This window comes from Primulina huaijiensis, chromosome 1, assembly GCF_012295235.1.
Source record: "Primulina huaijiensis isolate GDHJ02 chromosome 1, ASM1229523v2, whole genome shotgun sequence".
Classification (NCBI taxonomy): domain Eukaryota; kingdom Viridiplantae; phylum Streptophyta; class Magnoliopsida; order Lamiales; family Gesneriaceae; genus Primulina; species Primulina huaijiensis.
The window spans coordinates 7,589,387-7,661,475 of NC_133306.1; the positions used below are offsets into that span (position 1 = coordinate 7,589,387).

At 34.2% G+C, this 72,089-nt stretch overlaps 2 protein-coding genes, 1 long non-coding RNA gene and 1 other non-coding gene across 6 annotated transcripts; 2 read left to right on the forward strand and 2 right to left on the reverse strand.

Annotated features, from left to right (window-relative positions):
* Positions 1-10,983: 10,983 nt before the first annotated feature.
* Positions 10,984-27,325, reverse strand: LOC140980937 (ATP-dependent zinc metalloprotease FTSH 12, chloroplastic). Its single transcript, XM_073447065.1, has 19 exons — positions 26,801-27,325; positions 26,505-26,689; positions 25,444-25,670; positions 19,362-19,639; positions 18,923-19,000; positions 18,606-18,848; positions 18,389-18,529; positions 18,095-18,262; positions 16,874-16,986; positions 15,630-15,846; positions 15,346-15,417; positions 14,099-14,218; positions 13,896-14,012; positions 13,641-13,817; positions 13,397-13,516; positions 13,214-13,288; positions 12,440-12,547; positions 12,116-12,196; positions 10,984-11,388 (listed from the first exon to the last, which is right to left on the reverse strand). Exons 1-19 carry the CDS (start codon positions 27,212-27,214, stop codon positions 11,311-11,313), a joined length of 3,012 nt encoding a protein of 1,003 aa, XP_073303166.1. The 5' UTR covers positions 27,215-27,325; the 3' UTR covers positions 10,984-11,310.
* LOC140980944 (uncharacterized) lies at positions 22,534-25,349 on the reverse strand. Its single transcript, XM_073447078.1, has 2 exons — positions 24,073-25,349; positions 22,534-23,752 (listed from the first exon to the last, which is right to left on the reverse strand). The coding sequence occupies exon 1, from the start codon at positions 25,146-25,148 to the stop codon at positions 24,087-24,089; it is 1,062 nt and encodes a 353-aa protein (XP_073303179.1). The 5' UTR covers positions 25,149-25,349; the 3' UTR covers positions 22,534-23,752; positions 24,073-24,086.
* A 17,068-nt stretch (positions 27,326-44,393) lies between the features above and the next one.
* TRNAT-AGU (transfer RNA threonine (anticodon AGU)) lies at positions 44,394-44,467 on the forward strand. The gene has a single exon. It is a non-coding gene; the product is annotated as a tRNA-Thr (tRNA).
* A 15,627-nt stretch (positions 44,468-60,094) lies between these two features.
* On the forward strand, positions 60,095-62,580 carry LOC140980949 (uncharacterized). 3 transcript variants are annotated; one of them, XR_012176012.1, is made up of 3 exons: positions 60,109-60,647; positions 61,087-62,262; positions 62,359-62,580. It is a non-coding gene; the product is annotated as an uncharacterized lncRNA (long non-coding RNA). The 3 variants fall into 3 exon arrangements; XR_012176011.1 differs by having other exon boundaries at positions 60,110-62,262; positions 62,359-62,418; positions 62,514-62,580; XR_012176010.1 differs by having other exon boundaries at positions 60,095-62,262.
* The last annotated feature ends 9,509 nt before the right edge of the window (positions 62,581-72,089 follow it).

Sequence of the window (72,089 nt, forward strand, 5' to 3'; positions counted from 1 at the left end):
CGATGATACGTAAGGCCAAGGCTCAGTTGACGGGTGAGAGTGTCGCTGATATTTCCGCCGCCTGGTACCGTGGTAATACATAGATGGATCCATCGACCTACAACTAATACGAAAGTCACAATTAAAGATCTGAATTCAATAAAAAGATAAACGTATATGTATATGATGAAAGGAAATATGAATGATATGTTTAAAGGAAAACGTTAAAGTTTATGTTCATGAAAAGCTATTTTATTAAAAGTTTTTTCACTATTACTTGTGAATGTATATGTATTACTTGCTATCATGGTTAATGTTTGATGAGTCAATAGACTAACTAGGTGTGATCGATGCAAGTGAGCATGAGCTTGATATTGATAGAGGTCTTGATGGTTGAACTAGCTGGACTGAAAGTGCATACAACTCGAGGATTGTCACTAGTTTTCCGCAAATAAAATTACGTTTATGATTTATGATTACTTAAAATTTTTTATGACTTATGATACTTTTGAGAGGTTTTTGAGATGATGTTAGAGTTAAGTTTATTTTTGAAATAATGTTAGTTTAGGTTGGTTGACGTTTACGATTTTATGCTTTGAATTACGTTCTTTTGGATTTTTAAATATTAGGTTGATTTGTTTATTTTTAAATGGTAAAAAATATTTATATTTTAAAAGTTTAATGTTTCGGCCGAATGAATTAGAAAAAAAATATTTCTATTACTTTTTAAGAAAATCAAGTAGTGGACGTTTCATATCTAGTGTTCCATTGTAGATGTCACGCCTTGGGGACGGGGTTGGTCGACATCGGCGTTGCTCTCAAATTTAAATTTTAAAACAACAAGCCTCAGAAGTACAAAATTCAGAAACCAGTCTTTTATTCATAATACTGAATATTGATTGTCTGATACAAATTCAAATGACTAATGTTGTACAGCGGAAATGTAAAACCAGACATAACATTGTCTTAATAGATACAGCGGAATATAAAAACATAAATCAGAACTGAGAAATAACGGTCTTCTTTACCAGCCCCAGAATTGATTTTGCTCTTCTTCTTCTAAATTTTCTTCCTCATTCTTATCTGAGATTGGTTTGGTGGGTGAGTGATATGATCGTCACTCAGTAAGCGGGGACGGGAATAACTCCCAGTTTTCAAAACCATTTTCAACAGAAACAGTAATACAAATAATATACAGAAACTCTTGTTTTCAAAACAGGAATCAGTATTCAGAACAGAAATCAGAAATTTAGCAAGTAAGCACTGAGCACGTTTGTGAATTTCATGGCTAAACTGAAATCAGTCCCCTATATGTTCTTTCCTCTAAGAGGTGAGGCCAGTAATCAGAATTCAGTAATGTTCAAAATATATATTTCTACCATTAGTTCACTAGGTTTCAGTGCTTCAAAAATCAGAAATCAAGAATACATATACTTTTCTTCAAAACAGAGATTATCAAACTGATTTCAAGATATATATACATAAGCCCACTTACCGTAATTTGCTAGAAGTTTCGGTTGAAGTCTGAAAGTTGCTTGCTCTCGCTACTGGATTTTTTTCTGCTTGAACAAAGGTGCTCTCTTAACTCGAATTTCAAGTGATAACTCAAGATTTGGGTAACACCAATTCAGAGATTTGAGGGTGTTATTAATAGGCAAAATTCTGACTGTTAGCCTTCCAATTAATGGCCATAATCTGACATTATGTACCATTACAACCTTTATTCCATAATAAATGCTTCAGTTACAAGTCATAAGCAGAATCAGTAGCTGTCTGCTGGAATCTCGCGCTATTGAACTCTTCTGCTGCTGGATTCTATCTGCTGGAAAATACCAGCTTCTGAAATATCAGTTGCTACTGGAATTTTTAGCTTCTGCTAAATGCTATCTGTTAGCTACTGCTGGAAATGCGGGTTCTCATAGTAGAGCTAATGCTAAGGAAGTAACAGAGCCACTGACGAGGATAAAACCGAGGAAGGAAAGTGGACCATATAAGATACCAATTGAGGTATAGAAGTTTCTAGGTGAAGTTGGGATCAAATGGCTGACTATACTCTTTAATAAGATTCTAGATACTAGGAAAATGTCAGAATCTTAGATATATCGTATTATAATACCAATTTATAAGAATAAATGAAATATACAGGACTGCTCAAACTATGGAGTGACTAAGCTTATGAGTCATATGATGAAGCTATGGGAGCAAATCACAAAATTAATCAACGAGACAGTTTCATGAATTTTTTTGTGTCATATCTAAGTTAGAAGAATATATCGAGAAAATCAAATAAAATCAGCTACACGGGCGGAAAAAATTTATTTTCAAAATCAAATCTATATAGTTTTAAATACTGCTCTACAAGGTTCAAATTAAAATACAAAATTATCAAATATAATATATGTAACAAGAATACAATTAATTAAAAATGAATAGAGAGAGAGAGAGAGAAAGTAGCGATTAATGGAGAAATTCTGTCACATATACTATATGAAATTTGTAGAAATTTTAAACATGTTCAAAATTGTTCGTAGATGACCCCGTGGTTGAAAAATGCCTCGATCACGACCGAAACTTGTCTACGATCTGAAAATTTCAAGCTCTACCCGAGAAGCCTAGCCGCAGCCCCTCTCTTTTTTCTGCTTCTGATTAACGTGAGTGTGGGATGAGGGTTTTGGATTCTTCTTTTATTTATTTTTTATTTTTGTTTCAGGTTTTAAGTTGCTAATTAATCTATACATATTATAAAAGTGTGAACCAAGGTCAAAGTTTTTCTATTGTGTATTATCAACTTTGTCCTTAGTTTGTACATACCGGAGAAATTTAGTGAGGATATTTTTGTAAAATCAGTTATTATGATCATGACAAAATTGTCAAACTACATTTATGCTAGATAATGATCAAGTTGCCAAGAAAGCTGAAACTCTAAAATTATTTGATTTTTATTTTCTTGTAGATGAATTGAACAAACTTTTTTCACAAAAAATATTAATTTGAAAAGATTGAAATACAAAAATATATTGGTTTTATTTCCTTATAGGTGAAGTGAAAAGAATTTTTTCACAAAAAATTTAGCTTTTTTCACAAAAAATTTAATTTGTAGAAGATTAAAATACTTAAATTCTTTGGTTTTATTTGCTTGTAAATAAAGTGAAAATATTTTTTTCACAAAAAATTAATTTGTATAAGGATATGATGTTAAATATATTTTATTTTACGTTAATTAAGATTAACTATTTTAAAACGAATAATTAAACTAATGAATCCAAATAATTAAACTAATTTTCTTTTTATTTTACCAAGATTGGTGTCATGAAGAAAGTTCGACATTTAATTACATTTACAAAGTGATACAAGGCAAACGATTTGACGGATCCTGCTCCTGCTACGACATTTGCACATTTTGATGCTACTACCGTACTCTTTTCGATTCTTGCTCTCCCACTCCAGTCGTTGCTTTTCTTTCTGTTACTTCGAAAGTAGCTGCTTCAGCTTCAGCAACTCGAATTTTCGATATTATCAAATATAAATATAGATAATCATAATAAATATTTCGTGTGTATTTATTCTATCTATATTTATTCATCAAAAAAAAGTCGACTAATATTTTTCAAAGCCTTAGTTTATTACTAAAATTTAACGATATAAGATTGAATAAATATATTTGTATTAATTTTATCTATTTTTTACTCTTTCAAAGGCTATAAACTATAACAATTACTTTATGAGATATTCTTGCAATTAACGAAGAAGTATTTTTATAAAAGATATATATTGACAAAACATTTACAGCTTTTTGTGAACTTAAAAGATATATCTTTGAATGTTAAATTTTAAAATTATGATAAACTAATTTTTATAAAAATCATTCATTAGCATTACTCACTACTTCTCCATAGACAATGTCAAAATTATTTGGTTTTTATTTACTTGTAGATGAAGTGAACATATGTTTTTCACAAAAATATTTGTTTGAATGTGATTTATTTTATTTTGTAGATTTATAATTTTTTGAATGATTTTATATATGCAAGAAGTTTATCTTTAATTTGGTTAGGATGTTTTTGTAAAATCAATTATTATGATGATGTCAAAATTGTCAATCTACATATGTTAGGTGAGGATCAAGTTGCCAAGAAAACTAAAACTTCAAAATTCTTTGATTTTTATTTTCTTGTAGATGAATTGAACATATTTTTTCCCACAAAATATTAATTTGAGAATATTGAAAACAAAAATTCATTGGTTTTATTTGTTTATAGATGAAGTGAAATAATTTTTTTCCCAAAACAATTCGTTTGTACAATATTGAAATACCAAATTCTTTTGTTTTATTTGGTTGTAAATATATTGAATTTTTTCCAAAAAAAAACATAATTTGAGTAAGGACATGATGTTAAATATCCTTTATTTTACATTAATTGAGATTATTTAATTTAAAACGACGAATTAAAATAATGATGCCAAATAATTAAATCATGTGGGTCGGTGTTATGAAGAAGGTTCGACAGTTAATTACATTTCACAAAAATGATACGAAGTATTATCGGATATAGAAGAAAGATGATCTTATAAATATTTCATGAGTATTTATTCTATCTATATTTCTTTATTAAAAAAAACCAAACTAATATTTTTCAAAGCCTTAATTTATTTTTAAAATTTAACAATATATGATTGAATACATATACTTTTACTAATTTTAACTATTTTTCGTCTTTGTAAAGATCAGAAACTATAACAATTACTTATTTGATGATCTTACAATTGACGAAAAAGTATTTTTGTAAAAGATATATATAAGCAAATCAATTATAGCTTTATGTAATCTGAAATGACATATCTTTGAAGGTAAATTTTTTAAATTATTATGAATAAATCTTTACAAAAATTATTCATTAGCATTACTCAATATTTCTCCTTATGATTGATAATAAGAAAGGTCAAAATTATTTAGTTTTTATTTGCTTTATAGATGAAGTGAACATATATTTTTCACAAAATATTAAATTGAATATGATTTGTTTTATTTTGTAAATCTATAATCTTTTGAATGAGTTTATATATTCAAGAAGTTTCTCAAGAAAAAAATTAATATATAAAAATTTAATATTTCCAATAATATAGTATGAAATATAAAAAAAATATTTTGATCGTAATTTTGAATTTTTGTATTTAAATAATATATTGCATAAATAAGTTATATCACTAAGAGTTGAACAATTTTTGATAAATTAATATCATATTAATTAAATCATATTTTTCAGTTGTCTAGATGATGAAATAACCAAAATTCATTGGTTTTATTTGCTTGTAGATTAAGTTAAAAAAAATTTACAAGAAAAAATATAATTTGTAGAAGACTGAAATAACAAAATTCTTTGGTTTTATTTGCTTGTAGATTAAACGAAAAAAAAAATTTTAAAAAAAAACTTAATTTGTATGGAGACCTGTAGAGGCGTCAAATAGAGAAGAATATACATTTCTTCTCGAAATGGACAAAGCGATTCAAATAATTTATAATGGAACACATTCAAAATATAAGAAAAAATTTCAACAACGAAATATTGAATGCAAAAAGATATCAGTAGATTCCGAACAACAAGAAATTAAAAAGAAAAAAGATTATCATCAATTGTCTCAATGGTAAAAATATTGAAATAAAAGTAATAGAAGACTATAACAACATAATAATGAATATTGAGGATAATTAAATTATTGCACAGAAAGATTTTCAGCATCAAAATTATTATAAAAAAAAAGTTTTCCAACAAAAGAATCAAAAAATACAGATATGAAAATGCAAATGATTGATGTCGACAGCACCATAAGATTTGCTAATGAATTAGTAGCACGTGGTAAAATAAGTGGTCAACACTAGGTATTATAATTTTTTCTTCTCTCAAATTTAATTTTAATTATTATTATGATATCAATTCTATATTATATTTTCTCCAATGTCTAATTTATATAAAATTATAAGATTTATTACTAATATGTTTTTCAACAATTATTAATTTATTTAGATTGCGCTTGATTAAATTGATTTCAAATTCAATGGATTAGAATTATAATTTTATTGTTAAAAATGAAATAATAGATCAAATATTGAATCTACACATGACTTATTTACATATTATTATTTATATAAAGTAGAATGAATTTTAAATTACATCATTATTGGGTGAACTTGAAATATATCATAATTAACATGAAATACTACTATATACACATGAAATGAGTGGATTTGAGGTTTACGATGTCACTTCACTAAATAACAAAAATACATTTGAATGTATTGAAATCCTTCCATTCAAAAATAACCTTAGATTTATAACACAAAATTTTTAAACAAATATCTTTTGCACTCATTTTATAATACTTGTTGTATAAATTATATTACATTGAATTTCATACGGATAATGTTAAAAGAACAACCAATATATCCTATTGCGATATTNAGAGCTAATTTACTTCAAGAATTTCCTTGTAAATTTATGAAAATTAAATTTCTTCCGTGTCCGTGCATATCCCTCCATAAATCATCTCAAAGCCATCACGTCTGAAAAATCATTGTTAAATGAAAAATATCTTTAAACTATTAATTTGACATTCAATTAATTCACTATTTAAATCTAGCCTCCAAATCATTTTCATGTTGTCTATGTGCATTTTTCTTAAATTTCTCTGACGTTACAACATGTGAGATTGAAATGAAAATTTTATAAGACTATTGTTTGATCAGCTATGCTTTATGGCTCGGAGTTTTGAGTCACTACATGACTACATATGCATAAGATGGCGGTAGCAGAGATGCGTATGTTAAGATGGATGTGTTGCAAACCGCACAAGGATTGAATTAGGAATGAAAGGATTATGAGCCATTTAGGTGTAGTCCTCATAGAGGATAAGATGAAGGAGAGGCGTTTAACATGATTTGGTAACGTGAAGAGGAGACCAAATACTGCTCCAATCAGACATATCTTATATTGGCAGGTTAATGGAAGGAGTAAAATGATGGGTATGTCATTGAAAATTTGGATAAAGGTGATAAAAATGATATCTTAGATCTTGATTTAAGAAATGATACGTGGAAAAATCGCTCATTTTGGAGAACTAACATCTATTTAGCAAACCCCGCAGCTAGTGAGAATGTATTATGATGATGATTATGATGATTCTTTGAATTGTTATGATGTGGTTGGTTGTCGTTGACAGAGACGGTTGGTTTTGCTTATAATATTCTTGCATTTTGTGTCTTACTTTAGTATCATGTCTTATTTCGTTCAATGTGTTTGGTTAAAATAATAATAATAATAATATTTTTTTAATTTTCTAGTTGTGTCAAAGTTGTGAGAGAATTAATTGTTTGGCCGTTAATAAAAATAGAAATTGTCGTGAGAAAATCGTTTAAACCTAGTACTTGAGTCTATGCTTGTTTACAAAAGTTTTTGAGGTTACACCAACTTCACACACTATTTCCATGGTCATTGATACTCCTTATACTGAGAGAACATTTACGTAAACTTTGTGATATGGAATAGATGATTGAATTCTAAAACTCTTGTAATTTTAACTTGACACTGAGATAGATGTTTGCAAGTACAAAAATAATTTAGGCGATTATTGAAATTGTTTAGGCCTATTTTATTGCTTTTATTACATCTTTTGCAGCCCTCATTAACTTAAATGGAAAAAAGAATGGGATGCGTTTAAATTATTGATATATTGTTTCTAGAAAATCATTCACTTGTTGAGATACCCTTGATAAGTCTATATGAGTTGATTTGTGAATTGATAGTGGTCTAACACTTGCTTTATCATAGGCAAAATACGAATAATATGTGACTTAAGAATGATTTATGCAAAAAAATTTAATCCTTTGAGCCTTTGAAGTCACCAAATAACTTCAGTTCACCCCTAGTCACCTCATTTGAGTTCATGGAAAACGAATTGCACGTGCACAAACTAGTGGTTGACCCCATTTGAAATCATTTCAAAATCTCACATCAACTATCAAATGAATAGCTTATATATTATTAATTCATACCCTCAAGGGAAGAAGCAGTTATGTACGAAAAATTGGAGAATCTTCAAGGAGTTTGAAAAAAAGGTTGATAAAGTACAAATTCAAAGGGAAGTAGAAATCTGAAAAAGGAGTGTGAAAAAAGACCTACTGACCAATTCACATTTATCCATTATACTAATGGATAAGGGTTGCAAGAGTTAAGCCTATTGACACTCGAGAGGCACTGTCAATAAGTATGGATGTTAATCATTTACACACACATTTCATGAATTTGAATTGCACTTTGAGACACTTTTCTTGAATATCTATTGAATCAAATGTTCACTAGGAAAATACTTTTATCTGTGTGAGTAGATATTTATTTTGGAAGATTATGGTTTGAAATTTGAGTTGAGAGATTCATGAATCTATGAAGTGAGCAAGTTGTGTGAAACCATCTTAGTATTGGGTCGGTTAGATGGAAAATCACACACATGAGCTTTTGAGTTTGTTGTGGCATACACTTGATTTGAGAAAATTGGATATTTTATCTTCGAAATCAGTAATGATTAAACTATTCCACGATTTAAGTTTGTTTAGTCAATTTTCTCAAATCAAGTGTTTGGATATTTTATTTTCAAAACCAGTAATGACTAAACTATTCCACGATTTAAGTTTGTTTAGTCAATATTTTTCTTCCTTGTTTCTATATTATTCTTTGTTTTTAATTTTTTTTTTTTTTGCTCGAGATTATCAAAAGTTTAAGTTTTGAAGATTTGATAATTGTAATTTTACATTTAGATTTTTTTATACTTTTAATTATATTTACGCTAGTTTTTTTAGCAGAATTATGTGTTTCATATTTGTTATTGTAATGTACAAGAATCTAGGTGACATGAAATTTTTAGGTATAAAAAGAGGTGGAATTGAACAAGAACAGAATGAAGAGCCATCAGAGAGGGAATAAAAATTAGAGAGTTAGAAGATGAAAATGTGAGAGACAGGCACCTCAGCGCCTTAGCGCTCGTGCTTCAAGAGACGAGGCACCTCAGCGCCTAAGCCTCGCATAAATTATTCCCGGAAAGTTTAATTAGGCGCCTAAGCACCTGGTAGCGGCGTCACAGCACATAAAGACGTATATGACTAGGACTAGGAAAAAAATACCGAAATTTCGGTATACCATACAAATCATATCGAAATATATCGCATATACCGATATTAACGGTATATCGAAAATTTCGGTATGATATTATAATGCAGTACCGAAATTTTCGGTATCAATATCGGTATATGTTTTTGAAATGTTCGGTAATTCGGTATACACCGAAATACCGAAAAATTATTATAATAAAATATTTTTGTTGTCATTGTGATGAGATTAACAATTTTTTTAAAAAAAATTTCGGTATAGACGGCATTATACCGATGCCGTATCGAAATTGCGGTATACCGAATTTTTTTGGTAAGAAGGATATGTAATTTATGTCATACCGAAATTTCGGTATACCAACATGAAGGTATACCGAAATTTCGGTACGGTATCGGTATTCATTTTTCGGTATCAAAAAATTTCGATACGATATACGGTATTATTTAAAAAAATCGGTATACCGTACCGATCCAAGCCTAAATATGACAAGGAGACTTCAAATTTTAAAAGTTTAAAAGACCAAACCTAACGATTTTTGGAGGACTTTTGGCAGATTTTGGAGAGCAACATAGAGAGGACAGCTGAGAGACATGAGACAGAGATTGAAGATCTAGCAACTTGGTTCGAAGACAGACGAAGAGATATCTGTGGACGGAGAAGAATCATCTACCTTCGTTTTTATTTCTCTCTTTCTCTTGAACATCATTCTGATCTTTGAATGATGTTCAAGAACATGATTTTTTTTCTTTTTTCTGTTATGAACTAAATTCGTTGTCAAGAGAAACGACATAGATTTACTTGAAACTATGTTTATGGATATTTTATTAAGATTTTTGGGTTTTTTGTTCAGTTTATTTGTGTTATTCTGAAATGATTGCATTCAATTAACTTATCACAAATTGAATTGTTATATTTGTTTAAAATATGACATTCGAGATGTCCTATAAGAAATACATTATTGGTATTTATAGAGTTCAGAAAGTATAAAACTTCATTGAAGTCATTATAAGAATTATTGTGTTGTTTATTTTGTCTGATATTTGATTTTCAATAAGAATATTGGAATCTATATTAAATAATAAGTTTCTACTTGTTACTTGGAAAATTAAGTAGGAAATACTGAAAATTCTTGGCCAATAAGCTGAGAAAATTCGGGATATAGACTTTGACAGAAATCAAACGTAATGGATTATTCAAATAAAATCGAACCTGTGAAATTTGTCCATAAATGATTTCCCCCATTATTAATCATGTATTCAATTGTTGCAATTTTTACTTTATATTATAAATCTCATCTTTTAATTTCTAGATAAAATTAAGGTTATTTTAATTACATTACTTTTATATTTTTAAATATTTAACTTCTCGTTAGAACGATACTTTACGCGTCAAACATCAAACTTGATATTGTGCACTTGCTAAGATCACACACCAATATATTTATTTATCTACTGACTTTTTAACAAATGCACACGCAAGTACTTCAATGGAACGACGGTGCCCGTTGATGGAGGACTGAGGTTGAGCAAACCACACCATCTCTCAAAAGATGCTGTTAAACAGCTTTATCGAGCTGTGAAGAAAAGAAGTCGTGCTACCCCACCGGGCTTCCTACTAGCAAACTTTAGACTAGCTAATCAATAAACTCCATAAATTATTGTCTCATAAGTCCCATCTGTATTCAATGAAATCAGCATCACACACAGAACTTCCCCAATAAGCAAATGTGTCACAATACTCATCTTGTCATCAAGAAAATTGATCTTGTTTGACATGCTTTCAGATGCATGTAACTATGTATTTATGCCATTACAAATGTTTAGTAGCTCCATTTTGTTGTAAACATATGGATCTCAATGAAATTTTATTGAAATAATGAAGAAATAATTTTACTGAGACTTGGATTATTCACCCATGGTCATACGGCAAGATCCAAATAAAATAATGAATTAGTTCACAAGAAAATGTCAAACTGCTGTTAAATTCTGTGATCCGTCTACCAGGTAACCTTAAGTCTCCGCCATGCCGCGCAGCCCGTGCCATTGTCAGTTTCTTGCAGCTACGGGGACTAATTGGTCCTTGATTAGCTTTTCACCAAAACGCAGATCTGGGGTTCAAAAAAAAAAAAAGCAGATCTGACTCCACCCAAAAATTGTTTTCCTTTCCCCCACAAAGTTCAACATCTGTGCATTGGCGCAGGATAGATATCAAGAGGTTGATAACGGAGGCGATCATTGTGAGAAATTGGCCCATCCTGTTGAGTAAAGGATAACGATTTCTGAAATAAGGAATATAATTTATCACAAGAAACCATATGCAAGAGAAAAATGCATTTGACGAAACTGGCAAAAAAACCTAGTTGAGGCTTTTGTGTTTTATGTGTCCTGTGAAAACCAGAGATTTTGTTAAGATAAAATATTTGTTTCTATACCAAAAGTTTTTAAATATTGGTGACAGTAGCTATCCATATTTTAAATTGCAGAATAGCTTGAATGATTCGTTTAATCGTTGTCACATATACAAGATAGCGGTGACGATTCTTACCTCAGCAATCACCCTCTAAACTAACTTGCAATTAATGAAAATCGAATATAGGACACTTTGAAACAGATTGTAGGGGACTAAAAGGTCATATGTATAGGTTATAGTAATTGTCCAACTCCGATCACTCAAACAATAAGCAGCCCACAGGCAATATGTCATATAGATAGCCATACAAAACAACAAAAACCCGTGTTGCTCCCAGCAAACTAACATCACTAACAGATTACTCACTTCCCAACAGAAACAGACTAATTATTAGATAATTTCATAAGCCACACCTCATCAAGTGAAGAACAAGATCTTGAAGCTAGAAAGAAATTCAAGGAAACATGTTTTCTCCATACATGCAAAGCAATGTTTGTATTGAAGACCATCTATAGAAGTATTAACGTTTTAGAACCCTACAATATCAAGAAATAATAACAGAACCACAATACCTCTCCCAAGTCAATCTGGTAAGGTTTAACAAAATCTTCAAACATAATTGGCGACAAACCTCTCATTAGTTCTTCTATTTCCTGGAAAGCAATTTCCCATTAAAAAATTACCAGATGACAGTTAACTCAACAACATAGGGGAAGAATATTTACAGTTTAAGCAATGGTATATGTTTGAATTTTGAGTAAATATTTTTGCCCATTTGTCAGAAATGTTTACAATTTATAATTTTGTTAGGTAACAGCCTAGATGGAACTGATTTTGTTTGATTGTTTATTTTTTTGAGTATCGTGCACAATGAGAATATGAAAAATGTACAGTACCAATCCAGTTATCCTTGAATGTTCTAATAGTTCCTCTGCAATCACGTCTAAAATGTGCTTGTTGTCTCTCAGTCCCTTCATAGCAAGTTCTTCAGTCTCGTCAATGTACTATTTTCAGTAATGAAATTCATAACGTCAATAAAGCTACATAAGGAAAAAAATCAACAAGAAGAAACAAGAGAACTACAAAAAAAAAGCCTTTAATCTCATTCTGTTTGGTTTATGTTTAACATTGGATCATATAATAATTCAATCTTTCAATTTTACCATTAGTATGGTATCAGTCTTAATTACTGATTCTAGGTAATTCACATAATTTTTTCATACTAAATCATCTTTTAAATTCATTAGCATATTGTTCTTTTCATATCACTAGCTTATGGTTGGTGTTAAATATTGATTTTTTTGGGATAAAAGTGAAATTCAATACAAAAATCAAACTTTTATCCCACTAGATAGGGTCAGATATACTGATCCTCCTACACCATTGTGCTATCTCCTACTTTATCATCATTTATATGTAAATGAATTTTATCGTTGTTAACCAAATCCTCTTTGGTCTCCCTCTTCCTCGGTGAATTTCATATTTGCCACAGTCTCCCATCGCCTAACTGGCATTTAGTAGTGGCCTGACTTCATGCCCATGCTTATTTGAATCATTTTGTGATTAACTTGGAAAGCATGGCTTCAAAAGGAAATTAGTATGACATACATGCCAAGCAACAAGACTATACATTTAGCAGAAAAGGCAATAGCATGGTAAATTAAAATTACCCTAGCCAACTCCCGTGTAAAAAGTTCAGAAACTTCAAGAGTCATATTTGCAGGAATAACATGAGGATCATCCCACTGACATCGAAAGCAAACAAAAGAGAGATTATTTGTTTGAGTGCAGAAGTTGAAACAAAACAGTTACAAACCATATCTTATGTCTAAACTATAATCATGTAAAGTTACCTTGTATCTTATTATCTCACCATCTGGGTTATCTGGTAGATCAACCATCCCAATTCTTTTCGTCAAAGCAGTGAGCCCCAACCTAGGATTTCTGGGGCTTATTACCATTTCTCTAGCAATCTGCCACAGAATTAAGTCAGAAGAATTCTCAACAATTGTACACTTGGTCAGAATTACTCTCAGGGAGCCGGCATCCATGTCCAAATTAAATGTGAGACTACATGTGTTTATGTCTTTATGTTACCTTCGTAATTTTCTCCAGATCATCCCTTCCTCCATCAGTAATGTCATCACCAAATGCAATGCGCTCGGCACAACGCCCTCCATGAGCAACCACCATTTGCATTTGCAAGTAACCAAAGGTTGTATAACCTTGATCTACCACGTCTTCTCGAGGATAAAAAACAGACACAGCAGTTTCCTGCTCAATTAGACAACAGATGAAGGCCATTCAGGATTCATTCCACGGAACAAAATCTTTATTGTCACTATGCTATACCTTGCCACCAGGCAAAAGCTGAGAAAATGCGTGCCAATCAAATCGTGGGAACAAGTGTGCTAAGACTATGTGACCAGCTTCATGTACCGCCAAAAGCCTTTTCTTCTCTAAAGAAACCTATAAAAATGTTGAGAAAAACATCACGAGTATGATAACTTACATGCTATCCACAACCTTAGTAAGTGCCACAAAAGAAACCATACACTTTGTTCACATTTCTGCTGCTCTTCCTCAGTGAGAAGCACACCCATCCCCTCGAGAAGTTGCTTGTCCAACACATCTATAATATCTTGCTGGTAGATTTTAGAATGCCCTTTTCTGACCTGTTCAGCCACCATTTATTATCAAAGAGTAGACCGGCAAGAAGGACGAAGAGCATACCAGGTGTGGAAGTCCAAAACAGAAGCTTCCAACAAGGGTCAAAAGTAATGACATCCTTGTGAAATTATAAAACTATTGATGTGCCACTTACCACAAGCTCAAGTTTTTGTCATAAATTGGATTCAACATGGTACCAAAGTCAAAAGTATATGTTCAAAATCGCAAATGCACTAAACCCCATATATTTCATTAAGTTTGTTCAAGAGTCAGTTAAGGTCTTTGTTGCTTAATGCCTGATAAAATTGCACGTATACATCTTGTCCATTAATTCCTCACATATTCTTTGATACCCAGCTTACATGTGAGGGGTGTTGGGCCGACCCCCACAAGCACAAGATTTTGGGATCAAGCGTTTTCAACAAACCTTTCGTTAAACAGTATGGCATATCAAAGTCCACTTCCTTCTAACATTGAAGATTTGAGAATGAGATGAAATTTTTACTAAAGAGGGAATCTAGGATTGCAAATTTTAACAAGTTCACCAAAATAGAAGTCGATAGGCAGTAAAAAGTCACTATGCGCACCATCTATCGGCTGGAAGGAATAGAAAGAAAATTATCAAAAAGAAAGAGGGGAGCTACTATATAATTAAAACAGGAGAAATTCCAACATGAAGGAGAGACCTGAACAAAGCTGAGATGAACAAACAGAAACACAAAGTGCATCGAAGCAAAAACTTGGATACGGGGAAGGTCGAACAAAAACTTTATGGACTAAAGATGGTTAACATTTTCGACGGGATAAGGATTAGAACAGGAGCTGTAAGTTGGTTTTAGGGGTGATTCTTGGGAAAATTTCTTCCAATAAAATAATAGGTGTGTCACTTTCTAAAATTTGGGATACCATGGCCAACTACAACGCAAAGGCAGGGACTCCATGATGCTTTTTTATCAGATGGATGATGTTCTCCCAAGAGACAAAATAATAATAATAAAGTGCAGCAGTTCATTACTGGAATTTCCTTCTACAAGCTCCTATGCCTCAGGAAATCAGAAAAAACCAGACAAACATGCTGTGAGCCAGTGGATATTGTCATAAAAAAGTTATATATTAAGTGCATAGAACTTACAGACATTATTCCTGCTTCATTGACAAGATTTCTAATATCTGCACCAGAATATCCAACAGTACGGAAGACTACCTATAGGGGTGGGGGAAAGAACAACAAAAGCCAAGTGTTAAGTTATAGCATCACCAGAAGGGCTTCTCCAACTTACCAGAGAGAAGTAGGCCTAGTAAGAATCCTTCCAAGAAACCAGTAATTCGGTAAAAGTTTTCACTCACAATCCAAAACTTAAACTCACCAACATATTTAAAATGTGAAAAATAGAAGACTGTGTGAAACCAATGAACCTTTTCAAAGTCAACATCCTCAGCAAGTTCCTTCCCAGTACTATGAACACCAAAGATTTGTACTCTTTGCTTTGCATCAGGTAATCCTATATATACACGTCTGTCAATGCGTCCAGGGCGAACAAATTCTAGGTCTAGTTCATCAGGTCTATTAGTAGCACATATGAATATGACAGCTTGCCTAAGCGAGTATCTATCAACACCAGTTTTTTCTCTCCTGCAAACAGTAATTTATCTGTGAGTTACAAAAAGCAAAAGTAAATGAGTACTCACTACTGACATAAATCAAGAAAATGTAAGTGACACAATGAGAAAATGCTGGAAATGAGTACAGTGCTTCTGTTCTAGATTTAGAACAAGTTGATGAATGCTCCGTAGATCACAAAATAGTTGATGCAAGCCATTCAACCAACTAAATGTTGGTCCTCTAAATTAGTCACCATTTGCAAGTGTGTAAAACGGAACAAAATCTTGTATGAGGAGAAGACACCATTTCAAAATTCAAGTACCTCATTTTAATATCAATAATAACTATTCATACACAATTGATTAAACAAAGGCTGGTTCCGGGACAAGATTCTTTCTCCTCGAAGAAAATTTCACCAAGGAGAATAAGAAAGGCGAAAAACAAAGAAACAAACAAACTTGACGCCTTGATTACGATGGAAAACAATTTTATTACATCATAACTTCAAGCAGTTGATTCTCTCAGTGGTCAGGAAATGTTGAAGCAAGTGAAAAAAGTGGTGAGGTTGATCTTACTGAATGATGTTAAGATGGTGATGAAATTGAAATAACAGGATTATTATCCAGTAGTTAGGGCATGTTAGAGAATCTACGAAGCAGAACAAGATAAATCAGAGTACAATGAATGGCCATATAAGACAGAAAACGAACTATGTGTTTTACTATCTTCTTTCTGAGAAAATATGGCAAATAATTTTTGCTACGGGCTTTGAGGAAAACCAGGCAGCAAAGTAACATTTGGCCTACCATATTTGTCAGAAGCACAGATCTGGAGTATATCCAACAACGTAATTTAGAATCGGACTTCCCAATTCTTTTATCATGTCTGCCTCATCGACCAAAATCGAACCCACCAGCATAGTCATTTTCGGTAATCAAAAAATGGCATGGGAATTAATTACCAATCCCAAGCCAAATAAAGGCATTTAACAATGCAATGAAACTCATATCCTCAGCACTACCATGAACAATATTAGATTTTTTAAAAAAATTCTTACTCTCCATCCAGCTGTGCAATCAATGCTTCGAATGTTGCTCTCCTACGTGGATCCTTTCTGGCATGCCTTCCAGCAATAGCATCTATCTCGTCCACAAATACAAAAGCAGGAGCCTGGAAAAAGACACCATGGATATATTTCTTCAAAAGCTAACAAGATCCATAAATGTTTGGATGCAAACATAACTACATAAGTATAATACACTTGTATATAGGCATGCAAGCACACATTCTTACAATTCACCCCCACAGACTAAGAGTTTCATCTGTTGCTCCTGTTTGAGACACAATGGAGAGAGATTGGTTGGAAAATTTTAAAAGGAAACAAATTCCTTGAACTTGAGGAACTGTATGCAGATTTCACTAACTATTTCAGCGTTGGTTTACCAAGTTTCATTGATTCCCTACTTACGCTCTTCGATGTCTCGAAGACAGATATAATCCAAGCATATTTCAAGACATTTATGAGCCACTGATGCATTGGCTAACCTAAAATAAGTTGTTAGTGCTGCATATAAAAAACCAGTAAAAAAGTTTCATGTCAATCCCTTTGTGATTTCTCAATAACTAATACACAATGTATTTGCTCTTTTAAACCAATTTTTTTTAGAAGGAACGCCTATTTGTTTACGAAAAGCATAGGATTTCTTCAGTTTTATTCTTCTGGAAATATTTTCCATCTCCAAAAATAAAACCAAATAGAAACATCTTTCCATCCGAAAAACATATTTTTATGCATTTCGCATCTCCGACTGTAATAATTATTTTTAACTCAACTTTCGTCATTCTCCATAAATACTCTACTATTATATTATGTTGTAATCCAAATACATTGTTTTATTATCTTTTTTACAAAGCATACTAATAAAAAATTAGATAAATCATTACATTTTTACATGACATGTTTACCGTTCAAAAATATCTTCAGAAGTAAAATCAAGACATGTATCATATTCTTCAAAAAAAAACATAGATCATATTTTCCAAAGCAATATCCAAAAACACAGTTCCAAAAAATATATTCCGAAAAAACCGAAAATAAAACCTAACACCACCCGCACCTTCCTAATATTAATCCATCTGGATATCCAAACCATGACCTCAAATACTCCCAAAAAAAATTTTAACATCCATTAATAATTTCGTAAGTTTCCAGCACCTTTAAATAGTTATCCTCAACTAAGAAGAATCGGCATGCATAGCTAAAAGGGAGTACTCTTACATTTCTCCTCGCGATTGAGAACAATTCATTAATTCTTGCAGCACCACTTTTCTCACTATCTGTGAATTCTGCACCAGAAGCAAAAACAAAAGGCAACCCGCTCTCTTTTGCTAGTGTCCTAGCAAAGAGGGTTTTGCCTGTCCCTGGGGGTCCCGACAGAAGGACACCCTGAAATGTGCATAATAAGATGGAGAAGAAAACATTCTTTTATGACCGTTTCACGTAAAAAAAACATTCTTTTAAAGAAAATTTAGGATAGGTTATTTCTTTAATGTTTATAATAATCTAGCGTACCCGTACAAACTTCACATTCTTTTCATAATACTGCATGGGGTTTCCCATATAGATCATCAACTCATCAAGAAGATCCCAGACATCTCCTCCTAGTACTACATCCTTATACATTGATTTTGCTTCACCAACTTCACCAACTGGCTGAGTGGGAAATCAAAATAATTCAAGAGAAAAAAAATCTAGAGCGACACAAGCTCGAAGAAACTACAGAACTTACCAGAATGAAGTTATCAGCATATGCCATATCAAAAAGCTGGTTATATTTCTTATAAAGAAAACGGTTTGTAGTAATATGAAGCAGCATTAAAGCTTCCTTTATGAACCATAAGATCAGTATTCCCGGCAAGAGGGCAAATACAACTTTCAAAAAATAATGTATTTGCTTCTTCTGAAGAAGATCTGCTTCAACTCCAGAACCTAATATTGCCTCAAAAAGGAATGGATCGAGTGGAATATCAACCTAGGCAGGTAACAGCAGATGTAAGCCCGTGAAGAAAAACAACTGTTAGCACACAGCCAGATTATTGGACTCACAATATATTCCAGAGGGAATCCTTCTTTCATGGTCACATAAAGTCTCTTAAGATCCTCAGTAAAGACAACTGCAGCAACCTGACAAAAACACTTTAGTTACACAGGCAACATGCTATTTGAGAGTCTTGCACAAACCAAGATTATCAATTGAATATAGTTTTAGAAAATTTATATTTCCTCTACTATTGGTTTTAGAAATAGTGCTCCATAAGGTCCATAACAAATGTTGAAAAACCCATTTACTGTAGTTATACAGAATACAATAAGTATCTTGGCAACGGAGATTTCAATTTGAACTTTTGCAGTAAATATTGGCACAAAATGGATTAGAAAACTATAAAAGGGACAAATCCAAGATCAAATTAGACCTACACAAATTAGGAGTAGCGATAGTTAAATATTCAGACTAAGCAGGCGTGAATATTAACACATTTTTTACCTCGGAAGAATCAAGTTTTTGAAGGAAATAGATGTAAGGAAGTTTTGGACGATAGCGCCACCATCTTTTGGAGATCCACAATGCCCTTGCTCCATTTGCATTGCTGGCCTTCTCAACGACATCCTTGCGGAGGCTATTCTCAACCTCTTTCATGTCAAATTCCACAACATACTTGGAATTCAATGAATCGAGTTGTTCTGCTAGCTTCTCCTTCTGAAGAATTTCTTTCCATGCTGTAAGTCTATCACGCCATGTTCCTCCTGAATCCTGTTTCACAACTGTCGAAGAAATCTGTTAAAGGCGCCTGATTAGATAAATAAATGTACATAAACTTTTTTCTTGTTATGAAGCATTCAGAATCCCAATAGCACATCGTATAGTTTGCAATTAAAGCTAATAATTCAATAAGAACACAAATTACGGACACATTCAAAAAAATATGCATGAAAAATAAAACAAAACAGAAGTAAATTGTCTATATTCAAGGGATTGTTAACGATTTTCTGTCAATTGATTTGAATCAATTAGGATATTACCATAATCAGGGAAGTTAGAGAAACTCTGATTGACTCTGGTCTTACTGCGAAACTCGACCAGCAGGAGGAATTCTGATTTATTCAGATACCTTCTGGCTTCTGGTCATTCGATTTGAATGAATCAGAAAATTACCATAAATTTGGAAAGTAATGGAAATTCTGATATATTTAGATTTATGGTTCTAATATTAGCCCTAGATTTGGTCTCTAGTTTTCCTATTCATTTATTGTACGCACTATTATGCTTGAACCAATAAGAAAATATTTAATTTCTTGTCTTTCTACTTTCCTCTCTCACTACATAAATCAGTAATGGATAGCCAAATTTTCTTTTACGTAAACAAATAGCATGTTAGTGCTTTGCACAGGTGAAATAGTTTTTAGAGAAAAACTTCCTCATAACATTTGTGGCAACAAATTACACCGGACAACTGTTCGAGTGGCTCAGTTGTTTTCCAATTGAACAAACAGGACTTTGCGTTACACAGAGTATAAATAAGTATCAACTTTTTCAGATCGTTTCCTTCTAAAGAAAGTGAAATTACCAAGCAACTCCAATCAATCCAATTACATCGAAGTTATTTTCTCCTCAGATAAAATAAGTGGGAAACTTGGTGTCAATTCTATCGTCAAATCTTCCATGCAAAGAATCTATTTGTGTTGATAGTGCCCTGCAGATAAAAAGCCTGCTTTCCTCTCCTCAATAAGATATATAAATGGATGGCTAACTTTGTGAAAAGCACTTCAAACAGAGAGGGAGGACAAACGCAAGGATAACTGTGAGATTTAATAAGAGAGTTTTGAGGGTGAGAATCCCTTATTCCACTTCATTAATAAAACTGAATACAACGCTGAACTTATAGAATGCAAAAAACCCTAAGGCTAACAACCTAATCTATCCAAATATTTAAAATACAAAGATAGGATAAAAGATTTAATCAAAAACAACTCAACCGATCTGATCTTATAGAATCCTAATCTAATCTGATCCTAATCTTCAACACTAGGGACGTAACAGATTTTCAATGTCCCTTTCTCGAGCTTTTCACTTATGAAATGACGATCGACTTCAACATGCTTAGTTCGATCATGATGAACTGGATTCTTGGCAATACTTATCGCTGCTTGATTGTCACACTTCAGTTCTACCACTTGATGTCCTCCTACTTTCAGTTCTGCCAATAACCTTTGTAACCATATCCCTTCGCACGTACCATTGGCCAAGGACCGAAATTCGGCTTCTGCACTGCTTCTTGCTACCACAGTTTGTTTCTTGCTTCGCCATGTTACAAGGTTGCCCCATACGAATGAGCAATACCCAGATGTGGATCGTCTGTCAGTGGATGATCCTGCCCAATCAGCGTCACTGTATATCTGTATATTTCTTAGAGCTGTCTTCTGGAAGCATAGTCCCTTTCCAAGGGATCCTTTGAGGTACTTTAATATGCGAAAAACAGCACCCATATGTTCTTCAGTTGGATTGTTCATGAATTGGCTAACAACACTTACAGCGAATCCAATGTCAGGTCTTGTGTGAGATAGGTATATCAGTTTACCTACTAATCTTTGGTATCGTCCTTTGTCGATCATTGGACTTTCCTCATTCTTTCCAAGTTTTATGTTTGGATCCATAGGAGTATCAACAGGCTTGCATCCCAACATTCCAGTTTCTTTCAACAGATCAAGGACATATTTTCTCTGAGAAATAAAGATCCCATGTTTTGATCTGGCCACTTCCATTCCCAAAAAATATTTCAACTGCCCTAGATCCTTCATCTCGAATTCTTTTGAGAGTAGTAGCTTGACTTGAGTGATGTCTTCTTTATGATTCCCAGTAATTATAATATCGTCAACATATACGATGATAACAGAGATCCTGTCTGAGTTGGAATGCTTGACAAACATAGTGTGGTCTGATTGGCACTGTATGTATCCACTTTCTTTCAATACTTTCGTGAACTTGTGGAACCAGGTTCTGGGAGATTGCTTTAAACCATAAAGAGATTTCTTTAACCGATAGACTTTATTAGCCGTTGTCTTGGATTCGAATCCAGGTGGAATACACATGTAGATCTCCTCTTCCAAATCCCCATTTAAGAAGGCATTTTTGACATCAAGTTGATATAGGGGCCAGTCTAGATTTGCAGCAATAGATAGGAGTACACGTACCGTATTTAGCATGGCAACAGGTGCAAATGTCTCTTGATAATCAATTCCATATGTCTGAGTGAACCCTTTTGCTACTAATCTTGCCTTGTATCGTTCAATGCTCCCATCAGCCTTATGTTTAATTGTGAAAATCCACTTACAGCCAACAGTTCGTTTTTCAGTAGGGAGTTCAGTAATCTCCCAAGTGTTATTCTTCTCTAGGGCATGTATTTCGTCAAAGACTGCTGCCCTCCATTGTGGGTGTTCCAGGGCTTCAGTGATGTTTGATGGGACCTGTACTTGGTCTAGATTCACAACAAAAGCTCGATATGCAGGAGACAATAGATCAAAAGAGACAAAATTACTTATAGGATATTGTGTGCACGATCTGATTCCTTTTTTTAACACAATTGGTCTATCATCAATATCATGTGAGGTGGAGATTGGTGTACCTTGATTGCTTTCCAGAGGATCTGGGATCGAAGGAGTGCTCTTGGTTTGCTGATTGTGTGTTTGGTCTTGAGGAGAATTCCTACGTGAATACACATGATCAAAGGGGAGGATTTGGGAATGATTTGGTGGGATAGTGTCTAAATCATCAATATGTATAGGATCCAGATTCTGAAGGTCATTACCCTGAAGATGGCCATGAATTACCTGCTCCCCCTGAGCTGAGGAAGATGGAAAAAACGGTTCAGACTCATTGAATGTGACATCCATGGTATTGTAGAATTTTCTTGTGGTCGAGGAATAACATTTGTACCCCTTTTGATTGGAGGAATACCCTAGGAAGATGCATTTTATTGAACGGGGGTCAAGTTTGCTTCTATGCTGGGAATGGATGTGCACAAACGAGACACACCCAAAGATGCGTAATGGGAGATTGTGAAGTAGGTGTGAGTTAGGATAAATGCTGAGGAGAGATTGAATAGGTGTTTGGAACTTAAGGACTCTAGAAGGCATGCGATTTATGAGGTATGTGGCTGTGAGGACAGCCTCACCCCAGAAATGATTAGGAACATTATGTGTGAACAATAAAGAACGAGCCACCTCAAGGAGATGGCGATTTTTCCTTTCTGCGACACCATTTTGTTGAGGTGTATCAACGCAGAAGCTTTGATGAATAATTCCCCGAGTGGTTAGGTAATCTCCAAGAACAGTGTTAAAGAAGTCCCGAGCTCGATCAGTTCGTAAAATTTGGATATCAGTTGAGAATTGTGTGTGTATCATGGCGGAGAATGATTTGAAAATTGTAGACGTCTCATTTTTGTCTTTCATGAGAAAAACCCAAGACAGACGAGTATGGTCGTCAACAAATAATAGGAACCACCGGGTACCCGTAATGTTTTTGACACGAGAAGGACCCCAAATATCGCTATGTATGAGAGAAAATGGTTTTGATGGTGTATATGTTTGTGGTTTGAACGATGTGCGAGTGTGTTTTGAAAATTGACAAACATCACAAAGAGGTAAACGAGAAGTGCTGTTATTTACTAATGATGGAAATAGTTTCTTGAGATACAAAAAATTTGGATGACCTAGGCGATAGTGCCATAACAAAAATTCATTATCTCTGATGGATTGGACTGCGGAAGCATGATGGCCAGAGGCATTTGAAGATAGGGACTCTAAGGGTGACTTCATCTTTAATAGGTAGAGACCTGCACAACACTTAGCACTGCCAATCGTCCTCCCTGATTCCAGGTCCTGAAAAACACATGAGTCAGTCGAAAAAATTGTAGAGCAATGTAAGTTCTTGTTGAATGCACTGACGGACAATAAATTGCACTGAAGTGCAGGAACGAATAAGACGTTATGTAAGCATAATTCTGGGGATAACCAAATTGAACCCGAACCAAGTACTTTTGTACAAGAACCATCTGCTACTCGAACTGATTTAGAGACTCGTAAGGGGCTGTATGAGGTGAACATTTGTAATTGGCTGGTCATATGGTCTGAAGCACCAGAATCTACTATCCAGTAATTTGATAATTCAGTTTGTGAAATAAAAGTGAGGGGAATATCACCTGGGATTGCTGTACTACCCGTTCCGATGACAGAAGATGGCATCGTATGCTGGGAGAATAACTTCTGGAGAGCATCCAATTGTTCTGGTGAAAGGCGCTGCTGTGGATGGAGGCTGCTCAGAGACAGCGCTGTGAGCGCGACGTTCTCTGGCTGGTTTCCAATCCAGTGGTTTCCCATGTATCTTCCAGCAACTATCGATATTGTGAGTTGGTTTCTTGCAAAATTCACACCAAGGACGTCCCGGAATCATTTTTCCTTTTGTGTTGTTTGGAGGCTGCCCTTGACGAAATCCTTGGTGGGCCGTAACATCAGTAGTTGAAGGGTTATTTTGTCGTTGAACAACAAGGGCAGAGTTATCAGATGATTGAGGTGATGAGCCCAGCATCACTTTGCGTCGGCTTTCCTCCTGGCGTACCACTGAGAAGGCTGCACGAAGGTTAGGTAGTGGATTTGTGCTAAGGATTCTGCCTCGGACGTCATCGAAGTTATTGTTGAGGCCCATGAGGAACTTGAAGACTCGTTTGTTTTCAATAAATGATCTGAACAACTTCTCGTCTTTGGAGCATTTCCAATCATGTGTCTCAGTCAAGTCGATGGTTTGCCAATTGCGAGTGAGAGTAGAGAAGTACTCGGTCACTGTGGAGTCTTCTTGTCGAAGATCATGGACAGCCGATTCAATTGCAAAAAGCTCAGCCGTATTGTCGCTGCAAGAGTAGGATTCACGGGCAGCGTCCCAAATCTCCGAGGCAGAAGGATAGAGAAGAAAATTCTCCCCAATCTCGGGGATCATAGAATTGATTAACCATGCCATCACTTGGTTGTTTTCAGCCTTCCACTTCTTGTAGTTTGGATCGGTGAATTCGGGTTGGGATGCGGAACCCGTGAGAAACTCTTCTTTCCCTCGGCCGCATATGTACATGAATACAGATTGTGACCAAGGTAAGAAATTCTTGCCATTAAGTTTATGGCAAGTGATTGAGAGGGGTGATGCGTCGCTCATGATTTGAGGAGTGGGTGATGGAGTCGTGGATTCAGAGGTGGAGGCCATCCCAGATTTCGTCCCGTATTTTGTCATGGATCGGCCGCCGATTGCTCTGATACCATGTGAGATTTAATAAGAGAGTTTTGAGGGTGAGAATCCCTTATTCCACTTCATTAATAAAACTGAATACAACGCTGAACTTATAGAATGCAGAAAACCCTAAGGCTAACAACCTAATCTATCCAAATATTTAAAATACAAAGATAGGATAAAAGATTTAATCATAAAACAACTCAACCGATCTGATCTTATAGAATCCTAATATAATCTGATCCTAATCTTCAACAATAACTTTTTTAGCCAGCTACATATCAAGAAAAAAACGAACCTGATAAACCTAAACCTTCTTTCACAAACTTCTTATCCTCTTCATTCAATTTTATGTCCTTCTCTATTATTTCTTTTACATTGTCTAGGGCCTTTTCGGTGTCATCTTCCCATGCATCTTCCCCGACAAAAGAACTGTCATGAACAAGTGTCCCATCAGGGGCTTCGACAAACTTTTTAAGTTTGAGACCTTTGGGAGTTGTTTTCCTCCACAAGCCTTTTTTGAATCTATAAGTAGGAAACATATAAAATAGAGCGATATAAGATGTTAGGGCTTCATCAGAAACCAGACTAAGTATTTTGACATTAAGACAGCAAACAAAGGCAATTGTAAGTTTACTGACATCTCTATGCATTTTGAAGTCATGAAACATATAAGCTCATACCAGATAGCATCAATATATTTTAGTATCAGTAAAAAACTTAATCTCAAAGGAGGATCATTGCAAACATGACCCGTTTGTATCGATGCTCTAAATCATTTGAGACCATTTAGCCAATTGGTAGCTCATCTCCCCCAACGTCTTCTGATGGGGAGTGGAGCTGAACATGAACATACTAGAATTCAACACACGTCTTAAACCAAAAAAAAAAAGGAAATTCAGTTGCCTTATATGAAGCTACCCTCATGATACGCATGAAATGTATACAACACAAAACCAACAGGATCAATTTGGAAAGGTTGCAGCATATTGATCATGACACAAGCAACATTGCATAGATGGATCAATTATCGTAAGCCCTTGAAATGAGTACAATTTTGGCATAATCATGTTGAGAACTTCTGAAACTCATTAAACATGAGATTGTTTCACTTAACATGGAAAAGTAGGTCTGGAATACTAAAAACTAAAGTGATCCAACTGAAAAATTTTTGATCGTTTCTACTTTTGAAGTTTTAGCTATAGAATTTGACCCACAAATTTAAGCACACTAGTAACAAAAAAATAGTTATCATGTAAAAACAGTACATATTGAGAGTTTTACCAATTACTTCATATTCTACTCAACACACGTACATTTAAGATTTGAACTACCAAATAATGGATAGAAATAACTTACTGCCTCACGTTAGTAGGAGTAGGCTCGGGAATTAACGCCTCCATGTATGCCTCTGCCAATTCTTTTCTTTCACGCTGGACAATAGAAGCTCGGATCATACTGTATGCTCCTCGACAAGATAAAACCACGACAAAAATGTATAATACCAAAACACCAACTCTTTCCGGTTCCCAATTTTTTATATCCTGATAACAACAAACCGATACGATCATTCACAATTAAAAAATCCAAGAATAATATTTTCTATAGAATTAATTGTTAAAAAAAAAAAAACAATGGCATCAAAAGCACACAACCTTCCAATAATCCCACTTATTCCAATCGATGAACTGCGGCAGCACTTCGGAGTTAACTCGTTCAAACTGAACCTGGAACCGGTCTGTCATCTCGTTAACTCTTACCTTAGCATCTTCAATACTAAAGCCAGTTTCTTTCTTGACTGACTCGCCAAATTTCTGAAAAAACCTTTGAGAACCACGCCCAATGGACTGCGAAAACTGCGGCCAAGAGAAGCCCTCGGGCTCACTCGCATTAGTGCCCGACGAAGAAGCTGAAATTTTAATACCCTTTTGGCGGGAAATTTTCGACCTGTAACAGCGATAAGGCGATGCCCGAATGCTTATTCTTCGGAGGAGAAAGAGATTTTCTGGATAAAAGCGTAGTGGGTTTGGTTTGAATTGGGTGTTTGTCAATTCCATTATTGATTTCATGACATTGAAATTTGAAGATAGGAGATGTTGAACTTGGCTCGGTGGTCTCCGACGGAGGCGAAGTCGGAACTATTCTAAGGGGTTTCTTTGCTGAGCTCATTTCATTGCGTTATCTGAAAATTGAATAAATTGCTACCATATTCCAAATTCATCCCTGAACTTTTCAAAAATACAATTTCACCCCGTAATTCTTAATAAAAAAAACTTATTTTTTTCTCCCCTGGAGTTGCGACACGACCACCTTTTCTCCAACTATATTCTAGTCTAGCCTAGCATAAATGATGCATGCTGCGGGTGCGGCGGGACTCGATGCGGTCACTGTTGGAATAAAATGAAATGAAAGCACGTTGAACTTATAAACTATGGAGTCACTGTTGGAATTATTTTGTGAACTTACATAATTTAATTAATTGTACATAGACAAGTTATGTAATAAAGAACTCAATAAGGTGAACCAATTAATTATGGGTTTCCAAAGTATTAAATAAATTGGTATGATCACTCTTATGTGTAGAAATCCTACTCATTTAAGTGTTCTATGATGGGTCGAAAACTGCTAAAATTATATAATGTTATGGTCCTCGAGGCACAAAGAAAAATGCAGAATATATATATACAGCACGCATATTCTACATCTTTCTCCTTCTCCCTTCTGAGGCAAGAATAAAGTGATATATTCTCTGTTGTCTTGGAAGATCCATAACTACAACGCCAGATCATTCAATGGATTCTGGTACGCGTTTACTGTTATTTATATTTTCTGATAATTCAACATGAAATTCCTGGTGTTGTAATATATGGATTTAATCAAGTGATTTATAGATTTATTTTTGTTAAATCTCCAACAAGTTATATCAAAGCCACGTTCATGTTGAATCATGAGAATTTTTTTATTGCTTGATCGAAACATAAAATTATGTTTTATTCACAGATCTGATGCAATTTTCCAGTCTATTAAATTTTTGGATTCAGATCTAGTTTTAAACATTTTCTCAATTTGGATCTGAATTAATTGATTGTGTAATAATTTTTAATATAGTTTTCGTAATTAAATTATCCGAAATTTTATTATTTTATACGTTTGAACAACATACTCAAATTAACCAATTGAATCAATAAAATACAAATAAATTCGACAAAATTTATTGTTTTGAATACGAATTCAACTCAATGAAAATTAAAATTTATATTTGATTAATATGTTTGGCTCTTAATTATTAAATCCAACCAAATAAATAATTGTCATTACTTTAAAATTTCTTCAAATTCAATTATTAATAAAGGTGATATCGGTGAGGTTTTTGGTCGGTTTTTCACAAATTTGTCATGTGCAGATTTAAAATTTCTTCAAATTCAATTATTAATAAAGGTGATATCGGTGAGGTTTTTGGTCGGTTTTCACAAATTTGTCATGTGCAGATGGGTTGGAAAGATTTTTAAAATTGTAGTTTTTCAAATAAAATTGTTTGTATGATTTTGAGCAGTTACGAACTGTTAGACGCTTTATAGTTAAAAAATATTTAAAAAAAACAGTTATCGAACTACAGTAATAGATCAAATGTAGTTGGCGTTTGGGAAGAAAATTACTAAGCCACAATCTGTTCTTATAGCTGAGCTTACAGCTATTGCGGAGAGACTCTCATTGGTGCAGGATCATCACCTTTAACTTCATCAAATTTTCTCGGATTCTCTTCTGGCTGTGCAAGCAGTCACACGATCAGAAGAGGACTAAAGCTATGTTGGCACTTTTGCAATTGATATCCGACGACTTATGAGTAATTATACTTCCATAACTTTGAGTCATGTGATGCGCTCAGCGAATAAAGTGGCACATTCATTAGCTTCTTTTGCTAATTCTTCCCCATCCTCGTTTGTGTGGATGCCAGGGACTTTTCCTCTTTGGTTAGTAAATCTTGTAATCTTGGACCTTGATATTATTTGAATAAAAATACAAGTTTTACTGTAAAAAAAATAGATCAAATGTAGTTTCTTCAATAAAAAAAATATATTACTTTAAGATAAATCAATCAAAATTAACCATAATAAAAATAATTAACACGTGAGATTGATATATGTGTCTATGGAAGACAGATTATTCAATATGATAGATATGAAAAATACAAAGTCTCACTTGAGCTAAAAAGAATTAAATTGGGTCAAAATTGTACAAAAGTGATTATAATTTGTAAACAAATTGATGTGTACAATAATTGTATTTGTTGGGTAGAAAATCGAAATGTGGCGCTTCTACAATGTACTTTTTAGAATATTTGAGTTGTAGGATCAAGCATTTATGACTAGACCAAAAAATATAGTTGTTAGCTAAGGCGCAACTTTATTTTCTTATACTTGTGGCAGCACAGATTGCACATACATGGGTTGAAACGTCTACTCATTTTAAAATTCTACTGAAATATTTTTTTTTAAAGGTACGACCGAAAATACACACACACATCAACATTTAAATAAGTTAAACATACGTTTTAAAAGGTCATCCAACCTCTGAATAAAAATAACTGCAGTTAACTAAATCATAAAATGAAATCAATCTCCTAGTCTACTGATTTAAAAGAGAGACTCGAACAGATAACAAAAGTCTGATAAATCAACAACGTATAACAAGATTCAAAAATATTAACCATATTGCTTAAACTCATGTCTCATAAACGTATTATGCGGAAGAAATGCAAGGTTCTCGGGTTTTCACGTGCACCCCCAACTTAGCCTACTCAGTCTTAAACGCCTCCAGTCTCCTCAACCGTAAGGTCACTTGCATCAATCACACCTAGTGAGTCTAAAGACTCAAAAAACCTGATATGATATAACAAGTATATATACATATCATGCAGCAGTGAAAAGTACAGTAATTAAAATACATTTCACGATCTTAAAAGCATGAGCTTAAACATAACGTGTCCAAGCATAAACGTGTCCAAAACATGTCTCATCATATCAACATATACGAGTTCATTTTATTTATTTGAATTCTGTTCATTAGTTCTGACTTTCGTATCATCGTATTAGTCAATGGATCCATATACGTATAACCGCGGTACTCGACGGCGGGGACATCAGTGACAGTATTACTCATCCACTGAATCTTGACCTTACATGTCATCATATTATCATATCATCATATTAGTCACAACCAACTCCATTCCTCCAAAAACATGACAATATATTCATCACTTATAAAAAAAAACATGTATATACGTAAATTTTCTTCAAACCAAGCATACGCCGTATTTTTCGTATTTCCATAAAAAGTCATGTTCGTGATTACATGTACATTTAAAACATGTAAATTTGTGATTAGGGCGCTGCCAAGATTGCTAACTCGACCCTAGTGAAAAATGACCATGTTGCCCTTGGAAACCTTAATTGACCATTTTAGATCTGGACCTCAAAATCTCGACCCAAAGCCCACCAAACTCCTTAAAACACCTCAAAACATATTTATAATCATTTCTTAGACGTAAACTCGAGCCCATTTTTAAAACTTGGACTGAAGTCGCGGTTTTAACTCGAAACTTTCCCAAACTCAAACCATAACTTATTTACACAAGACCAGCCCTTAAATCATTTATTTCAGACAGCATAAGACCATTGAAAGCCCTCAACCACCTGCTGGAATTTTTTGCCCGTAATGAGATTCAAACCCTAGTGCACCTAGCCTTCGATCTTGGACCCTAGACTCGAAACCGACGCTTCCAGACCTTGGATGACCCCTCTAGGACCATGATCAGACCCACGTGCACCTAACTGGACCAACCTAACCCACATCTACAGTTCTTGCGATCAGGATCACTTGAACTCGCCTAAAACTCGACCTTGCTTGTCATCAAGCTTCGATCCATGCCTATCCCTTCTACCAGCTGACCATGGACCAATCCCAGCCTTGACACAGACCCCACACGACCTGAACCAGTGTCTGGAATGAGCCATGCACGGCTGCTCTCTTCCTTTCACCCAATCTAGTCATTCGAACCCTAGAACCAAGAGGTCACCATCGGCCCTTACCCTTTTTGATTCAGAACATATATCACCCTTAAACACCTTCAAAACCTGCTGTAAAATGCTCACTAAACCTCAAAGATCCGGCAGCCCCTCACCCATGTCAAAAACATGAGCATCATGGCGTAAAATATGCATATTTTTCATGTAAAAATAATGTAAACTCAATGCACAATGATAGATTTATGTAATATCATGTAAAAACCATTCAACACACATATCGTGATGTGATTGATGAGAAGAAGAAGGTATAGTGCGTGCCTTTGCTTATTTATGCAACTTTGAGATAGTAGCGTAGAACGTGCACCGGAGGGACGAGGAAGATATTCTTTGAGAGAAACTTGAGAAAACCTAATGAGAAAGCTGCTGGAAATTTCGAAATGCTGCTGCACAATAGAGAGGGGCGGCTGAAATATGGAGGTAGGGAATTAGGGTTTGAATGATAGGTTTAGATATAATAATTAGTGTATTATGGGCCCTTAATTAAAATAATGATGTTATGTAGGATTTTAGGCCCATTATACATTAAAATAGTCCCATTAAGCCCAAAAAACTCTCGTAAAATATTTTGTTTAGGTACATTTTTGAAAATATTGTCCAAACCCTCAAATTCTGCGTACCGATTTAAAATTTTGCGTGCCGATTTAAAATACGACTAAAATTTTGCGTACCGATTTAAAATTTTGCGTACCGATTTAATATTGCTCGCTAAATTTTGCGTACTGATTTAAAATACGACTTGTCGAGTAAAAATACCTTAACAAGGCCCATTTTCGAAAATCGCCCTTATTTACACCATATATTAAATAATTAAAAATAATTATTTAATAAAAAAAATTTCATTAATTGTTCCCGGTCTCCGTTCTCGTTCGAGCGTGAAATAATGCTAAAAATCTTATATCATGCAATCTTAATGAACCAAGAATTAAACATATATATTCATGTTAAAATCATGCATTAATGCATTAGAAATAAATTAATTAAAATACATAAAAAATTTGATAAATTGCGTGCATCTGGGTCACGTGGACCTTCAAATTTTTAGGACGTTAAATGGGTGCTAATGGGCCAGGCTGTTAGGTCAATGAGTCCGAAGTTGTGCATATCTATATGCTGGTGATGTCTTATATCCCTTAGAGATCAGTCTTACCATTTCTCTACCATCGGCACTATCCCTAGCGGAAACAATATTACCCATTAAGCAGCTTAACGTACGATAACTTCTCAGGAGGTTACTCATCTTTGTATTGTTCTCACTCATGCACATTTAACCCAACATCCCTCTAAAAAAAATATAAATATTTTTTTGGGATACTTGAACTTAAGACCTCTCTCTGATACCAATTATTAATATCAAATATTTATCACTAAGCCAAAAGTTATAGTTATTAGCCAAGGTGAAAATTTATTTCCTTATACTTGTAGTAGCACAGATTCCACCTACTTGGATACTAATGGGTCAGGCTGTTAGGCCTTTGACTCCTGGGAGACGTGTGCCTATCTGTTGGTGTTACCTCATATCTTTTGTAGATCAGTCTTACCATTTTCTTAATGTCGGTTATGTCCCCAACAGAGACAACATTACTATTAAGATCTGGCATCACTCTTTTACTATATATCTAGCCAAACAGATCAAGCTGCACAACGTTAGCAACTTAACACACGAGAACTTCCCAAGAGGTAACTTATCTCAGTATTACTCTCATTCATACATGCTTAACCGAACATCTCGTTACCATCATATATAATTTTTGGTCTATTGGTAAGCATTTGGTCCTAATAATTGGTATTCGAGCCAAGATTACGAGTTTGATTCTCATGAATTGCAATTGTACAAACCTTGTTCACATAATGAAAACAAAAATTGCGAATGACAAAATTTTTCACTGATCCATTTTTTGCAGCTGTCAGTTTGGTTAACTTATTCACTAAAACAGACAGTTCATCTTTACTCACTTAATTAGCAGTTAACGTAATTTCCACAACTTACATTACATATAATCAACTTATGAATTCATTTATATGCAATCTGGTTTATCTCCATCAAACTACACTCGCCAAATTCAACTCCTTGAATTCAACTATCTCAACGGGAACAAAAAATTCAATACTTGTGTGACCTCAATGGTTCAGAGATACAGCTAGTCGTGGTTTCACAACTTCATATGATTAATAACAACATTTGTTCTTATTCGGACTTATTCTAATTATCCACATTCTTTTTCATCAATCCCTTGATCAAGAACGTCAGAACTCAAATTTGATTGCATCCATCAAATCATGGTAATGGTTTCTAGTAGCATCAACCTATTATCTCCTATGTATCACTGATGTGTCTGCAAGAACCAGTAAGTTTTGGTTAGCATACAGTACGATACCTTCAATTCATATATCTCGATCAAAATTGCAATCATTGGTATATCGAGAGTCGCAAATGAATTCGATAACAATGTGTTGTGTTTTTTAGTAATAATAGTGACATGATAGCTGCAACTAAGTAAAACCCTTCCAAAATGTACATGTCTTACTCTGGTCAGAGATTCCTTAAATTATTAACTCATCAAATCACATAATAATATCTTCACTCGTAGGCTAGCGGTGAACCCCTTAATATAATGCATTAACTCTTACGTATTTTGAAAGCTACATCCAACCTCACCACCTGATAACTCTCAATAGAGTCGGTAAACAGATCAAAGTACATGCTAGTACACAGAGCCTCCATGTTATCCCAGGTCAAAGGACTAATTGTGTACAACCTTAATTGCGGACTATTCCACTCAATATCCTTGTTTAAGTGGCTGAATTGACTAGGAACATGTTTTGAATAAATAATATACTTTTTAATGAATTTCATGGTACACTAGCCTTTTTGACCTCAAGGTATTTATAGTATATTCAAGAACTTTATATATGCAGCTTTCATTAGTACACTATATAGTAAATGTCATAATTAGTTATAAACCAATAAAATATTATTAAAATAAAGGTTTTTTTTACATAAAATTCAATAAAACTCAAGCCACAAGTTGGCTCTCTGAGTACATACTATAACATTTTCATGCTTCATCTGATATCTTTTTTTAGATGGCTAATGACTATATTGGTGAAGATGTTGAGAAATTGGTGGCTTTCTTTGCCTGAGGGCAGAGACGAAGTCAAAGAGGGGCACTTAGGTGTTGTCATCTCCCCTCAATTTTTTTTTATAGAGTAAGATGCTAGATGTAATTATTTTACTTCACTCTTCTTTTCTTAAAATTTGCACTTGTCCCCCCTAAAATTTTATTATATTTTTTCGCCCCCTAAATTCATTTTTTGGCTTCGTCCCTGCCTGAGTGAGGTAGTATCCTGCTAGAGAATGTTAGATTTTACAAAGAAAGCGAGAAGAATGATCCTGAATTTGCAAAAACACTTGCATCCCTAGCTGACTTGTATTGAACGATGCATTTGGAACTGCCATAGAGCTCATGCTTCGACAGATGGAGTAGCCGAGTACTTGAAGCTTTCTGTTGCATGATTCCTCATGCATAAATTTTGTAAGCATTTCAGTTTTGGCTTGTTCGCATCACTAAATTATTTTGTATAACAACTGAACAAGTAATTTCCCAACATCTTTATTAACAGATGAAGAAGTTATAACAAACATGTGCATCTATGGAATGCCTGTTAAAATAATTCTTATATGAACTTTAACCATTATTTTCCTTTCATGGAGATTAAACTACTGCATGATTCAGTTCCTTGTCTCAAAACTTTGGTTTTACTCTTAGTTGCATTATTTAATAAGTTGGTCACCCATAAAACCTTTGCCACTTAACTTTATTTTTCAGGAGCTTGACTATTTAGTTGGTGTTGTGTCCAACCCCAAGAAGCCATTTGCTGCTATTGTCGGAGGCTCAAATGTATCCACCAAAACTGGTTTTATAGAGTCGCTCCTCGAGAAAGTAAACCTTCTCTTTCTTGGTGGGGGAATGATCTTTACATTCTAGAAAGCCCAAGGTCTTGTCGTAGGGTCCTCACTTGTGGAGGAGGATTAGCTTGATCTCGCAATTTTACTCATGGAGAAAGCTAGGTTAAAGGTGTTTCTCTCTTGCTACCTTCTGATGTAGTTGTTGCTGAAAAAGTTTGATGCTGATTCTAACAGCAAGGTACACAATTTTTTCACTCTGTTGTAGCAGACATCCATTTTTTCTTTAGAACTTGTTTGAGTTACCCTGCTTTTTGCTTTATGCATTCTTGAAATTTGAAACTCCGATTTCGTCGCTACTGATTCATCAATATTTTTATTGCAACATACTCAGACTGATTTGTATCTTTTTCCATTATTTTGTTCAAGAATATGAAATTCCTGATGGATGGGTTTAGATATTGGACCCGATAGCTTCGAATCATTCGGCGAAGCATTAGAGACTACCAAGACCATAATTTAGAATGAACTAATGGATGAGTTCGAGTTTGAGAAGTTTGCAGCTGAAGCTGAGGTATTTTTAGAATTTCTAATCACATAATAATAGATATCCCTTCATTGTGCCAGCTTGACATTGGTGTACAGTTTTCTCACACTCAAAGAGCAGCGCAAGTTTAAAATTTTTATGTTTTGACAATCAAAACTCTCTTGGGTGTCATATGATTTAAACCATTCATATGTTGTTTAAATTTGATTTACCTTTGTTTTTACGAACACTGAACATCAAATCAATCATGGATTAGTAGAGTTGGTCCATCTTGTAAATCTCTACGAGCAATCTACTAAAATCAACCATCTTATTCAATCTCCTGAATCAGTTCTACGATCAGAAATTGAATTTCTCGCATAGATCGAACTAAAGATCTAAATGAAATTAGAGTCGAGAGTTGATCGTTAGAATTTCAAATTTCCGACGGCAATGTGGCGACATTTGTGGAGGAACAGGTTCGGCCGTTTGAGATGAGAGAGGGAGAGGATTTTTGGTGAAAAAAAACTTGTGTATAAAATTATGTTATTTCATATAACATTTAATAAAATGTTTATAAATTTTAATTTATGATCTAATCATTATTCATAAACTATCATGTATGTATTTCCCAATCTTTGTATTTCTCAATCTTAAAAATACCACGCGTCATTAAATTATTATCAACTTTTGATAATACAATTATATCAATGCTTTATATTAAATAACTTTTATTTAATTATTAATTAAATATTTCATTCTAGCCTCTTCAAGAATTTTTCATTTAATAGTCACTACTACTAATTTGCTATTTAATTAGTATATTCTAAATTTACTAAATGAATAATTGTGAATATATTATAACTCTGACAGCGCCGATGTATTGAGGGTACAAATTTCGTTCACATAACAAAAAATGAAAATTTTGAAGGACAATTTTCCGCTGATCTATTTTTGTCAGCTGCCAGTTTTGTGAACTCATCCACTAAAACAGGCAATTCCACTATTCTCACTTAATTAGCAGTTAAGATAACTTTTACAACTTCCATTAGATAGAATCAACTTATAAATTCTTTTATAAACATTCTGTTTGATCTTCATCAAAATACAACCGCCAAATTCAACTCATTGAGTTTGTTTATCTCAACAAGAACATAGAATCCAATACTTGTGTGATTTTAAATAGTTCATGGATACTGCTAACCGTGGATTCATAACTTCATGTGATTCGGAATGACATTTGTTCCAATTCAGGCTCATTCTTTTCATCAATCCCTTTATAAAGAACGTCAGAACTCAAGTCTGATTCCACCCATCAGATCATGATAAGAGCATCTAGCAGCATCATCCCGTGATCCCTATGTATCACTAATAGTGCTGACAAGAATCTTAAGTTATTGTTAGCGTTGAATACCGTTTTTTAACTCATATATTCCGATCGAATATACAGCCATTGGTATATCAAGAGTTGAAAATGAATTCGATAACATTTTGATATATCTTTGAGTAATAATAGTGATAATGTATGTGTGTTGGAATATTTCATGTTAGCAATATTGATTTTGATTATAACAAAACTTGTTATTTTGTTTCTAATGATTTACTTTAGAGCGCAGGAAGCTGAAACTGATCAGGCTTCCAACTGATCAGTTACCGAGCCTAAACTGAAGCTTTCAAATAACAAACTGAAGGTGCCAACTGATTGCCCAAATTGAATCAGTCCAACCGATGTATCAAATACCAGTTCCACTTATTGATCAGTTGATAAGCGATTCAGCTGAAGACCTTCAGAAGCCTGGCCAGCTGATGAAGGGCTCAACTGACAAATTCAACTAAATTAATGAAATCAGTTCAGCTGACGAGCCAACTGATTTCATCGAACCAGTTCAACTGACCAGTTCAGAGCATCAGTTAGGAATCAATCAGTTTGCAGAACACGATAAGCTTATTCAATGGAATCCAGCTGTGCGTACTGGGTATAGCATCTGTACTATGGATAGTACAATAATGGACATTGCAGCAAAGATTAAAGTCGAGAGGTTCCTGAATGAGTGTCGGAAAAGTCGAGACACAAAGTTAAAGGAACGCATTCAAAGCTGCAACGATCTTATGTGATGAGTCTTGGTATACGGTCATCTTGCTGCTATAAATACAGACCAAGACCATCAGCAAATAAAAGGAGAGAAAAATGAAAGTGAAGAGAAGTGAGAAAAAGAAGAGATGGCACGCAAACTGCTTATCAGCTTACAAGAAGCAAACAGACCAGAGGGAATACAAAGTCATATCAGCTTAATTTAGAAGCTCTTTTTCCTCAGTGTGTGAGAACATCTTTCGGTGTATTCATTGTTCAGTTCTCACACACACTTACTCACCTCCACCACTAAAATACAGTCTAGCACAAAGACAATAAACTTGTGTATGTAGTCTTTGACACATAGACGTTAAAGAAGTGTTGGCTGAAAGGTGCCGCCTTTAGTCTAGACTAGGAGTTCAGATTAGGCTGTAGCGTAAGTCCTAAGCTGGGTGGGTTTGTACAAAGAGTTGTATAAATCAAAGTCTTCTAGTGTATCCTACCCGAGGAGGTAGAAGGAGTGACGTAGGAGCAGTTGAAATCTCCGAACATCCATAAACATATCTTGTGTATTTTATTGTTTAACTATTGTTTTCAAATTATTTTGATCAGTTAGAGCATCCGTCAGCTTTCACCATAACTGAACAAATATATGGTAGAACTGATCCCCTGCTTTTCAGTTATTCAGATTACACAAGTTAAAAGGCTTTCAAATATAGCAGCTTTCTTCGCGAAGGATTACTTCGAGTATTTTTCGCTTGGTGCTGGAACCAAACTCGATTTAATTCATCGGTGTTAACATCCTTAGAACACGAGCTATTGCAGCTCTTGGAGAATATTGTGTTTGAAGCACCTTTGGTGCCCAGCACACGATCCTTCAATGTGAACTGAGAAAACGTCATTCCAATAACGTACACGTCTTACTCTGGCCAGAGATTCCTTGCACTGTTAACTCACCAGATCTTATGAGATATCTTCACCCATAGGTGACCAGTGAATCCTCGACTATAATGCAGTGAATTCTACATATTTCGAAATTACATTCAGCCTCGCCTCCTTATGTCCCTCAATTGAGTTGATAAACTGATCAAAGTGTATGTTAGTACTTAGAGCCTCCACGTTGTCCTGGATCAAAGGACTAATAGTGTACAACCATAACCGTTGACTATTCCACTCGATAAGTGATAATCACTTGGAAAGTTTGAGAGAGGGTTGTTCAGTACATCATCAAATGATCACTCGTCTGCATGAATGAAAATCTTCATGTCTTTACTAATGAAACATGACGTTTACCTCACAGATACTAATCTCAAGCTCAAACGACATTTATCTTTATTTTAGACTGCTGAATAGATAAGAACAAATTTAGAATTTATAATATGCTTCCTAATGAGTTTCATGATCGTACGTTGAGAGGCAGACCTCATAGTGCCTATTGTATATTCAATGACATTATCTATGCAGCTTGTATATGTATATAGATAAATTAAATATCATAAATGGATTAAACCGTAAAATATTATTAAAAAATGTTGTTTTTACATAAGAGTCAATAAAGTTCAAGTCAGAAGTTGGCTCGCTGGGCACCTACTCTAAGAGTCTCCCACTTGCCTTAAATTCCTCAGCCAGTCTTTGTAAATCGGTCTGGTCAGCTTCTTTTGATCGAGTATAACAGATAAAGGATTTTACAACGACATCGTAAAATACTGAAATGGAAACAGAATAAATAACTAATATCAGTCAATCATATTTCCAAAAGATACCAAATGCAACGCATTGCAACCCTCACGTATTTTGCCTCACGTTGAGGGCTCAATAATATGATGCACTTTCTCTTCACGTGTCGATCCAGACCCATCAATGTTGAACCTTAATGGACGATCGCATAGAATCTCCTAATAATATGAGTCAGAGTCATGAGAGTTCCAAGTAGTTCACATCAAGTATGTCAGTGGAAGTCAAAAATTTCCCGCGTCCAGTCCTCCCCAATAATATGAGTGAGACGCTAACTGCAGGTAGCGTACATCATGCAACCACCGTTGATGAAAAGAAAGGAAATATTAACTTTCTTTGAATTTTTCTTTTTAATGAACTTGATATAAATTTTGGATCTTATCCAAAATGAGTGATTTTAATTTTGAAATTTGTCTAATCATTAATTTTAATATCTCCTGCCATGTTTGTTTGTATGTTTGTCGGATTCATGCAATTTTTGTTATTATATTAATAATAACGCACACACTGATTATTTATAACATATAACATGTATTATAAATAATAAAGAATTATTGATAATAGATAGCTAATTGAACCATATGATCCAACTATGGATTCAGGTCCAAAATATATGTAAATGTGGGGATACAAATGCAATTAACTTTCAATATTTTGGCATGTCTTCGGTCTTCAAAACTATTGAGAATCTGAGTCCACCAACTTAAAATCTTGATCTCCCATTAAATATAATATTTACATTAAATTTTTATGGCACATTAGAATACAAATTTAAGAAGTGTGAACATGTCATAAACCAGATCTACTTTGAATAATTATCAAATAATTAAAAACACAACAATGTAAAATATCCTAACATACACATAACACTTTTGTCATGGCTCTCGATCATATTTTATCATATAATATCATATATTATATTAAAATCATAATATGAAATATTATCAACAAATCATGTATCTTGTAAATTTATCATTATTATCAAAAATAAAAATAAATTAATAGCGTAAATAAACATATTTATTTAATTTAAATTAATTTATTACTATTTAAATTTCTTGTCAAACACTTTTTACCATAAATAATTAATAATCTAATTGTTAATTATTTATTTTATAAGAAAAATATATAATTTTAGGGGTAAACTCGGCCATATTTTCATAAATACCAATTTTGCCCAAAATTTTTGAAAATTTTGAAAATCGTCTCGGGCCCAATTGAACTCGAGCCTGAAGGGGACAAGTTTGCTTGAGACTGTCTTGGGCACCCTGACCAACTGCCCGCCCGCTGCCCGAATAGTTCGAGCAGCCGCCAACAGGCACCTGCCCATCTATGCAGAGCAGTAAAATTTTTTTTTAAACGTTTAGCTCATCCGTCGCTGCCCATATGTGCAGCGGTTGCCCGTGGGTAGCAGTTGTACACGTGCGCTGCCCAGAACTATTCCACGCAGCTCGTAATTTTTTTTTTTGTTTCGAAAAACAATTTTTTCAGGGGATGCAATTTCTGAAAGGTTTTCTTACGTGGTTAGAAATAAGTTAGCCAACATAATTCAAACAATAAACAATAAAAAAAATCAGACGATTGAGAAAACCACTGTTGGTTTATCGTTTTCTCGCACCCAATGAACAACATAAATTTTAAATTTTTGTGTTTTGACAATAAAGACACTCTTGAGTGTCAGATGATTTAAATGATTCATAGAGTATTTAGATATAATTTAAATTTGTGTTTAATAACGTTGGATACCAAACCAGTTCGAGATTAGCGGAGTTAGTCCTTCATGTAAATCACTACGAACGATCTACTCTAATCAACCACCTTCTTCAATCTCCTGAATCAGGTCCACGATCAGAAACTGATTACTCGTGTAGGTTACACTAGAGATCTAAACGAAATTTACGTCGAAATTTGATCAAAATTACGGCGGCCTCGAGGCTACGATGCTTGTGGAGGAACGGGTTCGACCGTGTGAGAGGAGAGAGGGAGTGATTTTCGGTGGACAAAAACTTGTGTGTAAAATTATGTTATTTCATAAAATATTTAATGAAATATTTATAAATTTTAATTCCTAATCTAATCAGGACTCTTCTTAAATCAGGATATTGTAATTCCATTATTTAAAAACTCTCTTGTATGTATTTCTAAATCTTGAAAATATGATGCATTATAAAATTATTATCAACTTTTTATAGTACAATACACACACGCACACAAATATATTTATTTATTTATTCATGCTTTAAATTAAATAAATTTTATTTAATTTCTTAATTAATTAATCCATATTAGAATCTTCTAGAATGTTCTATGAGAAGTTTGCACTTAATAGTCAATACTACTAATTTGCTATTAAATTAGTATATTCTAAATGTACTAAATGAATAATTGTGAACTCACAATAATCCCAATCGATAATCATACATCGCCGATGTATCTAGGGTATAAATCTCGTTCACATAATAAAAAATGAAAACTTCGAAGAACAAAATTTTCCACTGATCCATTTTTGGCAGCTGTCAGTTTTGTGAACTCTTTAACTAAAACAAGCAGCTCTACTCTCCTCAATTGATTAGCAGTCAAGCTAGCTTACACAACTTCTATTGCATGGATCAAACTATAGTCGTGAAATTGAACTCCTTGAATTTAACTATCTCAATGGGAACACAAAACCAAATACTTGTGTGACTCTCAATTATTCAGGGATACAACTAGTCGTGGTTCACAACTTTATGTGATTTAAAACAACATTTGTTCATATTTGGGCTCACCCTAATTAGCTTCATTATTTTCATCAACTCCTTCATCAAAAACGTCAGAATCCAAGTTTGATTGAACCCATCAGATCATGGTAAGTGCTTTTAGTAGTATCGTCCCATGATCCTTTAGGTATCACTGATAGTTTTACAAGAACCTTAAGTTAGGATCAGCCTAAAATACAGTCTCTTCAACTTATATATCATGATCGAGTTTACAACCCTTGGTATATCGAGAGTTGTAAATGAAATTGATAACGATGTGATGTATCTTTGAGTAATAATAGTGAAATGATATGTGCAATTGAAGAAATGTCTTTCCAAAATATACATGTCTTACTCTTGCCAGAGATTTCTTGCACTGTTAACTCATCATATTACATGAGATATCTTCACCTACAGGTGAGCGACTACAATGCAGTTCTCCCAGATCAAAAGGCTAATAATATACAACTATAACCGCATATTATTCCACTCGATAAGTGATAACCAATTAGAAAGTTCGAAGGAGAATTTTTCAGTGTATCATCAAATGATCAATCGTCTGTATGAGTGGACATCTTCATGTCCTTACCAATGAAACGTGAATTTTACATTACATACGCTAGTCTCAAGCTCAAGCGACTTTTATATTTATTTTAACACAGCTGAATCGACTAAGAACCAATTTATATTATACAATACATTTCCTAATAAGTTTAATAATCTTACGTTAAGAGGTACACCTCATGATACTTATTGTATATTTAAGTACTTAACTATGCAGCTTGCATGAGTATACATATAAAATAAATGTTATAATTAGATAAAACCCTAAAATATTATTAAAATAAATATGTTTTTACATAAGAGTCAATAAAATTCAAGCCACAAGTCGATTCGCTGAACACATACTCTAACATTTGGAACTTCTCGAGGGCAAAAACACTTCCTGGAGTGCTTTCCGTGGATGAAGCTTACGCATATAGTTTCTATTTTGAGCCTTGTCCACACATCTTGTTATGCATGGATTCTACCCGAGTAGATTCCGAAGAAGTTTAGAGCTGATTTTGTAGAGAAATCATCATTTGCCATGACCTTTAACCCAATATTAGGAAACAATTAATATTCCCTGATTTGCTGATCGGTACCGATGATCGATTGTTGGTATTTTTCATTATCGCTGCTTGTTTCAAGGTAATTATCCATACCATTTAAAACTTGTACACACACAGTGTTTCACACAGATTATACCAAAAGGAAAAAAAAGGAATTATAAATTGGATGATTGAGTAGAACAAATGAGATGTAATCGGGTTTAAGATTGTATATGCTCGAATATCTGCTCAAGAATTCCTTTCACAAAGTTTCAACTGGCTTAGGCTTCAATCCTTCAGTCGACTCCAAGTAAATTTCAGAGTGCCATGCAATATATAGGAAACTGGTCAAACAAGTAAGATGAAATTGAAACTAAAAATTTAAAATCTTTTATTTTAAAATTTTCAGCTAAAAGGCGGTCTATTTGAATGAAGTGTTTTGAATTGAAGATCTTATTCGAGATGATTTATGCAAACATTTTCCCATTATTATTGTTTACTATACTTCATTGGGTAAAAAAATAATCAAAACCTTGTTGGTCGATGTGAATAAAAATTCATGCTTGAAACTATTGAAAAACAGTCGAAGTTATGTTATTCGTTGACAGGTAAATTTTTCTTATGTGTTCTAAAAAAATTGAAAGAGTTCAAGCTCGGGCACGTCCAAGCCATAGCTTGATAGAAATCACTTGTAGTGAATTTAACTAAAGTTTGAATTCTGATTTGAGACAAGATTAAGCTTAAAATAGTTCATTTCAAATGAAACTCGATGTGGCTACATTGATTTTAAATTGAAATCAAATGGCAAACTAGTAAATGACCTTTCGCTCGGTCTATTTTCAATTCTAGTATTATGAACTAATATATATCACTTTCTGTTTTTTCAGCGTTACAAGCTACAATTTCTAAAAAAATACCTGAAACAGAGGTTTCTATGTTAGTGGAATAAAGAGCTGATGTTAGAAAATAAAGCAAATAAATAAAAAACAAATAAATATGAATTTGACAAAAATAAGAATAATATTCGAAATAATTGTTTCAATGGTACATAAAGGCCATCCTCTCAAAGGAAAAAAAAATAGGCCCATCAAACAATAGGCTCTCGTAGCTCAGTTGGTTAGAGCACCCGTTTAGTAAGCGGGAGGTCTTGAGTTCGACTCTCAACGAGAGCAGATTAATTTTGTTATAAATAATTAAATATCATTTTTTGAGTATGATTATTGACTCAGGGTCAAGAATAGAGAAATTGTCACTAGAGGGACATTCAGTACAATAGAGATACACATGGGCATTAGAGACATCTATGCGACAACTCGAGAGGGAGAATTGACATTAGTTATAATTTTGTCACATTTTTTGGAAAGGATTTTCTTCTATAAATTGGACACAAACTTGGATGTCCTCTAGCCAAACGTTTATCTTTTTTCCTTCTTTTAGATAGGCTTATTGTGTATAATCTCGCAGTACATCTATGTATAATGGCGTGGAAGAAAAAACATGATGAAAATTAGGGGTGATGTATGATATTGTATCGTATCGTACCGAAAATTAAGTTATAAAATTTTATACCGATATCATACAAAAATTATACGGTATAACGAGATTTCGGAACGGTATTGGTATATATCTTTTTATACCAAAAAAAACTTATATTTTAAAAATTTTATAAATTTATTGTTTAAAAATAATTTTTAATTTTTATATATTTTTTCAGTATTTCGGTATTCTAGTATACATCAGAATTTTAAAATTTCATATCGTTATCATATCGAAAAATTCAGTATCATTACAGTACCATAACGAAATCGTCGGTATACCGAAAATTCGGTATTTTTTCGATACGGTAATCTCGGTATATGGAAAATTTGATATTTTTTGTCAATCCTAATAAAAATATTATTTTGAAGAGTATTTGTTCAAGCCTTATTTTCTTCATATATAGGATTAACCACCTTCTGAAAAGTCTAAACTCTGATTTCGTATTTCCTAGAGCATTAATACCAATCTATGAGAGTGGCCAAGCAACTTTAATGGTTTCCGCGCTAATCAACCGGGCCATTGTCCAGTTTTTCCTATCCGATTCCCGTTTTTTAAAAAAATAATTTTTTATTGTCTTCCAAACTGAAATTCACTGGCAAATAAATCAATAAAAATAAATAAAACTATGATCTCAAAATCAAGAAAGACTCGGAAAAAAAATCATTTAAAAAAAAAACAAACAAAGAAGAAAAAATCAAAATTCTTGGTCGATGTGATCAACTCGACCAAAATCAACATGTAAAATTTTGGAACTAATATTTCAACCATATAATTTATAGTACTCAATCCGAGAGATTGTACAATAAATCATTCGATGCTCAAGATTTTTTGTTTGTTTTTCTTCAATTCAAGATAAAAAAAGAAGAAAATTCGAGTGGTGAAAATAAATCATAAATTGGACATCATCGTTAAATAAATATATTTAGGTACATAAGTAGGGGTGGGAAAATATACCGAAATATCGAAATACCGAAATATCGTACCGAAAAAATACCGAAATTACCGAAAAAATCGATATACCGAAAATTTCGGTACGGTATCAATTTTCGGCATCGGTATCGGTACGTAATTATTTTTTTCGGTAAATACCGAAAATAATTTTTTTTATTTTTTTAATATTTAAGTTCGATATACCGAAAAAATGTCGGTATATACCGACAAAATTTTTGGTGTCGGTACGGTATCCGGTATGAAATTTTTCATATTCGATATCGGTATCGATATAGAAAAATTATATACCGATATTTACGGTACGGTAGTGGAGTACAAGAAAGTCCCGAATTCAATATGTGCCTAAAAAATCTCTCAAGATCGGTTTGAATAAAAGTCACACAAGATTGATTGGAAACTGAAAATTTTTTCTCACAAAAATCATAATTTCACCCTCAAGAAACTCCAGAATCAGTAGAAAAAAAAAACCCAACACGCACATACCTGATACATGAAATAAGACCCGATGAATTCGTCATTCTTGAATATAAATATAATGACACAAATACGTTTGGAGAAGGGCTAAAATTCAATCCTATATCTCCACAATAACAATACTAAAAAAAAGAGTATAATTATTATCTTGAAACGAAGATTTTAAGCCAAGTCCCCAAACGTAATTGTATGATGATACGAGTCTTCAATTCTCGATTCTTCCATACTCGAGATAGCCGATCTGATCCAAATTGTAGACGAAGAAGAGAAGAAAGATTAGAGAGGAACAGAGACGACTGAATTATGCTGCAATGTTCAAGAAGCAATACTAGCCTTTCTTTTATACTAACTACTGAGAAGGCTATTTGCAGTAGATCATGCACAAGTCTTGATTTTGCAGGATTCCGTTTAATTGGGCCGAAATCTCAGGATATGTCTGTACGAGTTATTGTTTTTTTTTTTTTGAAAAAATAAAAATCCGTGAGACGGGTCAATTCGTCTCTCACAATTTACCCCGTTTGCTTAAATTAGGATCTTTCTCAATTATATAGCAGTGCTATTTAAATTACCCAATGTGCTTAAATTTCTCAATTAAATAATGTTGGGTTTGGTCCAATTTTTCTCCGGCCCATTACTATGGCCCTTCCCCTTCCACCCTTATTTATATATGGGCTATAGGGCTTAAAACAATGAGAACCCTCCTTTCATTCTTTCCATCAGTAGCCGCCTAACGTTTTCTTCCTCCCCCCAAAAATTGTGAGTTGCCGACTTGAGAGCGGAGAGAGCGTGAGACTTGAGAGAAAATAAAAGGTTGCTTCGTGTGTGTATTCCTTCGGTGACTGAGTGTCTTCGGTGTTCTATTTGCTTCGTGCTATTCTGTGTGTTTCTCTCTCGTTTGTTCACGTTATAAGAAGGGAAACCTTTATGGTATTCGCCTTGGTTTACTACGTATTTGGAGAGGCCAAAATCAGTTCGTGTGAGCCCCGTTTTTTATCCTATCATATCATATTGTATTGTTTCTTGTTGTGTTGAAAGTTGCAGGTCTGCCATCCAGAGATTGAAGGCACGGCATCACCGATGGTCACTTAACAGTGGTATCAGAGCCATAGGTCACTGTCCGCCGTGCCGTCACTGTCGGTTCGTCGGAATTTGAAACTCTTACTTAGGGTTTCGCTCTGGTACATTGGCTGGAACCTCTTTTTACTGTTTTTTTGTAGCGTAACTGTTTGCCGCGGATTTATGTGCTGGGATTTGCTGCTCGTAGAACTCTAGGTTTTATGTGCTTGTTGTGTTTCCATTACCGTGGCTAAAAGTTACTTTCGCTGTGTTCGTTTTGATCCCGTGTGATTGAAATTTTTCTATGTGAAAAATTTGCTTTTTTGTTAACTATTGTGTTTTTTGAAAATGGCTATGACTGGATATAATCTCGAACCTTTTAATGGAAAAAAATATTTTTCAATATGACAGCAGAAAATGAAAGGTATTTTGGTACAACAAAGAGTTTTCAAAGCGATAGACTTGTCATATTCTGCTGTTGAAACTCCTGAAAAAAGGGCTGAAATGGATGAGTTTGCCTATTCGTCTATAATTCTGAACTTGTCTGACTCTGTGTTAAGAGAAGTTGGTAAAACTGAAATCGGCTAAGGAACTTTGGGAAATATTAGAAGAACTTTACACTGAAACTTCGTTGCCCAGTAAATTGTTTTTTCTTGAGAAATTTTTCCGGTTCAAACTTGACTTAAACAAGGACATCGATGAAAACCTTGATGTGTTTACTAAATTAGTTCAAGATATTAAGCAAACAGGATATAAGAATATTGATGATTACACCCCTATTGTTCTTTTAAATGTCATACCTGATTCTTACAGTGATGTTAAATCTGCTATTAAGTATGGTAGAGATCAGGTAAGTTTAGAAACTGTCGTGAACGGCCTGAAAAGCAAATAGATAGATTTAAAAACAAATAAGAGTGGTAATAATTCTGGAGAGGTCATGTTTGTTAGAGGAAAGTCTAAAAACAGATTTCAGAATCAAAAACCTTCAAACAACCACAACCAATCTTCTGTTAAAAACAGAGGTAAGAGTAAGGCGAGATCCAAGTCGAGACCCAAGAATAGAAAATGCTATAATTGTGGTGAAACTGGCCATTATATTAGAGAGTGTTCTATGCCCAAGCAAAACAAAAACCAAGATTTCAAAAATCAGCATGATGACCATGCTAATATAGCTTCTAGTAGTGAAAACATGGGTGATGTTTTTATTATGACTGAGGTATGTGATGTGTCTATGGTGAATTCTGTGCATTCAACTTCTTTGTGTGAGAATGAATGGCTAGTTGATTCTGCGTGCACTTTCCACATGTCCCCATTTAAAAATCTATTTTCTAAATATAAAGAAGTGAAGCATGAGTCTGTTTCTATGGCAAATGAAAAATTGTGTCAAGTTGCTGGTTTTGGTGATGTATCGCTGAAATTTGATTCTGGTTATGTGTTAACTTTGAAAAATGTGAGGCATGTTCCCGATTTATGTCATAATTTGATTTCATGTGCCGTGTTAGAAGATGATGGTTTACAGGGTAGATGGGGAAACAGGGTTATGAAAATTATGAAAGGGTCTTTAGTGGTTTTCAAAGCTGCCAAAAAGAGAAACTTGTATGTTTGTCATGCTGAATGTGAATCTTGTGTGCAAAATTCTGTGAATGTTGTCTTAAGTGACAAAACTGATTTGTGGTACAAAATATTAGGTCACATGAGTTCTAAGGGTCTAGAAATTTTGCACAAAGATGGTTATTTTGGTAGTGATAAATTTTCTTGTATTCTATTTTGTGATTCTTGTGTTCTTGGTAAACAGTCCAGAGTTAAGTTTCCAAATTCCCAAACACTCTGTCACTTCTGAAATACTTGAGTATTTGCATGCTGATGTGTGGGGTCCTGCTAGTGTGCCAATGCATGGTGGAAGTCAGTATTTTCTATCTGTTATTGATGATTTTTCGAGAAAAGTTTGGGTGTTTTTAATGAAAAACAAATCTGATGTGTTTGAGAAGTTTAAAAACTGGAAAAACTTGATTGAAAATCAAACAGGTAAGAAAATTAAAATTCTAAGAACTGATAATGGTCTTGAATTTTGTAATCGATTGTTTGAAAATTTATGTGTTGAATCTGGTATTCAAAGACATAGGACAGTCCCTTATACGCCTCAGCAAAATGGTGTAGCTGAGCATATGAATAGAACTTTACTTGAAAGGGTGAGGTGTATGCTTGCAAGTTCTGGTCTTTCAAAAACGTTCTGGGTGAAGCTGTTTGCACTGCTGCTTATTTGATAAATAGGTCTCTTCCTGTGCCTTTGAACGGTAAGTGTCCAGAATTTGTGTGGTCTGGTACGCAAATTAATTTTTTAAACTTGAAAGTTTTTGGTTGTTCTGCTTTTGTGTATCAGAAAAATGACAAACTTGAACCTAGGTCTGTGAAATGTGTTTTTCTTGGCTATCCTGATGGGGTTAAGGGTTATAGATTGTGGTTAAGGGACCAACCTGGTTTTAAAATGTTAATCGGTAGGGATGTTGTTTTCAATGAGTTTGAATTTCCCTGTTTATTTGTTTCTTTACCTACTCCTAAACCTGCCACTACTCCAAACAAGGTGGAGCATTTACTTGGTCCAAGTCATGATTCTGAAAATGTGCAGAATGTTCCTGATATGAATGATTTACCTGAAAATCTGCCTGAAACTGTTTTTGATAATCAAGTTGATACTTATGCGCATGAAGAAATTGTTGAAAATATGCCTGAAACTGATATTAGTTATTTGAATGATTATCAATTGGCTAGGGATAGGCCTAAAAGAAATATTAGGCAGCCAAAACATTTTGATGATTTTCATATGACTTCTCATGCATTTAGTGTGTTTGAGTCAATATGAAGAATCTTTAAAATCTTAAAACTCTGTACAATGGATAAATGCGATGAATGAAGAAATTAATTCGCTGCATGTTAACAACACTTGGATTCTTGTACCTAAACTTGAAAATTGTTCTGTTGTGGACTGTAAATGGTTATTTAATGTCAAGAATGAATGTGAATCTGTTAGATTTAAAATTAGGTTAGTGGCTAAGGGCTTTACTCAAAAGGAAGGGATAGATTATACTGAAATATTTGCTCATGTTGTAAAGTTTACTACCGTGCGAATTATGCTTGTCCTTGTTGCTCAGTTTGATTGGGAGTTGAAACAATTAGATGTTAAAACTGCTTTTTTACATGGTGAACTTGATGAAAAAAATTTTATGAGACAACCTGATGGTTTTGTTGATTCTAAGTATCCTGATCATGTTTGTTTGCTAAAGAAATCTTTGTATGGATTGAAGCAATCCCCTAAGCATTGGAACAAAAAGTTTGATGAATGCATGCTCTCTATGAATTTTACTAGAAGTAATTATGATCATTGCTTGTATTTCAAACACAATGCTAAAGTTCCCGTTTTCTTGCTTATCTATGTGGATGATATGCTATTGATTAGTTCTTTTATGAAAACTTTTGATCATGTCAAAAATTGCTTGAGTGCTAAATTTGATATGAAATTCCTAGGAGATGCTAAACGTATTCTTGGCATGAACATTTATAGGGATAAAACACGTTCTGTTATTTTGTTAAATCAGGATACTTATGTTAAGAAAGTTTTGAGTAAATTTTCCATGTCGATTGCAAAACCAGTCAATGTACCTTTAGCTGGTCATTTTGTTCTAAGTAAAGAGCAATCCCCTAAAACTGATTTTGATGTTAAAAACATGAAGAATGTGCCATATTCAAATGCTATAGGTTCTGTCATGTATTTAATGGTTAGCACGAGGCCTGATATTGCTTATTCTGTGAGTTGTTTGAGTCAGTATATGTCTAATCCTGGTGTTTACCATTGGCAAGCTGTCAAATAGCTTTTGAGATATCTGAATGGTTCTGTGAAGTATGGTTTAAAATTTTCAAAATCTGATGTTGGTGTTAAATTGGTTGGATATGTGGATTCTAACTATGCAAATGATAGGGACAATAGAAAATCAACAACTTCTTATGTGTTTACGTTGTGTGGTGCTTGTATTAGCTGGAAATCTCAATTACAACACATAGTAGCTCTTTCAACCACTGAATCTGAGTATGTTGCTGTCACTGAAGCTTTAAAAGAAGCTATTTGGTTGAAAGGTCTTATTTCTGAAATTCGTTTTCTGAAGGTGAAGTTGTAGTATTTTCTGATTGTCAGTCTGGTATACAATTGTGTAAGAATTCTGTTTTTCATGATAGAACTTAACATATTGATGTTAGATTCCACTACATTCGTGATGTAGTTGCAAAAAGCATAGTCTATCTTGAAAAAATTCCTTCTCAATTCAATCTTGCTGATATGGGAACTAAGTGTTTGTCTGTTGAAAAACTCAGATCTTGTTTAAAAATTTTAAACTTTGATACTTCTGATTGATGTGTTTTGTTTCTATTCTGTAGTGTAGCTTACTTAGTGTTTGCTACATATTGGTACTTGTACTAACTTTGTGTTTTCTGCAACTAGGGCAATGATGATGGCTGTAGGTGAAACGTCTGCTACTCGTTTTCTTAAATCGTGCTAGAAATTTTTTTTCCTCATTAATCTCCATAATTCAAAATATACATATATATAAATACTTTAAAATATCTTGTCACCATTTTAAAAATAAACATCCAACTAACATTTAAAAATCTAAAGGAAAATATTTTAAAGTATAAAATCGTCAAACGTTTTACCAACCTAAAAACATTATTTGAAAAGTATAGCTCATAATATAACCTCTCAAAAACCACTCATAAACATAAATAAAAAGTCGTAAAATTATCTTTATTATAACTTAAAATCATAATTCATAAACTAGTGCGGAAAACTAGCGTCGGTCCTCGGATTATGTGCACTTCAGTCCAGTCAGATCAACCATCAAGACCTCCATAAACATAATCGTCCTAATCACCTGCATCAATCACACCTAGTGAGTCTAAAGACTCAACACATCATATCCTTGATAACAAGTAATACGTAATACAGTTCACATACAACAGTGAAAAATACTTGTACTTAAAATATAGTTTTCATGAAGATGCATAAACTTTAACCAAAACCATTTTCATAAACATTTTCATGATGCATAAATTTTAAATAAAAACATTTTCATAATGATGCATCAATTGAAACATAAACATGTCCATAACCTTTTCATAAATATTTTCGTAAATATTTTCATATCAACATATTCATATTAACATATTCATATTCATATTCGTATTCATATTCATGTTCGTGTTTGTTAAATTCAGATCGTGATTGTGAATCGTATTCTTAATCGTATTGGGGCGATGGATCCTTCTAGAGAAAACCATAGTACTGGGCGGCGGGGACACCAGCGACACTCTCACCAGTCAACTGGGCCTTAACCAACGTATTAACATATTCGTATTCGTATTCGTATCCGTATCCAAAGAAACACGATCGTCGGGCTCCCACTGGGACCATAACCCTCACGATATCTCTAACATGTAGTAGTCACAATCCCTTCACATCATTCAACATGTTATCATCACTTAATAAAAATCATGTATATATATATATCGTTTTATTTTTGAAACCAAGCATGCAACATATCTTTTAATTGTCCAATTTAAAACTTAATAATTCATGAACATTTAAAAATCATATTTCAACATATAAAAATCCATAAACATCCATAATCATTGAAAATAATCATATTAGCATATAAAATAGCATTTAGGATACTGCCATGACGTTTACTAATTTTAAAGTGTAAGATGACCGTTTTACCTCTGGACATTAAATTTCACGTTTTTGACTTTTTCTTAATTTTCTTGACTCTAAAATGTCCCAAATAATTATTTAAGCTTACATGAATTTTCTCATATTTTTATTTAGCTTAAATCGAAGACTTTTAAATTAATCTTTAAATGTAACATATTAACGCGTTTTAATCCCGAATTAAATCAAACTTTCATATAAAATTCCCAAATTACAAACTTAGACTTTTAATAATTATTTGAGCTTAAATATAATTTTCCATAATTTTATTCCGCCTAAAACTATGCTTTTCAATTAATTCATTAATTAGCATTTCGTGCGGCGATTAAATCTCGGATAAATCTAAAACTCGTTATTTTGATCCCAAAATTTTAACATAACCTTTTTATGATTTATTCTACCCTTCCAAGTCATGAGCCACACCTGTGGACCACTGGATTCAATTTTAGCCTTCAAATTTTTGTTTTTGACACATCGACGAACACGACGAGCCATCTCCCAATTTACTCGAGCCACACCCGAGCCACCTTGAGCCAAAACCTAGCCAACCCACCTAGGGACCCTTATGACGAAGCCTAGCCCAAAAAACTAGCCTTGGCCCGCTCAAAACTTTCTGGAAACTTGACCCAATTGCATGTGTGTGTACGTGAGGTGTTCTAATTACATTAGGAATCCTTGCTAGCCTAGGGCTCTTCCAACCGAGCCACCACCGAACCACTATGACCCTAACCAACCCTGGACCACGCCCTGACCCAGCCCAGACTAGCCCAGGCCCTTGAACCCCAACCACGAAGCACCTGAATCAGAAACAGCATGCGTGCTTCCCTTGCTGTTCGTAGGCGATGTGAGTTTCCTACTTCGGCTAGGACTTCCTGCTCGAGCCTCCCTCAAGCCCGCACCCTCCCTAGCATCTCTCGGGTAGGAGTCCTTGCTGTCAAGGACTTCTCCCAAGCCCCTTAGCTCGAGTCCTAGCATGGCTAAGACTCTTCCCTTGACTCCCCCACGGCCTTGGCTAGCCCTTGGACCAAGCCAACACTAAGCCCAGTCGTGAAGACAAAAAACCGACCCCTTGTTTTCTCATGACAGCAACATGCTTCAAGCTTTGTGTGTTCGGTTTTGTGCTTTGTTTGTGGCTTATTTTAGGACTCTAAACTCCTGTAAAACAATGTCTAAACCTGTCCTGATCATGGCAGCCCCTTTAACACATATAAAACATGGTTTTGGAAATTACAAACACCAATTTGGAACACATAAGCATGTAGTTACGAAAATTTAACTTGTGTGCTATGTTTTTCCTTAAAAATCATGCATAAACAAATACTATGGTGTGATGCTGTTTTGAAAGAAAGAATAGGCGTGCCTTGGCGTATTTAACGCACGATTATTCGTTGACGACGTCGAAGAACAGGGAAAGACCTTTGGCTTTGAATTCTCCTTAAGCTTTGCTCGATTTTCTTCTTCCATTTTTTTTGGGTGTGTTGTGTGCCGTGTATGAAGTGTTTTGGGAGGACAAAAATTCAGAAAAGTAGGCGTGTACAAGTGATTGTGTGGGGAGAGTTTTATGTATAATAAATACTAATTAAACACTAACAAGTCTTTAGGCCTATTAGGCCAACAATTTAGGCCCATTAGTCTTAATTAGGATTTAATTAAAATATTAAAATAGTTTTAGTAAAAATAAGTTTGTGAATTTAATAGTCGAATTGTCAAAAAGTTCGTATTTTTGTTGAAAAACCAACACCGATAAAATTTACGTCCCGGTGTATAAAATCACCTCAAAACCCCTTATTTTAAAAAAAAAAAAAGAAAAACCATCAATCATATTTTAAATAATTAAAAACAATTATTTAATAAAACATTTTATGTTTTTCGGCCCTCGGTCTCCGTTCTTCGGTCGCAACTTGAATAATCCTTAAAAATAACATTTTATGCATCATGACAATTAAATCTTATTTAACATATAATCATGCATGTCACATACTCAATTAAGCAATTAAATTATTTAATTACTTATTTTTCCATATTTCTTAGATTTGCATGCCGTTGGATTACGTCGTCTTAATTTTGGAAATTATCATTCAAGGAGTAGCTACCTTTGCTTTGCTAGATTCCGGAGCTACACATTCATTCATATCTGAAACTTCATCAAAAGACTGAATATTACTCCTCAAGATATGGGTTTGGGTTTCAAAGTTTCTATTCCTTCCGGTGATTAAATGCTCACATCTAGAATTGTCAAAGATCTGGAGCTTCGTATGTGCAAAAATGTGTTCGGCAGATCATATTGTGCTTCCTATGCCCGAATTTGATATCATACTTGGGATGGATTGGTTGTCAGCGAATGGAGCTTCGATTGATTTTAGTCAGCGATCTGTGTCTATTCGACCGCCTAGTGGCAAATCTTTTGTTTTTGAGGCGGCGAGAAACAAGCAAATGCCGCACATCATCTCTTGTCTATCCCCGTCAAGCTTTTCTAGCATGTGTTACCACTTCACATGCACATATCAGTCAGAAGTTGGAATATGTAGATATTGTTAGACGATTTGATATTTTGACTATTTTTTTTGATTTTCAAATAATAGCTGGTGTTTTATTTTAAGGTGGAAAATATTTTCATGTGGGAAATGTATATGGCCGAAAATTGAGGGTTTTAAAGAAAAAAAAATTTCTATTACTTTTTTAAGAAAACGAATAAGAAGACGTCTCAGTTGGTATCAGAGCAAAGGTCCTGTAAAGGGTTGTGCCACCATCAGCGCCGGAAAGATCAGTCATCAAGCATCAATTTGTAAGTTTTACATGCTTTATATGATTTGATACGATGTTACCTGCATATTGACATGAATAATATGTTTACGTTACATGTTTACTAGTTTATTTAGTATTTATGCATTGCATGCGTAAATTACTAAAAATGAAGTAGGATATGTCACATGATTAGAAAACTTAGATTTACATGTTGGTTACGTTAGAATTTAGAAAACATTCAGATAAAATGCCTCCTATACGTGCCCATGTTAATGAGAACCAAGCCGAGAACAGCGTGAATCATCAAGGGAATGCACCACCTCCTCCTCCAGGGGATGCGGCTACTCGTGCTTTAGAAGGGATGGCTCGTCTCTTTGAGCAGCAGTTACAACAACAACAGTTACAGCAACAACAGTTGAAGCAGCAGTTACAGCAGATGTAGCAGGCACCGAGGCCTGATAGGTATGGTTTTTACGTGTTTTACTGCATTAGTTTTGTGTGTGTTTGCATTATGCATGCTTATATTTCATTTACATTTTGTTCGTTTTAGAGTAATCATTTGCATGTTATCATGTCTCACTTGGGCGTGGCGAATTTGCAGGAAAAATGACCGAAAAACGGATATAGGAGCAAAATGTGAAAATTGGGCAGAAAGACTGCTGCCCGAACGGTAGAAATTTACCGCTCGGGCGAGAGAAAAGATTCACGCAGCCAAAGTACAGAATATGTGGCGCTCGGGCGGTAATTTTCTCCCGCCCGAGCGCGAGAGAGGCCTTCCGAGAAGAAAAAATATAGAAGCCTCGGCGCTCGGGCGGTGAAATTCTACCGCCCGAGCGCGAATGCCGCATTCCCCAAGCAATTTACAGAAGGTGTGGCGCTCGAGCGGTGAGCACCACCTATTTTTGGAAAAAGTTCTTTGCCGATTCCTTACCTTATTCTTTGGATGTGGATGATATGGAAAGGGATTTGGGACGTTTTTGAGAGTATTCAGACTTAATTCAGAGCCACCACAAGCCTTGGAGAGGAGTTTTGCGCTTGAAGTTGAAGATTCGAAGATTTCCGGGCACAGTTCTTCGCAGATCTCGTCTAGTCTAGTATTTCTAATCTAGTTTTTATCATTTAAACATTGTTTAGTCTATTTTTATTATGAATTCGAGTAGTTAACTTTAAAATATTTGTTGGGATTTAAGGGGATCCTACCCCAAACTTTGATTTAATTAATTTATATTTCGATTGTTGCTTTATTCTTGAATGTGCTACTGTTTTTCATTGTGTTGTTAGAGCGTAGCTAACTTTAACAATGTTTTTATATTGCGAGTGAGTTCGAGAGAATAGGTAGGAATAAGAACGAGTAGCATAGTCCGTAGATCTACAATTTACATAGATATATAAAATTGGATACACGCCGATAGTCATAGTCCGGTAGGGCGAAAACTAGGGGATTTCATAGCTCGACATGTGATTCACTCTTGATAAATAATTAAAGATATTTAATTACTTCACCGAGTAGAATTAGCTTGGCATAGCTCGAGAGATTGTGTTCAATTGAATAGGAAATCCTGCCGGAAGCATACAATCACTATCGAATGAATTAATTAATTAACGAGGGGTAGGTGAACCGATATTCCTAACAAATTCATTTCTCATTGAATTTTTAATCAACTATCCTAGATATTATATCTCATTATTCAATTCTTGAATCTTTTTATTTGCATATTTATTTTAGCATAGTAGTATTAAAACAATCATCCAAATTTCGTACTAAAGATTTAATAACTGAAAATAATAATTGTCAAATACAATCTTCAATGGAACGATACTCGTACTCACGTACATTATAATATTACTTGACATCGTGCACTTGCGATTAATCTTAAGCATACAAAACCATATTTTTATTAAGGATTCCACGGTGCAAGTTTCGCTCGATCAAGGCCACAACATGATATATATGATCAGTTCCGGAGGCTAGCGCCGAAGGAATTTTCTGGCACTACCGATCTTTTTTCTGCCGAGGGTTGGATTCGTTCCTTCGAGGTACACTTTCTCTATCTGGATATGGGGGATGCTGACCGTGTGAGGTGTACTACTTATCTGTTTAGGGATGACGCTTCTTTATGGTGGGAAGGAGCCGAGGAAGGTGTTAACCTTGCCACACTTACTTGGGCTCAATTCAAAACTATATTCTACGAGAAATATTTTACTGCTGATGTTAGAAGCCGATTAAAGAGGAAATTTATGACTCTCCGTCAGGGAGACGCTAATGTTGCTGAATTTGTGAAGAAATTCGATAAGAGTTGTCACTTTGTACCCCTTATTGCCAGGGATGCCGAAGAAAAACTTAGACACTTCATGGATAGTCTACGACCTACCATACGGAATAATGTTATGATGATGCGTCCTTCGGATTATGCCACTGCAGTCACTTATGCATTCCAGTCTGAGCAAACCTTGAAGGACATCGAGTTTGAGTTACAGTGCAAGAGGCAGCAACATCAGAACAACAATCAACCAAATAAGAAGCCATATACGGGTCCTCCTAGACCTCAAGGGCCTCAAAAGCCCCAAGGTCAAGTCAAGAAGCAAGCACCGTCAAAGCCACCACATGCAGCACCAAAGACGGCAGAAGGACAACCATGCAAGAAGTGCAATCGACTACACTATGGAGCATGTGTGTGGGGTACTTCTAGGTGTTTCATATGAAAGAAGAAGGGCACAAAGCAGCGGACTGCCGAAGGAAAAATGCACCTACTATGGGACGAGCATACGTTATGAATGCCGAGGAAGCAGAAGAGGAGGCAGACACTACGCTCATCATGGGTAACGTAGTCGTTTAACATTTTTATATTGCTTTTATTTGCATGAAATGTTAAATTGGTTATCAGAATTGAATCGAGAACAAGATCTAACCTAGTGGAATTTAGGTTGCATGTTCTACCCTAGTTGGATTTAACTTACGAATTTAGAAAACCCTAGAACGATATTTAATTTGGTGCCTTAATTTATGTAAAGGATGAAATAATTCCAAATAAAAAGTTTGGGGCCAAAAATTAAAAGGGATCTTTTGAGGGTTCTGAATTTATAAGGGGTCAAATGGGCAATTTCGAAATTTAAGGGACCGAAATGCAATAATTTGCAAGATAAGGAACCTAAGTGCAATTTCTGAATTCTTAAAGGATCAAAAATGTAATTCTCGAAACATTAGGGGCTAAAATCAAAATTTTCGAAATAAAATAAGGGTTAAATTGAAAATATTCAAAAAAATTGGGGACTAGAATGCGAGTTTCGAAAAATTGAAGGACTAAAATGAAATTTTTTAAGAAATGCTTAAGTTCAACACGAAATCTTCACCTAGCCTTTGGGAAATTACTGATAATAAATCCTTAAACTTCATCACGAAAAGATTTAAAAGACGTTTTCACCACAGGGAGAATTCTCATTCAAGGAGTAGCTACCTATGATTTGCTAGATTTCGGAGCTACACATTCATTCATATCTGAAACCTTCATTAAAAAACTGAATATTACTCCTCAAGATATGGGTTTGAGTTTCAAAATTTCAATTCCTTCCGGTGATCAAATGCTCGCTCACATCTAGAATTGTCAAAGATTTGGAGCTTCGTATGTGCAAAAATGTGGTTCGGGCAGATCTTATTGTGCTTCCTATGCCCGAATTTGATATCATACTTGGGATGGATTGGTTATCAGCGAATGGAGCTTCGATTGATTTTAATCAGCGATCTGTGTCTATTCAACCGCCTAGTGGCAAATCTTTTGTTTTTGAGGCGGCGAGAAACAATCAAATGCCGCACATCATCTCTTGTCTATGTGCAAGGAAGCTTATTAAACACGGGTGTCAAGCTTTTCTAGCATGTGTTACCACTGCACATGCACCTATCAGTCAGAAGTTGGAAGATGTAGATATTGTTAGACGATTTGATATTTTGACTATTTCCTTTGATTTTCAAATAATAGCTGGTGGTTTATTTTAAGGGGTAAAATATTTTATAAAAATATTTTCATGTGGGAAATGTATATGGTCGAAAATTGAGGGTTTAAGAAAAAATTTCTAGTACTTTTTAAAAAGACGTCTCAGTAGGTGACTTTCCTGACTAGTTGAACCAGTGTTGGGCCAAAAGGTGGAGAAATGTTGGGTTTGGCCCAATTTTTCTCCGGCCCATTACTATGGCCCTTCCCCTTCCACCCTTATCTTTATATGGGTTTTAGGGCTTAAAACAATGAGAACCCTCCTTTCATTCTTTCCAGCAGTAGCCGCCTAACGTTTTCTTCCTCCCCCACAAATTGTGAGATGCCGACTTGAGAGAGGAGAGAGCGTGAGACTTGAGAGAAAATAAAAAGTTTCTTCGTGTGTGTCTTCCTTCGGTGACTGAGTGTCTTCGGTGTTCTCTTTGCTTTGTGCTATTCTGTGTGTTTCTCTCTCGTTTGTTCACGTTATAAGAAGGGAAACCTTTGTGGTTTTCGCCTTAGTTTACTGCGTATTTGGAGAGGTCAAAATCAGTTCGTGTGAGCCCCGTTTTTTTTCCTATCATATCATATTGTATTGTTTTTTGTTGTGTTGAAAGTTGCAGATTTTCCAGAGATAGAAGGTACGACATCACCGATGGGCACTTAACAAATAATAATCAAACCATGATTTTTCTCTCCACTCTCCACTATTGTGACTGCCGCAATCTCTCCTTCTCGCTCCCGACTGAAAATTCCCATAAAATTTAGCAATTTTCTTCCAACGGTTCTCGATCATATTTTGGGTGATTGTACATGGAATCAACGTTTCTATCCCCTCAAAGTGTAGTTTAAGTTTTCGCATTGCAGGTTATTATTTTCCTTTAATTTGCTTTTGGATTTTTTCTTCAAATTTGTTTGTGTGTTTTGGGAATTTTTTTATGGAAATGGATTTAATGTTTGCTATGAATGACATGGATCAATTTGTGTGATGTAAGGAGAAGGTTGAAATGAGGCAATTCAATTTGCTAATTTTACCAGTAAATATCTATTTTTTCTTTCGTATTTCTTCATAATAGCACTCTCATTTCAAACTCACAATCCTTAAAGTATGTATGTATGCTCCAACACGGCAATGATATGAATTGAATCTTGAAATGTATAAAAAAAATCATTTTTAGCTGGTCGAACAATTTTTTTGGATATTGTTTTTTGGGTTTCATGGAATACTTAACAACTGAGATGAGGATTCTGTTGACCCTTGTATATATTCTATTAAATTCTGTATTTGAGAATGAATTTTGTACAGGGGAGCTCCTAGCCAGGGTTCTTTGTCAAAGGAGTGACAAACCTCAAAAAAGTGTAAGCAAATTGTTGAAAAATATTCATAATAAAGCTGCTGTAAAAAAGATTTTTTGAATATATTTCTTACTATTCACATGCCACATTCATATTTCTCTCACATAAGTTGAGCCAGCACTTGGCCAAGGTAAGTAATCTTGATACATTGCTGCTTTTTAATGTTTATTTTTTAAATTATAGTTAAAAGAACTATAGAGGCATTAGGTTGTTCCTCAATTTCATGTGATTGATTTGAAGTATGAAATTCTTGAATTATATTTGGCATACGTTGAAGATAAATCATAGCTAAAATACAAGTGTAAGGTTGGTTACATTTCCAATTGTAATGAGATTTCATATTTAACCTATTGGATGAACTTTGTACTTATATTGTTATTGAAGTATCCATCAATAAGTTGGTATAACTGTAATGGAGAATAACAACATAGAGCTAATTTCTTGCAAGGTAAATTACTGGGAAAAAAAGATTAAAAAATAACACTGCATAATTCCATCTAGTGTATTTTTTCATCGTGGTTAATTGTGTATAGTATCAATTAATCCCAATATATTTCAGCAGCTTTGATGAAATTTTTCTGCAAATTCTGATTTATGTTCTGCATCTTAGTGTACTGCTTCCAGAATGCAGTTGGTATCATTATATTTAGAATTTAATTGTTTCAATATGTTCATCATATGAGGTTGAGAATTTGTTGAATTTGTCGTGCAACAATCTTAGGGTCGTCCTATATTTCCTTGTTTCGACCAATTTTACGACTACAATCTACAATGGAGAATGAAGCTCAAACTTGTATTTAGGAAGCTAATTTTTTTTTTCCAGTAAACGATACTATAACTTTTCGATCAATGTAAATATATTACTTTATATTGAGCAGGTGGTACTTTACTTGTTAATTTCTAAATGACATACCAACCAAAATGTTTGAAAGTATAACTTTTCGTTAAAAAGTGTAATTTCTCCATATTACGAACTCCTATAAATTTCTATACCTACTATATAGATTATATGACGTTTTATTTTCTATTTTGATGTAATTTATATTTTAATTTGTTCTTGTAGGTCAAAATTTAAATTCAATTGTCATTGTTTGTAGCGATGAAGATGATATAGAAATCAATCAAGGTAAGATTAATATGATTTGTTTACCTACATTTTAATCATTTTGAAATTTTTGTGATATTTATTTGTTTGGATATGAACTTTTTTGATTTCTTATAGATAAAACACCAGATGCAGTACCTATCATTGAACAAAATGTACCTGTACCAGCCAATGAGGGTAAAGTTTCTAAATCTTGTGAAAAGTATTAGTTTTTGCTCCAAAGGTTTAGGATTTTACTCAAAAAGTATTATTTGTTTCTGAAATATTTGCAGAAGACACTATTGATTGTGTTGATGTATCTGGTTCTCTTGTTGGTATGACAAAAGAAACAATTGATCATATGCATCAGTTGTACTGTAAACATGCTCGTGCACTAGGTTTTAGTGTTCGTAAATCAACCACTAGATGCTCTAGCAATGAAGTTGTGGTAGAGAAATATTTTGTATCTTCTTGTGCTGGAGTAATACACAATCATTCACATTCTTCTGAAGTGGACTGATATTGTACTTGTGCACACCTTTACAAAGCTTTTTGAGGACATACGTACACCAGTCGTAATCTGAAATCCTCTCCACATGAACCAATTAATTATTTCACAACACCCAAACTGACCAAACGATTTGAACTAGGAGTTAAAATGAATACAAACTGTAAAGGATGAAAAATCTCTTAAAATCATCCCCTCCATCTGTCAACCTTGTCTGAATAACATCCTTCAAAGAGCTCAATGGTGATCGGGCATTTATACCATAATCATCCTTTAGTTTGACCAACAAATCTAAATTCTCATTGCGTCCCAACTTCAAAACATCAGTTTCATTACTCCGTGGCAATAAGAAGACATCATGAACATCATCTGCAGTGACAACAAAGCTTCTGTTGTTGTCAATTTTCAACATTCGGCTGGCTCCATTAAAATTTTTAATCAACCATTTCAACATTTTTGTAGGGTAGGACTTAATAGACAAATGGAGCAAGCCACCAAAACCAATGCTCCTAATTGCATCTCTTTGTTGGTCATTAAAATTTTGTATGAGCTCGTATAGATCGACCTTGTGGTCTGCATTGTGTAACAAAATATCTGGCACACACACAAAGCAAATCACCATATATTAGAAAAGCAAAAAAAAAAAAATATATCAAAATAAGCTCAATTTTCGAATTACCATAAAAATAACCCATTTTTGGAAGTAATGCATCACACCCAATTAAGGTGTGATTCCACACATCCTTATTTATAGGTGGAGTTGCAACCCTTAATATCTTCAAGAATACTCTAGCACCTATTAAGCTAATGCAATGCTATAAAAAAATTTAGATAACACAAGTATGATTTTTTTCTTTTCTAAAGAGATCTAGAATGCTCTTACGTCTTTCATAGTTCTCTAAAATATTTCGTGATGTTCTAGATTCTTCTCGAATATTTCAATAGCATTTTTAGTAATCGGTATCACCAAGTATTGTGAGTGATTATTAGTTTTTTTGGATTTCTGAATGTTTCGAATTAACCATATGTGATGCTATAATTTTTTTGTATATGTGGTTTAGTAACAAGAAAAAATACATCAAACCAATGGATTGAATCTTGATCTTTTGGGGGAATATTTGAAATTGGTTTTGAAAGAAAAAATGTACGTATGAGTTTGCACTTCTTTTTCCCAAGGACAATTTTTAACATGAGAGTTAAATCATTTAAATATTAATATTTGATAAATGTCATTAAATTATGTTTAACCTGATTTGTGGTGATCGAATTAGCAGGAAAATATTTCAAAATACAAGATATTTTATTATAATAATGTATAGTAGAGTATTTGCAAAAATAAATTGTGAAAAATTTAGCTATTGTTTATCTAGAATTTTTGTGGACGTACGTACTAAACACCGAAGCATGCCAAAATTTAAAAGTCTCACTTCTAAATTAAATGTCGCGATTTTTTATTTCACCTTAATAAATTTTTTTTTATCAAATTTGCTAATTTTTTGGCATCAAATCGAGTAGAACGCATCTTAAGGTCAAATCAAAACTCTCTATTGACATGAATGAAAGATTATGCTACCAAGATTAAAAAAAAAAAAAAACTTTTTTTTTACTAGTATTGGGAAATAAAGTCGAAGATCAATGTATAAACGATGATTAAATGACATTATATTTAGGGACATTTAGAAATTGAACAAAATTGTAAAACTAAACTGTTATTTTTTTTCCAAATTACAATATTTCATGCTCTAACTCATTATGAAACTTAAAACTTAAATTATGCATCGATCAAACCGAAATTCATAATTTGAGTTGGTTTAGTTATAAATATTTCATAGTTCGGTTTGAGTTGAAATTTTGTAAAATCAATAAAATATGATTTGATGTGAATTTTTATCTATACCACTATCTATACTTTTTGGTAAAGCTCCAAGCGCTCAATCCTGCAATTGGTATCAGAGCCAATGTCATGAATTCGATTCCTATTGCTTGCAAGGAGTGAAATTATTGAGAGGGAGATTGTTGATGTACAATTATAGTCTCTGTTGGGTAAAGCGATCGAACCATTACGTTTGGGCCGCTATGTACGTAGTTTAAAAGATTTGAGTTGCACAATTACTACCAATTATATCTTTTAGTAAACCGACAATGCTCGGTCCTACAATATTTACCATGACTCCTTGAGAGTAATTATATTTTGATAAAGTAAACTTAGCTCATGATCAGTTGGTGTTTTTTGGTGTCCATTGGTTTTTTCCACTATCTGATATTGGTCTTTGTTACTCGATTGTTTCATTTTTAGCGCAGCTTCACGTTGCTTTTGCTTGTCCGATTAATGCTTTTCTAATTCGTTTTGATTGAATGGCTCGTCCTCTTGGTTCTTTCTTTTTTTTACAGCAGCTTGCTAGGATGACGACTCGTGTTCTTGGTTGTTCGGTTTTCTTTTCTTTCTTTCTTTTTTTTTTACAGTAGCTTTCTACTGCTCTTGCTTGTTCGGTTGGTGTTTTTTAATTTGTTTTGATGATTCAATGCCTTGTGAAAGAACAAATGTCTGATTGGTTTTGATTGGATTGCTCGTGATCTTGATTAATGTTTAGTTCTCTCTTTTTTGGCAGCAACTTCCTATTGCTATTGTTTGTTCGTTTAGTTTTTTAATTTATTTTTTTTTAGATGGCTCGTGGAATAAGACCTGATGTTGATTCATGTTTTATCGCAAGGTACCTTTCAATCATAATTGTTTAAAATAATTTATTGTGTTTTTTACGATGAATATGTGATGTACAATATATCGTTCCAATACTCATGCGGTTTGAAATTTTTTCAGTTAAATGGAAGTGTATTAAGTTTTGATTATCTTATTTATTTCAGCAGCAGAATTTGAGCCAAAGCTCGGATGAAAAACAACCAATTTGATAAAAATAGCTGGGGTTGGAATTGAATAGAAAGTAGGATGACTGAAAAACGTTGGGAAACCAAGCTAACAGAGAAACCGAGCACGAATGCTTCTTCATGAAACAATGTTACTTTAGATAGAGTAGACGATAACAATAGTAAACGAAGCTATATGAACTTGAGACCTTATTACGTGTTGGTGTGATGAAAAACGGTTTTTATTAACTTTGCGTGTGGATTAATGTTAAAATTGAACTCACTTTTTTGTAAAGATCTGATTTTTTTGGCTTTCATGAATGAAATTGGAAATTTGTTTGTTTATTTCTTCATTTTAATTTATCTACTTAGTTGGTTGAATTTTTGTTATATTGGAATCATACAAGGCTGTCCATGATGAATATTGTGTGTTGTCGATATCTTTTTCGCGGCTTGCAAAATTTGCTGTCAATAATTTTTTAACGGCGTACGAGCATACACTACTGATTCTATTATACACAGGATGCATTGGGCGTTATGATGCTATTATCTGCAGCGTTCAGTGTACAGCGTTCAGTGTGCACCGTCGGTGCTATTATCAGTTACGTTCAATGCAGGTTGTCGATGTGCTTTTCCACAGCGTGCATTGTGCACTGTCAATACCGATGACTTTCAACAAAGATGATTTGCATGCTACGAAAAGTCATTTTTGTTGTAGTGACGGTTCGATCAATGTAACTTCAATATTTTAAACCGTACAACTGCTCAAATGTTATGGTTCTATCACTCTCCTAGTAGTGGCAATTATAGCACCCCAACAATAATATTTCTAGTAATTGCACTTCTTTCAATCCAACAGAATCAAATTAATGATCTTGGTTTTGATACAGAGTTTAGGATCGAGCGTTTGTCATTTTACCAAAAATTGTAGATAATGATAACGGTACAACTCTAATATTTTAAATCGTACAATAGCCCAAACGCCACATTTTGATTGGTTCATAACAGTGACAATTATTTCACCCCAAGATATACATATCTGATAAGATAAATGTCAGATGTTTAATATGTCTATACATACAAATGGGAAAATATCAATCGAATTTTGTGCATTCTAAAAATCACTGTTCATTTAAGCATAACAAAATATTATTTAACACATCATAAAGTTTCTAAAACGTAGCAGAGCATCATTTTTTAAAATAATATTTTTATGTGATGCATTTGCTATTTCTTCTAAATACTTCTTAAAAAACTAATGCAGTTATTTGATATTCTCAAAAGGATTGAGACATAAGTGGTATTATGTTAGTATCAGTGGATAAGCTTACAGAAAGTGAATAAATATCTCATATATTTTTTTTTGTTGAGCTTAAACGATCTTAACTGGTGTTAGCGGTCAAGATCCAATAACGATCTTCTAAGTGCAACAGACAACTTGAATAATCAGTGCGAAAAAAATTCAAATTAACTTGGTGAACCAAAACTTCTCAGAATCAGTAGACTTCACCAGTAGATAACTGAAGTGAAGAAAAGTAATAACACATAATAATTTTTTATGGAAGTTAGAAGAACAAAACCCTTCTATGTCTCTCAATTTTGTTTTCAAAATGATTCACTAATAATTACAAAAATTATGATTATCAACTTCAACAAGACTTACCAATTGTTTTACTGAAACTTTAGTATACAACTCAAGCACAACTTAAACAAATCTGCATAGAAAAACTCCTTCTCTCATTTACAAATAGTCACACTAAAATTAGTAATGATTTGGTACACTTGTTAGCAGAAATCTCAGCACATATGATCCTCGAAATAGATCAGATATAAACTCTATGTGAGTGTTTTCAAATATCAATAGAGCTTGATATCTTTTGTGAATCTCAAATAAATTATGTATTTTATAGAATGTGAAGATGAGATTTTGAGTCTCGAATTGGCTTTATAGAGAGAGATTGCAACGTTCGTACTTGAACGCCATAATTTGGTTATATTGATTATGTCTAAGATGCTGATATAAAACGATCATAATAAATTTGTTTTTTATGCTCAAAACATTCTCTAAATCATATGATTTGCTGATGAAAAAATTTGTCCATATATGAAAAGGCTCAGAGTTTAGCTAACATAAGATTCAGTTGGACTAATTTATATTAAGAAATTTCAATGAAGACTCCCCAAACTGAAATCGGTAGACCCATAAAGACGTCTTCTGAGAAAATCATGAAAAGTCTTCTGAATTTTACTTGTTTCCTGAATTTTAGATATTTTCAATTAGCATCACATCACCAAAACTTATAATTTTCTAACATGTTGGTATTGCAAACACTCAATTCGAATCATGTAGTTGTTTATAGTAGATTATATATGTAGAAGCGTTGATTTTGTAGGATTCTGAGAAAGAAAAAATTTGTGTGAGACAGTCTCACGGGTCGTATTTCGTGAGACGGATCTTTATCTGGGTTATCCATGAAGAAATATGACTTTTTATGTTAAGAGTATTACTTTTTATTGTGAATATTGGTAGGATTGACACGTCTCACATATTAGGATCCGTGATACGGTCTCACATGAGACTCACTCTTCTAAGAAATCCTTTTTAATTGGATGAATCCGTTATCTAAGATTTTTTAATTCTATTTGTAATTATCTCTTATTTTATTGAACAATTAATACAATTTGTTTAATAAAATATTCCTGAAAATAATATAAATGTAAATAGTTTAACTTAACCCCAAAAAAGGAAACCATTAATAGTACGAATAGACTAGGTTTGATCGGGTAGTTTACAACACAAGTGATACTGGATCAATTGATTAAATTAATTATGATACCCTACCCCACAAATGAGTATATCACATGTCCGATTCACGCATGAGTTCATAACCAAATGGCGAGATATGGTTCATCTCCAAGTCGGAGAACCAGTCCACTAGGGTGGCGAGATATGGTTCATCTCCAAGTCGGAGAACTAGTCCACTAGGGTGGGTAGTTGAGGCGAGCCATGGTAGATGGGCAAGAGGCTAAGATGTTAAGAGGTGTGCCAATGAGTTAGAATGTAGAGGGTGAGTGAAGTTGTTAGAGTTGGAGTTGTGCTAATTGTAGCCAATTGAGCTGACAAGGGTAAAAGATGAGATATGAGGTGTGGTGTGTGTGGAATTGGGCAATGAAGTGTGGCAGGTAAGGAGGCAAGCTATGAAGTATGGCTGGTGAGGAATGGATCTAGGAGGTATGTTAAGGAGTGTTGGATGTACTAAGGAGCTAAAGATGAGCAAATGAACCAAAGAAGTGCTAAGGAGCTGAGGAATCGAGGAGCTAAGGATGTGCTAAGAAGCTTAGAATGAGCTAAGGAGCTCAGAATGTGGTAAGGAGCTAGGGATGAGCCGAGGAGTTGAGGGTGTCCCAAGGAGCTCGAAGTGTGCTGAGGAGTCGTGGATGTGCTGAGGAGTTAGAAGTGTGAAGTACATGACCAATGAAATTAACAAGCGTGGAGGTTCTACTTCTAACACTCTTTCTGTGGTTTCAAGTTCATCTCGGCTCGAGAGAAGGGGAGCGGGTCAATTTTGAATCTCGGTAAAGAAATCGATTATTTTAGTGAGTATCACTTGACGCCGTCTGTGAGAAACTTTCTAAAGACGTAAAGATGGTGTGGGGGAAAGGTTGTAAGAGAACCGATTAAGTGCTCACATCCCCGACAGAGGAATGAGCAACCTCCTCCGGAATGGAACGTAAGGGACATGACCTTGGAGCAATTAGGTCAACTCTTCACCAAAACTGTGAGAACCTGAAATTCCAGTAGCAGCAGATAGCAATATTCAATATCAATGAAAAATTCGTGCAGAAGCTAACAATTCCAGCAACAACTAATATTTCAGAAGATAGTATTTTCCAGCAGACAGAATCAAGCAAACAGAATCCAGCAGCAGAAGAGCTAATTCCAGCAGACAGTTACTGATTCAGCTTAGACTTGTAACTGAAGCATTAACATAGAATAAAGGTTGTTAATGGCATATTATGGTCATTAATAGGGAGGCTAACAGTCAGATTTTGGCCTATAAATAACACCCTCAAGTCTCTGAATTGGTGTTGCACAACTATTGAGATTATTACTTGAATTTTCGAGTTAAGAGATTGCCTTGTTCGAGCTGTAAAGTCCAGTAGCGAGAGCAACCAGATTTCCAGTAGACTTCAACCGAAACTTTAGCGAATTACTGTAAGTGGGCTTATGTATAAATATCTTGAAATCAGTTTTATAATTTCTGTTTTAAAGCACAGTTTCTGTCTGTTTGATTTCTGATATATGATTTTTGAAGCACTGAAACTCCCTAGTGAACTAAATTTATGAATATATATTCTGAACATATCTGAATTCTGAATTTCTGATTTATGGCCTCACCCCTTAGAGGAGAGAACATATAGGGGACTGATATCAGTTTAGCCATGAAATTCACTAACATGCTCAGTGCTTACTAATTCTGATTTCTGTTCTGAAACCTGTGATTTCTGAATTCCGATTAATGTTCTGAAAATAAGAGTTTTCTATATATTGTTTGTATTACTGTTTCTGTTGAAAATGATTTCGAAAACTGAGAGTTATTCCCGTCCTCGTTTATTGAGTGATGATCATATCATTCATCCACCAAAACCCATCTCAGATAAGAACGAGGAAGAGTTGTTAGAAGAAGAGAAGCAACATCAGTTTTGGGGCTGGTGATGAAGATATTTGTTCTCAGTTCTGATTTATAATTTAAATTCCGATGCATCTGTTCAGACTTTATATTTCTGGTTTTACATTTCCGCTGTAAAACATTATTATTTGAGTTGTATCAGACAATGAATATTCAGTATTATTAATAAAAGACTGGTTTCTGAATTTTGTACTTCTGAGGCTTGTTGTTTTCGAATGTAAATTTGAGAGCAACGCCGGTGTCAACCAACCCCGTTCCGGGGCGTGACAATAATAGTTGAGGATGCCGTGAAGAAGGATCAAGAACCCCCATAGGTTAAAGGCCATTATCAGCAACAGATCCAAGATGAGAATGTAGAGGATCAAAAAATTTGAGCTGAAGGAGTACAACCCCCACCAAGTGTTGAGAATTTAGATTTGGAGGAAATGTTGAAGGACATAAGAATGTTGAGGCAACAACTAAGGAGTAGGATTCTTACACCAAGAAGGGAAAGTCCATTTTCCCTTGCTATTCTGGAAGGGTTCTCCTGTTAAATTTCAGGCATCCGAGCATATGAGGTTTGAGAATGCGACTTTGTTGCACCAAAATACCGAAATGATCAAGTGCAAGGATTTCCTATGCACACTAGTGAGGTCAGTGCAACAGTGGTTTACCAAGCTAAAACCCATCTCTATAGGATCTCTCGAGGATTTTAGCACGAACTTATTGCATTAGTTTGCTAGCAGCAAGAAGTACCGAAAAAATTATCTAAGCTTATTTGTGATGAAAAAAAAAAAAAAAAAGAAAGAGACATTGAGAGAGTTGCTTCAGCTTTTTAGTAATGTGGCAATGGAAGTACCATAAGTTACACCCAAGAGGCTACACAAGCAGTTAGGAAGTAGAGAATGAGTGAAGTAGTTGGAGTTGGAGATGGAGTTGTGCCAATTGAAGCTAAGGGAGGTGACAAGGGAGGAGATGAGCTATGAGATGTGCATGTGGATTTACTAAGGAATTGTGGATAGCTGAAGAGCTGATGATAAACTGAGTAGTCGAGGAGTTGAGGATTTTCTAAGGAGATAGGGATGAGTCGAGGAGATGAAGATGTGCCAACGAGCTAGAATTCTGCTAGGACATGTGGATGTGCTGAGGATTTAGAAGTGTGAAATATGTGTTCAATGAAACTAAAAAGGGTTGAGGCTCTCCCCTAGCATGAAAGCTTCTAGGTGTTGTCTCGCCCTATGGGCAAGCTCTTCTCTGCTTGGATAACCGTAGGAGGACGAGCCTCCGGTCGAGGAGGCACGTGAGTTATATGCCCCTAGTCCTCTAACAAAAATATGTGGTCCACACATTGTTAGTCAAATATATACTAGGTTTTAACATTTCATTTGGTATTCATTACTTTCATTTTCAAGTGCGCCTTAGCTCATCTTTTCATATATTCACATTTCCGACTTGAACTTTCAGAGAAGCTACGCTGGGACACTCTCTCGGCCCACCTTCTAACACTCTTTTCGTGGTTTCAGGTTTGTCCATAGTCGAGACCAGGGGCCCTTGTCGATTTTGAATCTCGGTAAAGAACCCAATTATTTAAGTGAGTATCAGATTAGAACCATCAAATTTATAAAATAGAAAAGTAAATCAATAAAGAGATTCAATCAGGAGTCTACCATCCACTTGTGGTTTGTCTTATAGATTCTTGTTTTGTTTTGGGATCCATATTTTAAGTGCTGAACAGATGATTAACATATACGTGGATTGATGGTCATGAATACGGACAAGCGTACTTTTAGTTAAATCAAAATAATGGACCAAATCGAATTGTTTTGAAA

Coding starts and splice junctions, on each gene's coding strand:
- LOC140980944 (XM_073447078.1), bottom strand. CDS start 25,148: ATGACAAAATACGGGACGAAATCTGGGATGGCCTCCACCTCTGAATCC.
- LOC140980937 (XM_073447065.1), bottom strand. CDS start 27,214: ATGAAATCAATAATGGAATTGACAAACACCCAATTCAAACCAAACCCA. Junction 26,690..26,800: donor ATAAGTGGGATTATTGGAAG/GTTGTGTGCTTT, acceptor TGTTGTTATCAG/GATATAAAAAATTGGGAACC. Junction 18,849..18,922: donor GATTCCCTCTGGAATATATT/GTGAGTCCAATA, acceptor TTACCTGCCTAG/GTTGATATTCCACTCGATCC.